The sequence below is a fragment of the Zingiber officinale genome, chromosome 3A, assembly GCF_018446385.1.
Source record: "Zingiber officinale cultivar Zhangliang chromosome 3A, Zo_v1.1, whole genome shotgun sequence".
Classification (NCBI taxonomy): Eukaryota; Viridiplantae; Streptophyta; class Magnoliopsida; order Zingiberales; family Zingiberaceae; genus Zingiber; species Zingiber officinale.
In genome coordinates, this window is record NC_055990.1 from 159305447 (window position 1) to 159376586 (window position 71140).

Below are 71140 nucleotides of genomic sequence, written 5' to 3' on the forward strand. Positions count from 1 at the left end.
TATAAAACCTACTATCTTGAAATAGTCGATTATACACCATTACTCGTTAGACAGTTTGGTTTTCTGTAGGCATGCATATAATCTCACACTTTGCACAGAATTTTATCATAATTTATGTGAGATTGATGCATATCATTTTAAAACTAGAGTTGCTTCGAGGGATATGTTTGATTTTAATATATTTTCTCGCTTCTTACACATGCGCCCCTCAACTACCCGGATCTTTCCTTATCCATCGTATCCTGACATTTTGTCCGATCCATTTTCCCATCTCACACTAGACCTCATGTATGCTGATTTCTTCCAAGGTCCTTGACCAAGGAAGATGTCTTCTGTCCCACTAAGCCCAAATGACAATGCATTATACAAAATGGTCGTCTCATGTAGTCATCCACTTTCATCTAGAGATCAAGTAGTTCTCCATCCTGTTCATCTTTTTCTGATGTATGTCCTTAAGCATAAACTAGATATAGATTTTGCTTATTGGGTTTTTAAGTCCATAATCTACTACTCTAGCTATAGTACCTCGTTCAAGGTACACATGATTCATTATCATATCCTTATAGCTTTCATAGCTTCCTTAGGAGTAGGTGTTGGGCGTGGTGAGTTGATTGAGTTATCTGATTTTGACCTAATTGGTGTTCGTCAAATGTCCTTGGCTGGGATTAAGACTAGTCCTCAGGGTCTGGTTTACAAGCGTACTCATCCATACTATGTTGCATCGGTCAAGGAAGCAGTGGATGCTGAGGACATTCCCATTGCTGTAGAGGAGCCCTATATACCGTCGTTAGCTATTGAGTATTCCCAGACTCCAGTCTTTGATGCCGCTCAGGCGACTTCATCTACAACCCCTCCTCCTCGGTTTCATGATCCATTCAGTCAACTCCAAGACGATATTTTTGGTCGTTTCGACTCTCTTCAAACGATGTTTCAGGACCAGCTAGCAGATTTTTGTCAGGATATTACTAGACGGGTAGAGACGTTGAAGGCACAATAGACTAGGATGTTTGGCTATTTTCGTGCTGCTCATGATCCTCCACCTCCTAATACCTGACTCTTTATATATTACTTCTGGACTAGTGTGGGCTATCAGACTTATGTATATTTGGACCTCGTGCTAGTAATTTGTATTTTTGGTCACTTATTTTTGCATAACTATTGGTTGTGTTTTATAGAATAGGTTTCTTAAAATGCTTTCAAAATATTACTTAGTAATTTTCAAATATATTTTTGTAAAAATTCCCTTTTCAAATTTTGGTTTTCAAAACTCTTTCAAAATATTTTCATTTTTCAGGAGTAGCCTAGGACCTACCGTAGAATTGCATGATCCTATAGTTCTATAAGCCAGTATCTCACAAGTACAGTAGGATCCCTTGTTTGATAACTTAGAATGGGTGAGATGCTTAGGACTTAGCCTAAGATTTCAGATGCTTATGTTAGTGCATCGCTATAAATCTGGGCTTTAAACAACATACATGGATCAATTTGAGTCAACTAGCTAGTACAACCTAGTTAGTACTAAATACTCAAATTGACTAACCTGAGTCAATAGCTGCTATCTTGTGGTAGTTAGCTTCGTACAACAGTTGGACATTTCATCATAAGGACATTTTTTCCTTAGTCTTTCTAACAATGCTTGGACTTTTTAGGTTGTCATCAATTTTAGGGGGAGCTTTGAGCTATTTTTTTAAAACTATTTTAAGAGTTTTCAAAACTTTTTCTTTTTTTTTTAAATTTATTTTGAAAATCTGTTTTAAAAACTTTTTCGAAATATTTCAAAAAGTTTTAACTTAGTGGAAATTTTCACACTTCTAAAAATTTTCAAATTTATATCTACAATTTTTTTTTAATTTGTGAACATTCTAAACCCTAAAATTTGCTTTTATCTTTCTAATATTTTAAAAATTTTCCAAATGATTTTCAAAATAATAACAACTTACCTTGTTATAAAATTTTCAATTTCCTTAATTTTTCAAAGATTCTTCTTGTGTTCAAAATTTCTATTCTTCTTTCAAAATTACAACTTAGAAATGGTTTTATACATGTTTTCAATTTTTTACTCAAAGGTTTTCTTTGACCTTAATTGTTTTTACTTGGGTTTGAGGTCTTATCCTATTTTTGATGTGTGTTAAAGGGGGAGAGATAGTGAATTCAGGGGGAGTTGTTTAACTCAGGGGGAGAATTAAAAGTTTAATTGCTTGATAAATTTTTGTATATTTTAACTTAACTTTGAACCTTGGTTGCCAAACATCAAAAAGGGGGAGATTTTTGGTGCAAGTTGCACCAGAATCAAACCTAAGTTTTGATGTTGTCAAAGGTTCAAGTTAAGTCTTGTTGTGATCTAACAAGTTGACTGAGTGTGCAGGCTGTTTACTCAATCAGAAAGACCTAGTTGGAGGCTAGGCAGGAGAAATCTTAGCAAATCATGGAACCCAGGTGCAAGTCCAAGTGGGTCGAGGGGACCTGACGCTTGACAGTGCGATCGAGAGGTCTGGAGGACTGAAGATCAAGGAAAAAGTCTTGACGAGCCGATCAAAGCTAAGTGAAAAGTTCAAACTAGATCTGGAGGATCTAAGTTTGGCAGGTAGGTTGAGGTAAACAACTGGAGGAGCGATAGTGAGGTCAGGTTCCCGTAGGAAACAACCTTAGGTCGTTGATCCTACTGAAGAAACCGAGAATGTTTCAAAGTTGAGATCAAGACAGTTCTACTGTCTTTTATATTACTCATGTATTATAATATTATTACTGTGCTAACATCTGTTCTACAGGTTTATTGTCTAACATTGTTTTGCAGGTTTGGCTGGATCGGTCAACCAAACCAAAGAATCAGTCGACCAAACAAGAAGAGATCAAAGCAGTGTTCAGATCAGACCAGAACAGACTGAGTCCGATCAAGCCATAATCGATCGACCGAACCGTAAGATCAGTCGACCGAACCCTGATGACTCAGCACAGACAGCAACAATCAGGAGCAGAAGGAAACTACATTGATCGGTCGATCAGATTATCGGTCAACCGAACGATCAATATTAAATGCACAATAAATGTGAATCTCAGTGAATCTCAACGAACAGGGAAGGAGCCTGTTCGGTCGACCGAACCCTTAGTGGACATTTAATGCTAAAGATCGAATCAGCAATCGGATCTCAGCCAGGAAGGAAGGGAGCTGGTTCAGTCGACTGAACACAAGGATCGGTCGACCGAACATCCACGATCTTATAAATTGAAGCTCGAGGTCTGAGACTGACAATGCAATCTATGGTGATTCAATTCTGTGCTAGTGCTGCTCGTGCGACTGCTCTACAATTCCTCTACATGCAAACAAGTGTCAACCAAGCTTCAACTCTTACATATAGTCAGTATACTTTATTGTTTTTGTATTGCACTTAATCTTATATAAGATAGTAGGTTGTTACTGTCTTATATCATTGTATTTTGTATGCGTTACTTCTTTCCAAGAGTTTTGGGAAGAAGAATCTTAGTGGATTGCTCATCGGTACAGTCAAGGACCGCGGGCCTTCGAGTAGGAGTTGACCTAGCCTCTAAATGAAGTAAACAAACTTGTCTATTTACTTTCCGCTGTGCATGACTCTGATTTCAAAGAAAAAGAGAAGCTTTTAAAAAGGTGCGATATTCACCCCCCCCTCCCCCTCTATCGCACTCATTCGATCTATTAGTTTGAACTAGAGATCCACAAACAAACTCATCCGATGTGGAGAAAGACATTTAAAGCCAACGCGCAAGTTTGAATTCATCACTTACAAACCAGTAATGGAGACCATGGAATTTGTTTAAATAAACCCTCTCCCACTTAGTTATTTAAACGAGAAGTTTTAACGTACACACATAACACACATGCACACAAAAGCATACACATCACAACACATAAAGGCAATAAATATGAAAAAATAATTTTTCAACTATTATGGCCTCATCCATAGCTGTCCTTCGTATGCTGCTGACCCTAACCACCGCCAACGGGTCATGTCGTCGCGTCTATCTTGCTCCCTTTTCTACTGCGCCTCTGGTCCTCAAATAGCACCATGCCTTGTAAGGATACGATCCATGACAAAAATAAAGTTTTACATTTATCGATCCTATATTCCACAAGGGAATGCACTTGTAATCTAGATCGAACAGAATGTAAAACAACAATAATAATAATATGGCAACCGACTATATTTAATTATTACAATCATGCACACATAACAACCTCGACATGGCCGAGGGTTCAAATCACACACAAGCACACAAAAGCCATAATAGTTGGATCTAGGATGCCTGCAACCACAGAGTTAATCTATCTAGCACATCCTACTATTATCTGGCCTAAACTTATGTATGAGCAGTGCATAATTTAACCGAAAACCAAACACAAAGAGGCAGAAAACTAGCTCTGATATCACTTGTTGGGTGCTACTCGGAATACCATTCTGTTTCCCCTGTACAAAAATTTGTACAAGCACAGAACTTTTCCTAGCAACTCATGTGCTCTTCAGAAGTTAAACTTGGATTGGAAATGAAACTTAATATTTTTACTCCAAGTTTGTTCTTTAAAGTTAAACTTGGATTGGAAACGAAACTTAACATTTTTACTCCAAGTTCAACCCTTGTGTTCTTCAGAAGTTAAACCATATTACAGAAGGTGATTAAATATTTATTTCAAGGATTGGCTTCCAGGTCGTTGGCGAGGCACTAGGCCGTCTTGGTTATGGGATCATCCACCACTTTCTAGACAAAACCTTTCAAAGAAATTGAATATTTAAACTTCTCACAGTAACCTTAGGTTTAACTGCAGAGACCTCAATTAAAGCACAAGATCGAAACACAAAATCGAAGCATAAAAATGAAAACACAAAATCGCTTGCTTCTTGTGTTGGTATTTCAGGATCCATACAAAGAAAACAACAACTAGTTGCGTTGCAGAATAAATAACTAGTTATACCTTTTTCGTAGACAAAGACCTCTTGATCTTCTGTCATATTCCTCTCCTCTTTTTGGACGTCGTGTGAGCGACGATCTACCAAGATAAAAGCACCCGAACCCTTTTTGTTTCGAAGCCGCCTACCACTAAAAGATGTAAAGAAAGGAACACCTCCTCCTTCTTCTTCTTCTCCAAACCGCCGACCACCAAGGTGCTTTGTCTCTTTGTTTTCTTTTCCTCCAAGCTCCGGGCACCAAGAGAAGATGGGGCCCTGACCCTAGAGGGAAGAAAAGGGAAGAAGAAAAGAAGTGGGGCGCCGACCTTAAGGGAAAGGAGAGAAACTTATCAATTCTTAATTGAATTGTTGATTTTTGTGGCACAAACTCCTCTCCTTTTATAACCCTTTGCCCCAGATAAAAAAGAAGAAAAAGTAATAGATTTTTGTTTAGAAAAATCTCTAGAAAAGAATTAATATAATTCTTTTTAGAAAATTTCTAAGAAAGAATCAACAAAATTCTTTTTAGAAAAATCTCTAGAAAAGAATTAACTTAATTCTTTTTAGAAAAATTTCTTAGGAAAGAATTAATATAATTCATTTTAGAAAATTTCTAAGAAAGAATCAATGTAATTCTTTTTAGAAAAATATCTAATTCGGTTGAGAAAAAATCTCCCTTTTGTTTTTTCTTTTTCTTTTTCTTTTCTTTTCTTTTCTTTTGGTTTGGCCGACCCCTTGCTTGGGCACCAAGCAAGGCTTGGTCGACCCCTTTCTTGGGTAGGAAGCAATGCTTGGCCGACCCCTTGCTTGGGCACCAAGCAAGGATGTGGCCGCCCCCTTTCTTGGGTAGGAAGCAAAATCAAAACGGGTGAATGCGAGGCTTTATAGAGGCTACAACAGGGACCGAGAGGAGGAATTGGTTTTGGCCTCCTGATGGACTTGAGCTTCCTGTGTTTGACCTGAGCACCCAACTCAAGTTCATCAATAATAACTCATATCACTAAAGAGTTATTATTGAACTACCGCATCAATCCCATATTACAATATGAGCTCCTACTTATCATGAGTGTGTTAGTCTCCCTGTGTTTAAGATATCGTATGTCCGTTAATTAAATGAGTTACTGACAACTCACTTAATTAACATCTAGCTCCAAGAGTAGTACCACTCAACCTTATTATCATGTCAGACTAAGCCCACCTGCAGGGTTTACATGATAATCCTTATGAGCGTCCCCTCGGATGGGTCTAGTGGCTAGCGCATGAGGTGCTGCCACAATGAGGTCTGGGGTTCAAATCTCGGCAAAGCCGAGGTAAATACCTCCCTTATGTGCTAGTCACTATTCCAAAGGCTAGTAGCCGCCCGTGATTTACCTCCTCCGTGTTAACCTTGGGATGGGTTGGCGGGGGCGCTGGGGGCGAGCGTATTCGCCTTTTGCTACAATGATAATCCTTATGAGCTCCTTAAGGGGACATCATTAACCTAGATTACTAGGATATAGTTTCCTTTTATAATCAACAATACACCATATAAATAATATTATTTTCCAACTTATCGGGTCTATTGATTTAACTGAATAAATCTCACCCTTTGATAAATTAAAGAAATAAATACTAAGTATATATGTTTGTTATTATATCGGGATTAAGAGTACGCACATCCATAATAATAGAGATTTTGTTCTTTTATGCAGTCAGTATAAAAAGAAACAACCTCAAATGGTCCTACTCAATACACACATAGTGTACTAGTGTAATTATATAGTCAAGATAAACTAATTCCAAATTATACTACAACCGTTCCAATGGTTTGTCCCTATCCATCTCGGTCGTGAGCTACTATTTATAATTTATAAGGAACTGATAACATGATCTTCTGTGTGACACTACACACCATGTTATCTACAATATAAATTAAATAGACAACTGCATTTAACTAAATGCAGACATTTGACCAATGTGATTCTCATTTCAAAATAAATATTCATACAAAAAGATAAGCTTTTAGTATACATCCTAACACGATTAACAATCCTCCACATCAATCAACAAAGCATGCAAAGAAATATAAATATGTCACATACACAATTCATCGAATGAACAAGGCATTAACAAGTCATTGAATAGAAATATGGTGAATCTACATAGTTCTGCATCTCCATCACATTACAATTACTTCCTAATCCTAGAGGAGGATATCTACTCCATTGTGAGGGAAGAACAACACCAAAACATAAAGTAAAGCATACTTACAACCCTTGATGTGAGAAGAAGGGGAAGAAGAGATGCTTGCCAAGGTTTCCAATGTCTTGGGGATGCCTCCTTGCTCTGGAGATGGACGGAACGTCAAGTGATGGCGGTGGATAAAGCTCAAGGGTTTCCCCAGAAGGGGAGAACCCTTGCCCCAGGAGAGGAACGAAGTTCCGGACCAAACCCCCCCCCACACACCAAGAATAGGGTTCTTGACTCTTTTATAGGTTAGAGTACGGGCGCCGCACGACCCATGCGAGATCCGCATGACCCACTGCTTCCTTCCTTCGGGTTGAGAGGCACGACCATGCGAGATCCACACAGGCGTGTCTTTCTTCTACTCTGGCTGCGCTGCACGGCCGTGCCAATTGGCACGACCGTGTGAACTTCGGGCCCGGCTCATGGGACACGGCCGTGCAGAGTTGCACGACTGTTCCTTGCTTGCCTTCGGTCGTGGGGGGGGGCACGGTCGCGCAGATTTGCACGACCATGCTTTGATCTGCCTCTGGTTGGCCGCACGACCGTGCAAGAGTTGCACGGCCGTGCACTGCTCCTCTTCTGTTTGGCCACACGGTCATGCGAGGTTGCACGGTCGTGTTCTCTGACTCGTTCCGGTGCGTTGACAATCACTATTTTTGCTCCGAAAGTTATCCCTGTCAGAACAAAACCAAACAAAGGGTAGATATCCGAATAAAAGAGTATATATGATGAGTACATTATAAAAGAAGAGATCATGCAAAGAATATATACGTATAAAGCAAGTGAATGTGCGTTAAAACATGCATAAACGATCATAATATTTATGCACATCACATAGTCAAGTGATGTCTTTATAACAAGCTTTGAGACAATTGGCAACATCATTTTGAATATTAAGCAAGAATATTCTATTTCTTGAAATAAGCACTTTAGCAATTAAGTAACCAATATCATCTTTCAAAATAACATATTATCTTGTAGATGAATATCATATCTTTTTTCCAAGAGTTATCCTAAGCTTAAAATGTTACTCTTCATATTTAGCACAAAGAAAATATTTGAGATAAATTCATGTTTTCCATTTTCAAACGGATAAGAATGTTACCTTTGCCTTTCACCTCAATCTTTGATTCATCTCCGAAGGATACATTACAACTAACTAATTCATCAAGCTCTACGAACATGTTTCTTTTCCCACACATATGATTGCTTGCACTAATATTGAGATACCAGATTGTGTCTTCGCCTCTTTCATTATCTTTATATGCTAACAGTAGGGTGTCATCTTCTTCTTTCCTTTCTTCTATATAGTTTGCTCTTTCATATACTTTATTTTTGGGTGTTCTACATTCTTTAGCATAATGCACAAATTTATCACAATTGTAGTACTTAACTTGAGATTTATCATACCTCGAGTTTGTGTACCCTCTTCCACGTCCTTTTGTTGAATGTTCTCCTCTTTCATTGTTGCTGTTGGAAACTCATCCTTGCTCATTAGCATGACCTCGTCCATATCCACGACCTCTTCCACGTTGACTTCTATTGTTACTGAAGCTTTCTTCTTTTTTTATCGGTTGAAGAGTCATCTTTACGAATTATTGAGTAATTTCTTTAATCTTCTTCTTTTCTTCGTAGGCTTGTAATGAACCTAGGAGTTGCTCTATCATCATGGCTTATAGATCCTTGGTCTCTTCGATGATGGTTGTAATGCTATTAAATTTGAATCCAATGATTGAAAAATTTTCTTATGGAAATGGTAGAGACTCTAGAAAAGTAATCGGATACCAATTCGCCTTCCTTCATACGAAGAGCATCAAATTGACTTCTTAATATTTTAAGTCGTACCTTTTTTACTTTTTTTTCTCCTTGACATGAAACTTGAAGCTTTTCCCATGCTTGCTTGGCCGAAGCAGCATATGAGATTTTCTCAAAATCATCCTCATCTAAAACTTGATAAATGAGGAAAAGAGTCTTCTTGTCTCTCTTTCTTAAATCTCTCATACTGTCTTTTTCAATTGAAGATAGCGTCGAGTCATAATACGACTCAATGTAACCTTTTTCTATAACCTCCCAAACATCATGAGCTCCAAGAAGCGCCTTCATCTTGATACCCCAATTATCATAATTACTCACCTTTAGTACTAGAACTTGAAAGGGAGTGATACCTCCATTAGTCATAGCTCTGATACTACTTTGTTAGGAAAAAAAAATAGAGTTATAGAAGAAAAATGTACTCTATGTGGAAGAGTAGGATAAAACAAAAGAACTCAACTTACTTTTCTTCATTAGAAAATATACATATTTATATGTTTATTGGATAACTACTAATCTCAAATACATTAAATTTAATTTTTTTCTTTATTCTATCTCCACCAAATACTTATTCTTATTAAGGTTGGCACCTCATCAAATTCTATCCCATCACAAACTCTCATTTAGAAGTTACACCTCATCATTTTTCATAAACTCTTACCTTTTTCAACAATTTTTATCTCTATTAATAAAAATAAAATTTAATTTTCAAACTAGTAAATACTTATTTTTATCAAAATTGACACCTCATCAAATGGTATACTATCACAACCTCACATTTAAAAGTTACACCTCATCATTCTTGGTAAACTCTCACCTTTTTCAATAATTTTTTTCTCTATTAATAAAGATAAAATTTAATTTCCAAACTAGTCTGGTTGCTTACCAAACTTGCACACCAAGTCAAATCTGCTCTATAAATTCGGCCTCCTTCACACTTCCTCCTCACTGGGGTTGTTGTTCGTCACTGCTACGTAAGCGTCACTCATGGCGGCGGTGGATTCCAAGTGCTGTCACGTACTTCTACTTCCCTACCCGGCCCAGGGCCACGTTAACCCCATGCTCCAGTTCGCCAAGCGCTTCGCCGCCCACGGCCTCACCGCTACCCTCGCCGCCACCCGCTTCATCCTCGCCAACGCCAGCCCCACCACAGGCTCCGTCCGCCTCGCCGCCATCTCCGACGGTTGTGACCGCGCAGGCTTCGCCGAGGCCGATTCTATTCCTTCCTACCTGAACTCGCTCGAGCGCTTCGGCTCCGCCACTCTCGACGACCTGCTCCACTCCGAGGCGGAGGCCGGGCGCCCCGTCGGGCTCCTCGTGTTCGACGCCTTTCTGCCGTGGGCCGGCGAGGTCGGGAGGCGGAATAGCGTCGCCACCGCTGCCTTGTTCACGCAGTGCTCCGCCGTAGACCTCATTTACTACCACGTCAAGGCAGGGCTGGTACAGCAGCCGGTGCGGGAGGCGTTGGAGCTGCCGGGGCTGCCCAGGCTGCAGCCGAAGGACCTGCCGTCGTTCCTGTCGGAACAGTTCTGTGTCTACCCGGCGTTCATGGAGATGGCGTTCAACCAGTTCAAGGACCTGGAGAAGGTTGACGAAGTCCTCATCAATACCTTCTATGAACTGGAACCTCAGGTGACTATCCCCTAGTCGTTTATTTTGGATTGTCATCAGTGTTTTGCCCAAAAAAAAACAAAAGAAATACAATCGAAATCAACGTCGAGTGTAGATGCGACTTGCCTCCCTCATGATTAGGTGAGAACGCCAATCAGGCCAACTCCATCGACTGATGAAACAGGACACCGCTCACTTCATGGAGGATCTTTTCACAACGACTATTTGCTACAGTTTGCACTTTAGAAAATGAGTTGATTTTGTTAATTTTGAGCAGGAAACAGACTACTTGAGGGAAGTGTGTGGAGCCAAAGCCATTGGTCCAACGATACCCTCCGTCTACCTTGACAACCGGCTCCCTTTCGATTCGCAATACGGCTTCCACCTCTTCGATCTGGAAGAGGCGACGTGCATGCATTGGCTCGACGCCAGATCACCAGCCTCGACCATATACGTCTCCTTTGGCAGCATAGCGGTGTTCGGACCCCAGCAGATGTCCGAGCTCGCCTACGGCCTAGCAGACACCGGCAAGCATTTCCTGTGGGTCGTCAGGACGCCGGAACTCGAAAAGCTTCCTCGAGGGTTCGCGGAGGAGTACTGCCCGGGCAAGGGCCTGATAGTGACGTGGAGCCCCCAGTTAGAGGTGCTAGCTCACAAGGCCGTCGGCTGTTTCTTGACGCACTGCGGCTGGAACTCGACGGTGGAAGGGCTGAGCCTTGGAGTGCCGATGGTGGCGATGCCGCAGTGGACGGACCAGCCGACGGCTGCCAAATACGTGGAGGATGTATGGGGAGTCGGGGTCAGGGTGAAGGAGGATGACGAGGGGATGGTGAGGAGGGAGGAGATCGTGAGGTGTGTGAGGGAAGTGACGGAGGGCGGCCGGAGCAGTGAGATAAGGAGGAACGCGGCGAGGTGGCGCGAGCTGGCTAAGGCTGCTGCAGGGGAGAACGGCAGCTCTGATAAGAATATTATGGAACTTATTGCTAAGTATTGCTCTTAAATATTTGTATATAGTTCCCAAATGATGAATAATAGCATGGGTCTCTTCAGGACGATTTAGTGGTTAGCGTATGAGGTGTTACTATCATAAAGTCTGAGGTTCAAATCTTGACAAAGTCAGGGTAATGTCTCCCTTATGTGCTAGTCATTATTCAAAAGGTTAGTAATCGTCCGTGATTTACCTCCTCCGTGTTGGCCTTAGGACGGGTTGGCGGGGGCGCTGACGGCGAGCGTATTCGTTTTTTGCCACCATGAATAATAACCTGGGTGTCTCCTCGGAGCGGTGTGGTGCGGCGCGATGGTTAAAATATGGGATATTATGATATGAGATTTTTTAGTCAAAATTCAACGTGTTCAAGCAAGCCCTCCCCTATGTCTTGACCATTTGTACTAATGGCTAGTCATGCATGATTTACCTCCTCCGTGTTGGTCTAAGGATAGGTTAATGGGGGCGCTGGGGTGAACGAATCGCCTTTTTGCCACATGAATAATAGTCAGGACAAGTGAATCGTCATTTTGCCACATGAATAATAGCCGAGGAATTTTTGTGAAATTGAGTCAGTCATCTCAGGATAAAAATTGACAACTAAAAAAAATTTATGGGCATAGTTAGTATTTATATGGGTAGTTGTTCTAATCGATCTTAGGATCAATTCTCAACAAGTGAAAATATTTCGTTGGATACCTGACTTTTCACATCCAAAGAGGCAAAAGGTAGTTGTGCTTGGATAAAATGTTCCATGTGATTTATCTACTTGTATATAGTCAGGAGGTCGATGATAGTGGATCATCTGGAATGAGCATTATCACCTTTTGCTCCAATGAACAAGAGCACCAATTTATATAAAATTTCCTCTTCCATCCTCATTTTATTAGTTCACTCTCTAGCAATCTGATTGAACCTCCCTCTGATTCCCCTCCTTGATGTCGAGCAACCCCATCTTGGGGACTGAGAACATGGCATTGTTGTTACGTAGCCGTTCACTACGTGTCGCGTTTGTGGGTCGTTGAACATCATTTGGTCATACCCCAACAAGCCCATGTAGCCTTGCAACGCCCAAAAGTAGGCACGGTCGAACATGTTGTGGGTGCAGTTGAATGCACCTCCATGTCATTGTCGGCAGCCTATGCTCGGTGATGCACCTCCACGTCATTGTCGACAGCCTATGCCCGGTGATGTGGTGAATAATGGAGGTCTCCACGTGGCAGCATGAAGGCAGAAGTCAATGTTGGACCGAGACGCAAGCGAGAGGGAGGGTGAATCACGTGGTTTTTAAAAACTTCTTCTTTTAGTTTTGAAATCAAAGTACATGCAGCGGAAGCAAAAATAAAAATAGAAAATAAAAGACATGGTTTGATTTTACTTGGTTCAGAGCCTTCAGCGACTCCTAGTCCAAGACCTAGGTCTCACGGATCTATCGATAGATAATTCACTAAAAACCTTTTCGTAAGAGAGGATCGAGTACAAAAAGAATCAGAAGAGTGTAACAAACTACACTTCCCGTTTAACTTAATTAAGTACATAAATTAACACTTTGTTACCAAACCCTTTCTGTAGACAGTCGGCTCGAGCTAGGTGTTTAGACGACTTCTCAGTGGCAGTCGGGCGTAGCAAAGTCATAGTAGGTTAGCAGTAGGAAGTCGAAGTAATCCGAATGCCAATTGGATGCTTAGAAGTTTGTATGAGAGATGATCTTGAATGCTTGGTCGAGATACCCTTTTATGGAGGATGGAAGGCGCCTTCCATAGCCTTGAAGGTGCCTTCCATCGACTAAAGTTTATCCCGCTTTTGCTACTCCTTATCATCGATGAGATTTGAATTTTATCCATTGGAAGTTGTCTTCCATGAATAGAACTGAAGGCATCTTCCATGAATAGTACTGAAGACACCTTCCAATGCTTGAAGGCGCCTCAGGTACTATTCACCTGAGGCCTTTTTGATCCTTTTACCCTACAAGTTAGGTTAGTCGAACACGACAATATATAACCTGTAAAACAAGGTTAGCACAATAAAAATATGATTAATTTATGACTTAGACCCTATCCTCTATAGCATGATCTAGTCAATGTCTCAATTTAGGTTTCCGAAATTGATCTAAATTGGACCGACGCCTACTGTTCCTTCAATCAGGATGCATCCTCACTTAGCCACTCTCCTCCAGTGACTTACCTTTACTTATCTGCCAAACATCTGGTCCTCCAGATATGTTTGGACTTTCTCTGGTCTTGCTTAGTATATGACTAAGCTGATCTACTAAGACTTTCCTGAAATACTGAGTTAGCACAATAGATAAAATAGTAAAGTAAAACAGTATTAACAGATTTTAGGATTCATTGGTCCGGTCGATCATGCATGGTTAACCGAAAACCAGTCGGTCGCATATAATCTAGGGTTACCTCCCTGTAGGGTTGCCCAACTTCACTCACTAGGACTTCCACCATCTATCTTCACTCACCAGGATTTTCACTACCTAACTTCACTCACTAGGCCCCGATTTCACTCACCAAGACTTCCCTTTACCTAACCTCCAGTTAGAACTAGTCACTCAGTAGACTTCTCACCTGCCTATCCTTTGATTAGGACTTACCCTTGCTAGTCATTTAGGCCTGATTAGACTTCTCTCTTCCAGACATCAAGTCCTGTTTGGATCAACTCTTGGTCAAACTGACTAGACTTAGGTACATTGGCAAGCATTGAAACCTTAGAGGTCGATTGTACCAACAGTCAAACCTTGAGTCAAAAGTCAAGTAGAGTGGTACGTACGTTAAGGGGAGCAAAAAGTCAACCTTAGTCAAGGTGACACACCTGACTCCCTAAGCTCATCCACCTAACTTCATCAGCCCAGTCATCCAACTTCCTTTGGCTCAGCCACCCGACTTCATCAGCCCGGTCACTCGACTTCTTCATCCCGGTCACCCGACTTCTCCAACTCTCGACTTCTCTAGGCGGGACTTGCTTCCTCCATGGCTCATTAAACCATTCTCTCTCAGAGAACGCGGGCAAGTCTCGAAAAACTTGGACAACATAGTTGTTCTATTTCGGATGGCACAGACAACATAGTCGTTGATCTCAGAAAACATGGGTAACATAGTCGTTTCTCCCGTATGACGTGGGAAATGTAAGTGTTCATCTTGGAATATATGGAGAACATGAGGACACAACTACATCTCTATAGAAGGTTGCATGCCCTCGTGGGTGTAGGTATGCACACACAACCATCTAGACTCTTTTAGTGATCCATCACTTTCATTTTCTCCTAGATCTTATGCTAACTTGAGCATCAGAGTGGTGTCACCAAGTTCAACTTAGGTACCCATTCTAACCACTTTGTTGAGTGTCTATAGGATCTTTGTGCAACTCCCTCGCCCTTGTGTCACCCGCAACCTTCTCCGTGACAACTATTCTTTTTTGACTCATCTTATCATAGTCTTAGACAAGAACACCCAGGATAGCGACTTGGCGAATGAGGAGTCTAACTTGTGGTCCACGTCATTGACGGTGTCGAAGTTGCTCAGCCGCTTCTTGAAGTTGTCGCATCGGGAGACACCCAACATGTGAACCCCTAAAAGTAGAGTTGTCAGATAGATCAACCCATCATCTTAGCAGGTTGAAAATCTCCAACTCAAGATGGGTTGGGGATCGGAACGAGATCGGAACAGGATCCTACACAGAATTGATTTGGAATTAGGATTGGATCAATCGAGATCAAATTATAAAATCATACGATCCTATCAAAAACCCTTAAAATTTTATGATATATATATATATATATATATAGTACATTATCACATATACAAATTTAAATTAACTAGTAATTTAACTATTATTCTCGCATAGTAGCACTTAATAATATTTATATTTTCATATCATAAAATAAAAGAATATAAAATTTTTATTAGCACAATAATAATAATAATCACATTCAACTTCAAGAATGTTCCCCTAGTTTATAAGATGATCCAATTTAAAGGCCAACCAAACAGCTAATGTACCAGAAGTTATTGAATCCTTTATATGAATACGAACAACAACAATAATCTTCTAAAGATTCCTTGATTTTGTAGAATACTATACAATAGACATCTAAAAATTCATCATTTTGGAGAAAAAAAATTATAGAATATTATTGATAAAAAAACTAATTTAAAAATAATTAAATAGATGTTTAAATAATCTCAAAATTTTAATCCTAAATTTGTAAAAGATGAAAAAAAGATCATAAAAAAGACAAAATCTTCTAGTTTTCGAAAAGGCTTTAAATGATATTTTTTTAGGTTTAAAATTGGGCGGTTAAAGGTACAACTTGAAATTAATTATAGATATCTGAATGAATTTTGATTCGATATATTATATGTCTCATGGTTCAATTCAAGTCAAAAGTTATATTTTTTTCAAAACTTCCACCAATCCTACCCGATTCTGTTATGATCATATCAATGTTGTTCTAATCCTATTGTAATAATCGATCTACATGATTCAGGATCGATTTGTGCTTCCGAATCTTAGGATCGTACAATTATATGATCAAGGATCATGATTGTACAAACTATGGGCAGGCCAACCCACGATCCCAACCAAAAAATAAAATAATATATAGAAAAGATTAAAAAATCTAAGTTTTGGCTATGGATTAGGTAGAAAAACTCACGAGCTCATTAAAATTTTCACTTTAGTTTTAAGTTTTAGTAATTTTACCTTAACCCGGGGGCCAACCAAAACCCGACACGAACCGACCCATGCAGGTCGTGGGCCTAAGTGGGTCAGCCTTCCTAGACCTACCTTTAAATGAGTTGATAAAATTTTAATCTAATACACTTAAATTATTTGGCGAGACAGGCCACTCCGATGTACCCAACTCAAATTGACGACTCTACCGATAAGAAAACATAAAACAAAATTCATTTACTACTTTTTTAAAAATAAAAAATAAAATCCAGTAAACAAATTAAGGCATGACAAAGCTACTAGCTCATGAGCCTTAAATCCATGCTGCTAGAATTGTTGGATAATCCGAAGTTAGAGGGGGGTGAATAGCTCGTTTCGCTTTAATGATAATCTTTTGCAATAGAAAAAACTCGAAGCAAACCTCCCAATGCTAACACAAGAATCTACTTGGTATCAACCTCAAGATGAGGTAACTAATCCAAGGATCTGATCCTCTCTCACACATCCATTACCAAAACACTCCTTCTCGGAGATACTCCGGAGGAGGAGAAACCTCGTACAAGTTCTCAATACAATAAGAAGAAAATGAGAAGCTAAACAAATGAAATCTTATAAGATTTACAATAATGAAACCCTAGCTTGCTCTCTTCTTATTTGGAAATACCTCTTGATGCTTGGAAATGTAATAGTACTTTGCTCCAAGAATCTTCAAGAACCGGCGGTGAGAATCGGAGAAGATAATGTATAGAGCCGTGTAAACAGTGTCCGCCAAAAACCCTTTTTAGGGCTCTTCGGGTGTCTTAAGCGATTAAGAATCTCCTTAATTGCTTACCATATCAGCAACTTGTATAACGGCTATTTTTTTAAAGCTTAATTGATTACCCTAATCGATTACGCATGCCTAATCGACAAGCCTGATCGATTAGGAATGCTTCTATTTACGCGAGAATGGCCCGTAAGTGATTAAGCAAACCTTGCTTAATCGCTTACCAAAGCCTCTAGGCATTCACAAATTCTTGGCTTAAGCGATTACCCTAATAGCTTAAGCCAAGCTAAAACTCACTGTGAACTTGCGTAAATGAGCTTAAGCGATTACTCTAATCACTTAAGCTATGGTAATCGATTAGCCTAATCGATTACCAAGTCCTAACTTTCAAAACTAAGTCTAAGATTCGTTTACCAAACATCTGATCAACTATGACCTGTTGAGACTCCTCTTTGCTTAGCAACCGATCAACCTTGACCTGCTAGGATTTTTCACCAAGTGTCTGGTCAATCCTTTGACCCACTTGGACTTTTCTCCTTGTGCTAAATGTCCGGTCAATATTGACCCACTTAGACTTATCTCCTCGTGCCAAGTGTCCAGTCAACCTTGACCCACTTGAACTTCCAATCACCTGGTATTCGATCAACCTTGACCCACCTGGATTTTCAACTGTCTAGCTTCACTCACCAGGACTTCCTCACTGCCTAGCTTCACTCAATAGGGTTTTTCACCTAGCTTCAATGACCAGAATTTTCCATCTGCCTAACTTCACTCACTAGGACTTTCACCTGGCTTCACTCACCAGGATTTTCTAATTGCTTGGCTTCACTCACCAAGAATTCCTCACTGCCTAGCTTCACTCACTAAGGTTTTTCACACCAAGTGTCCGGTCAATACTAACTCACATGGATTTTCTTCTTCTGCCAACCTTTCCATTGGCCTTACCCTTGCCTAACCTCCAGTTAGGACTTTTTAGTCAAGTATCCAATCAACCTTGACCTGCTTGACTCTTCCCTACATCAAACTGGTCAACCTTGACCAATCTCCCCAAATGGACAATTGCACCTACAATTTTCATATATTGTCAAACATCAAAACTCAAACATCAAGGCTCAAACTTGAGCCAACTCAAGTTTAGTCAAGCTGGTCAACCTTGACCTAGGGAAATTGGACCAACAATCTCTTCCTTTTTGATGTTTGGCAATACGTTTAAGTTAAGCTAATCTTATAGCCTCAACTTCTTCTTCATGCCAAAACATGAATGAAATTTTTTTCCATTCTCCCCCTTAACATAAGGGTTTCACAGTCTCCCCCTGTGAATATGGAGAATTCTTCCTTCTGCATCTTGGAGATAATATGAACCCGATGCAAGTTTTTCTACTACCTTGTAGGGTCCTTCCCATTATGGTGCTAATTTGTTAACATCCCCAGCAGGCTTGACACGCTTCCATACTAGATCCCCCACTTGGAAGAATCTCGGGATGACTCTTTTGTTATAATTTTGTCTCATTCGTTGTCAGTATGATATAAGACGAGTTGTAGCTTTATCTTGAATTTCTTCTATCAGATCTAGCTCCATAAGCCGTTTACCTTCATTGTCATCGTCATATAATTGTCTTCTGTCGGATTCTACTCCCACCTCGATAGGAATTACAGCTTCTCCTCCATAAACTAGTTGGAAGGGAGTAATCCCTGTAGCTTCTCGGGGTGTAGTGTGATATGCCCAAAGAACACTGGGAAATTCATCTACCCAGCTGCCTCTGACATGATCCAGTTTGGTTTTTAGACTCTTATAATCTCTCTGTTAGTTACTTCTGCTTGACCGTTACACTGTGGATACGCCACAGAGGTGAATGCTTGAATAATACCGTAGCTTTTACACCAATCTAAGATTCTATCTCCTTGAAACTGCCTTCTATTATTAGAGACTAACTTATGGGGAATACCGAATCTGCAAACAATATTTTTCCACAAGAATTTAATAACCGCATATTCAGTAATCCGAGCAAGTGGTTCTGCTTCTACCCATTTAGAGAAATAGTCTACTGCTACTAATAAAAATCTTTTCTGTGCGGTTGCCATAGGAAATGGACCAACTATATCCATGCCCATTTTATCAAAGGGGCAGGAAACTATGGAAGTTCTTAATAATTACATAGGATGATGTGGAATATTCTGATGTTTCTATCAAGAAATGCAAGTTTTTACAAATTTGGCAGCATCTTCATGTAAACTAGGCTAGAAATATCCTGCTAATAAAATTCTACGAGCTAAGGATCTTCCTCCTATATGACTACCACATGAGCCCTGATGAACCTCTTGCAAGATAAATTGTATATCTTCTGTTCCAATACATTTAAGCAAAGGTCTAGATAAAGCCCTTTTATATAACTGTTCCCCTATCATAGTGTATTGGGAAACTCTCTTCTTAAATATTCTTGCTTGTTCTACATCAATCGGAAGAATGCCCTGCTGTAAATATAATATGATTTATGCTCTCCAATCACCTTGTATCTCTATTTCAGCCTGTCTCTCAATACAAGATACTAATAATGTCTGCTCAACTAGTCGATCTAAGCTCCATGGTGTTATGGTAGAAGTCAATTTAGCTAATTCATCCGTTACCTGATTTTCAGATCGAGGAATTTTTTGTATATTTACTTCTTGAAACTGAGCCTTCAATTTATCAAATGTCTCAGCATATAACCTGAGTCTATCATTATTGATTTCGAAGTTACCTGATAATTGTTGGGTTGTTAACTGAGAGTCAGAATAAATATAAACCCGGGATTCCCTCACATGTCGAGCGGCCTGTAATCCTGCTATCAATGCTTCATATTCTGCTTCATTATTAGTGGCCCTATAATTCAGCCTAACAGAAAGTTGAAGCTTATCTTCCCTTGGAGATATAAGGAGAATACCAATTCCACTACCTTGTTTGGTTGAGGATCCATCCACATAGACTTTCCAAGTACTCTCTTCTTCAGGACCTTGAACTTCTATGATGAAATCTGCTAGAGCTTGTGCTTTGATGGTCGAACGAAGTTGGTATTGTATGTCATACTCACTAAGTTCGGTCACCCATTTGATCAACCGACCAGATGCCTCTGGGTTAAGCAACACCCACCCGAGAGTACTATTGGTCAATACAATAATTGCATGTGCTAAAAAATATGGGCGTAACCTCCGAGCAGTTAATACTAATGCATAGGCCAACTTTTCGAGTGTAGTATATCTACACTCGGCTCCTTTTAATAAATGGCTAGAAAAATATATAGGTTGTTGCTCTTTCCTTTCCTGTTTAACTAACACGGAGCCTACAACATTTTCATTGGCTGACAAATATACCCATAGGGTTTCTCCTACTACAGGCTTAACCAACACGGGAAGGGTAGATAAGTAATCTTTTAATTCCTGGAAGGCTTTGTCACATTCTTCATCCCATTGAAATTTGTTGGCCTTCCGGAGTATTTTGAAGAAATGGAAGCTTCAATCGGCTGATCTTGAAATAAATCTGGACAAGGCTGTGATCCGGCCAGTGAGTCTTTGAGCTTCCCTCATATTGCGTGGTGGCTCCATGTTTTGAAGTGCTTTGACTTTGCTCGGGTTGGCCTCTATTCCCCGTTCGAACACCATATAGCCCAGGAACTTTCCACCTTTTGCTCCAAACAGACATTTTCCCGGGTTCAACTTGAGACCATACTGCCTCAATGTTCCGCAAGTTTCTTCTATATCCCTGCAAAGATCAGTAGCTTGAAGAGACTTAATTAAAATATCATCGACATATACTTCCATATTCCTTCCAATCTATTTCTGGAAGACCTTATTCATAAGTCTTTGATAAGTTGCTCTTGCATTTTTTAATCCGAAAGGCATAACATTATAACAATAAGTACTTTCAGATGTCACAAAACTGACATTTTCTTGATCCTCCTTAGCAAGAGGAACCTGATGATAGCCTTGATAAGCGTCCAACATAGAAATATATTCACACCCGACCGTGGAATTTACTAATTGATCGATTCGGGGCAGGGGATAATAATCTTTTGGGAAGGCCTTGTTAAGATCTCGGAAATCAATACATACCCTCCATTTATTTCCTGGTTTAGAGACCAGGACGACATTAGCTAACCAGCTAGGGAATTGTACTTCCCTGATGTAATCGGCCTCCATCAGTTTAGCAACTTCTTCTTTAATGATTTGATTCTGCTCCGCACTGAAATTCCTTTTTCTTTGTATAACAGGCCGAGCGTCTGGGAAGACATGTAAAGAATGTTCCATTACTGAAGGAGAAAAGTCCGTGACTTCCTTGGTCATCCAAGCAAAGACATCATTATTTTTCTTCAAGCATTGAACTAGCTCTATTTTCAGCGTAGGATTAATATCGGTCGCGACATAAGTGATGGCTTTAGACCGGTCGATCTGTATCTGGACTTCTTCCTTCTTCTCATAAACCAGGACAGGTGACTTCTCTTGAATGACATTGACCTCCATTCTCTGCATTTTTCGGGCGGCACTAGCTTCAGTTCTGACAATCTCTAGATAACATTTACGAGTCGTCTTCTGATCACCATGTACTTCCCCGACCTGGTCATCAACAGGAAATTTAATTTTCTAGAAATGACTGCCCTAAACTCATTCAAGGTCGGTCGATCCAATATCACATTATAGGCGGACGGGGCATCCACCACCATGAAATGAGATCTCCTTGTTCTCATTAAAGGCTCTTCTCCCAAATATATGACCAACTTTATTTGACCGAGTGGTTGTACCTCATTACCAGTGAATCCGTACAGAGGAGTTACCATCTGTTGAAGTTCACTTGGGTCAATCTGTAGTTGATCAAAAGCTTTTTTGAAAATAATATTTACCGAAGTACCAGTGTATATAAAGGTACGAGAAATAGTGTAATTGGCTATTACAGCCTTAATTATTAACGCATCGTTATGGGGCATTTCTATCCGTTCAAGATCTCTGGGCCCGAAATTGATTTCCGGCCCTGCTACCCTTTCCATGCTGCATCCCACAGCATGGATTTCAAGTCTTCTAGCATGTGCCTTCCTGGGCCTGTTGGAGTCTCCATCAGTGGGCCTGCCCGCGATCATATTAATACTACCTCGAGCAGCATTGCTTCTGTTTTCTTCTTGTCGGGCTGTCGTGGTCTCAGGCTGATTTTTCTCAGGCACCTGATTTATACCAACCGAGTTTGGTAATACACCTTGTTGAGGTTCTACCGGACGATATTATATCTTGAGTGGACTTTGCTGCCTGGAATATGGCTGTTGATAGTAATTTCACCTTTGATAACGATCCCTATTTGCTTTCTTATTTTTAAAACAAAACAGTCTTCTGTATGATGATTGTTGGTCTTGTGATAAGTGCATCATCTTCTTGGTGCTTCTTGTTGCATCTCCACATGTTGTACGGCTTGTGGACGATACTCTGTATGACGATGGGGTGGAGGGATTACTCGAGGCCCCCTGGGTGGATGAACAGGAGCAGAAGCTTTCTCCTTAACAGGAGCAGGAGAAGAGGTAGTATCTTCTTTTCTGTGTGCAGCCTGAGCTTCTTCAACATTAATGAATTCAGTAGCACGTTCAATTAATGAGTCAAAATTGGCAGGAGGATTTCTCACCAGATCTTTAAAGAAATCATTATCATTCAAACCTTGAGAAAAAGCACTTACTAATATCTCAGTAGTAGCATTGGATACATCAATAGCTACCTGATTGAATCTCTTGATATAGGCTCTGATGACCTCTTTAGGTCCTTGTTTAATTGAGAATAAGCTCCAGGGAGTTTTATGATACCTCTTGTTGCTAGAAAAATGATGCAAGAAAACCTTCTTGAAATCCTTAAACTTTCAGATAGAATTTTCAGACAATCTTTTAAACCAGCATTGAGCAGCTCCTCCAAGTGTTGTAAGGAACATCCGACATTTTACTCCATCAGAAAATTACTGTAATAATGCTACGTTCTCAAATTTTAATAAATGATCCTCTAGATCTGTGGTTCTAGTATACTCGTCGATTTGAAGATTTTGATATCATTTAGAAAGCGGATCATCCATTACACCTTGAGAAAATGGAGAAATAATTCTTTCTGGTGAGCTATCACTAGCCACCATTATTTTAGCTTTGCGCTTCTCCTTGTCCGGTGCCTCGCCAGAGGATTCTTGAAATATAGGTCTCCGTCCTCCCTGTTCGAAAGGAGCATGAAGAAAAGCTCGACGACGCCTCGTTGGGGAAGCCATGGCCGGAGTAATATACACACGATCTTCCTCTTCCAACTCTTTTTCCTTTCAATGATCAGTAGTTGAGACTGTCGGATTATGAGCTACTGGCAGAGTAGCTCCAGTATGAGCTTGTTGTTGTTGTAAAGCCTTCTGCACATGAGTGTTAATGAGGAAATCCAGATCCTCATGACTAATAGTGAGTAGGTTCGATTTTCCAACGTCTTCCATCTTGCAATCTCAGATTCAGGTAGATTTCCCACAGATTGCGTCAAATTTGATCCTGTCTAAGAAGCTTGACAAAATGGAAAGCTGGGGAGAGAACTTACTCTTGATGAAGAAGAACACCTGAGAATTCCGATTCGAGAAAACCAAAGCGGATCTAGAAGAAGGAAATCATCAAACACCCTCCTTGTATAAAGACCCAAGGAAGAAAGAAAGGATCCACTGAAGAACACCGAGATCTGGAACTTCCAAGACTCCCTGCGCATAAGAGACCAACCAACACTATCGTAAGTAACCTAAGACCGGGCGTGGGAATCCCTGGCTAGGCCCTCCGACGCTCAAGTCAGTGATCTCTCTTGGTGTGGAAAAGAGGAAGGAGATGAACAGTGGCTCAAATTAGGGTTTGTAATAAATGGTTATGAGTGTGGTGAGCGTGAGCGTGAGCGTGAGCATGAGCATACCTGGCCAACGGAGAGGATTCTGTTGGTGCGGGAAGCATCTAACGATCGAACCTGAGTTTTGATAATGGCAAAGGATTCAAAGTTAAGTGGTTTTGTGATCTGACATCTCTGTTGAGTGTTTCAGGAAAGTCCTAACTGCGGTTAGGCAGGTGAAAACCCTAAGGGGTGGTAACCCTAGATCCTAGGGGGTGGTAACCCTAGGTGGAGAAAAGTCCTAGCTGCGGTTAGGCAAAAGGAAAAACCCTAGGGGGTGGTAACCCTAGGTCATAGGAGGTGGTAACCCTATGCGGAAAGTCTTGGCAGGTCGATGGCTTCAGGCAAAAGTCCTAGGGGGTGGTAACCCTATGTGGAAAGTCCTGGTGTCGCGAACCAGGTGAAAGACTGGACTAGCCGGGAAGCGGATGTCCAGCAGAAAGTCCGGAAGCGTCGAGTGTCGAGCAAAAAGTCGATCCGGAGGATCGCACCGGCAACAGGTAAATCTCCCGAGTGGAGTAGGTGAGGACGTGTTCCCGTAGAGGGAACAGTCGTGTCGACCTAGGGTTTCCGGTGGAAACCCGAAGTCGATTCGAATGCTGTCAAAACTTTCATTATTATCATTCATTATATTTCTGCTAACTTTGTTTTGCAGGTATGTGTTTGGGACTAACACATTTTGCAGAACAAAGGAGCAAGTTACAACTTGGATGAACAGGAGGCCCCCCATGGAGCTTGAGGCGCCTCGGTGCGAACCAGAAAAGCCAGAGGTTGGAGGCGCCTTAGATGAAGTTCAAGGCGCCTTGGGTCGAAGGTTGAAGGCGCCTTGGGTAGGCTGAAGGCGCCTTGAACTGGATGAAGTTCAACCAAGTCTGTGCTGATCTCCGCGGGTGACTCGGCCTGTTTAAGGCGCCTTGAAGGGCTTCAAGGCGCCTTGAACACCCTTTATAAGGGGTCTCGAGCAGCAGCACCAGTACAACAAATACCAAGTAATCTCTCGTCAACGTGCTGCTCCAGAAAACATTCCGAAGTGTTGCTACAAGTGCCCGACGACCCGAAGCTTCAGATTTAGCATTTCTTGTTGTCGGTATAATACTTATAGCCTTTAATTGTACTCATAATTGTAATCATTTAACGAGCTTATAGTTGTTGTCCACGGAAAGCGATCAAGGATCGCGGGCCTTCGAGTAGGAGTCGCCTTAGGCTCCAAACGAAGTAAAATCTCTCGTGTCTCTCTGTGTGTATTTGTTCTTTCTTCCGCTGCGTGTTTTTAAACTCTGATAGTTCTTTGATTTAACAGAACGATTTAGCCACGAGTGTTATTCACCCCCCCCCCCTCTAGCACGTCTCGATCCAACAGATTTCCCTTTTTATACCACTTCATATAACCTCCGTAGTCATGCAGTGGACCCCGGTTTGTTAGAGTTTATCATGAAATGGCATAAGCCATGTACTTACCGAGAATAACTTTTAAGGAATCTTTTTTGTACTCCAGATGTACCTTTTTTGTCGCCTAGTGCCTGTAGAAGAGTCTAGAAACATTCTCCCCGCCAAATTAGCAAACCTATTATACAATCACATATTACAGATATCTTCATTAAGCTATTTATAAATATTCTTGAAATATTTGTTCTCGCCCTATCTTATAAGCTATATGAATGTATATTTATTGTTCATACTTACTTACCCTGTCTTTTGTTGGAATGTATACTGAAAGCCTAAGCTTTGTAAACATTTATTATGAATAAAGAATCACATTTGGTCTAATTATCTACATTTGTTTGTAGTTGTTCATTTAATTTATATTGTAGATAACATAGTATGTGGTGTCACATACAGAAGATGATGTTATCAGTACCTTATAAATTATAAACAGTAGCTCACGACCAAAATGGAAAAGGAACAAACCATTAGAAGGTCGTAGTGTAATTAGATATTAGTTTATCTTGACTATATAATTACACTAGTACACTCAGAGTGTATTTAGTAGGACCATTTGAGGTCGTTTCTTTTATACTGACTTTATAAAGGAACAAAGACCTCAGTTATTATGGAAGTGTGTGCTCTTAATCCTAATATAATAACAAGCACATATATTTGATATTTATTTCTTTAATTTATCAATGGGTGAGATTTAGTTCGTTGAATCAATAAACCCGATAAGTTGGGAAATGATATTACTTATAGTGTGTGTTATTGATTATAGAAGGAAACTGTGTCCTAGAGATACTAGGTTGATAATGTCCTCAAGAGGAGCTCATAAAGATTGTCATGTTAAACCCTGCAGGTGGACTTAGTCCGACATGACAATAAGGTTGAGTGGTACTACTCTTGGACTTAGATATTAATTAAATGAGTTGTCAGTAACTCACTTAATTAGTGGACATTCGATATCTTAAACACAGGGAGATTAACACACTCATAATAAGAAGGAGCCCAAAAATATAATTTGGGATTGGTGCGGTAGTTCAATGATAGTTCTCTAGTGGAATGAATTATTATTGATAAAATTAAGTTGTGTGTTCGGGGCGAACACGGGATGCTTAATTTTATCGGGAGACCAAAACCAATTCCTCCTCTCGGTCCCTATCGTAGCCTCTTATTTATAGAGTTCTATACCCACCTATACCCACCTTCTATACCCAATAGGGGCCGGCCAAGCTAGCTTGGGAACAAGCTAGGGCCGACCTAGGTATATTATTGGGTGGCCCTAGCTTGAACCCAAGCTAGTAGGGCCGGCCAAATAAAATTAAAAGAAATTTAATTTTAATTTTTATTATTATGTGGAAGATATATTTTAAAGAGAATTAAAATTAAAATATCTCTCTTGTAAAAGATCTACAAAGATTAAAGAAAGAGATTAGATCTCTTTCCTTATTTGTAGATTAGATGTTTTATTTTTCTTTAAAATTATTCACATGTTGATAAAATTAAAATTATAGAAATTTCCTTTTATCAACCATGAAGAGATTTTAAAGAGAAATTTTATTTTTTAAAATTTCCGGAAACAAATTAGGAAGTTTTAATTGTTGATTAAAACTTGTCCTCTTTTGTTTCCAATGATATGGCCGGCCATCTCAAGTTAATTGGGAAATTTTGTTTTATTTTTCTCAATTAATTCATGTCAAGAAAAATTAAGGAAATTTTATTGTAATTAAATTTCCTAATTTGCCTAGGCCAAGGAATATAAAAGAAGGGGTAGGGGTGCCTTCATGAGACACAACCTCTATTGTTTTCTCTCCCTTTTTCCTTGGTGTTGTGGCCGGCCATTACCCTCTCCCTCTCTTCCTCTTGTGGTGGCCGAATACTTCATCTCTCTTGGAGTTCTTGTGGTGGCCGGATACTACTTGGAGAAGAAGAAGAAGAAGGAGAGAAAGTTAGCATCTCTTGGAGCTTGGTTAGTATTTTGATTTTCTTCTTTGGTGAAGTTCTTCCTTTGTGGCCGAACCTTGCTTGGAGGAGAAGAAGGTGGTTGGTGGTTTCTCATCTCGGTAGATCGTTGCCCACACAACGTCCGAGGTTAGAAGAGGAATACGGTAGAAGATCAAGAGGTTTTTCTACAAGGTATAACTAGTAATTTTTATTTCCGCATCATGCTAGTTATTTATGGAAATAATACCAAATACAAGAGGCTTACGTTCTAGTATTTCAAATATGTTTTTTCGAAGTTGTGTTTTTTTGTTTCTTTCTTTTCCTTGTGATTTGATTGTTCTCTTTAGTTAACCTAAAGTTATTTTAGGAAATTAAATATTAGCTTTCTATTAAAGGTTTTGTGTAGTCGGTGGTGGTTGCTCCCATATCCAAGAAGGCCATGTGCCTCGCCACGTCAGTACTGGGAACCTTTTATAGAAATTAATATTTAATGGAATTAATAACTTAAGGAGACTTGGGTCGAACGTGTTAAGTTCCGCAGGAGATCCAAGTCAAAACCTAAAAGAACAAATAGATTAAGTTTTGGATCAAACGTGTTAAGTTCCGCAGGCGATCCAAAATTTAATTTAAAAGAACACATGGTAGCTAGGAAAAGGTTCAGACCTTTGTACAAAATTTTTGTACAGTGGAACCTATAGGTTTTCCGAGTAGCAACCAACATCTTTATCATGTTACAGACAGTTCGAACTTATACTATGATTTGTATCGGACGGATTTGAACCTAAGTTATGTCTGGGCGTGTTACTACTATTATTCAACATACATCCTAATCATTCGATAATCTACTACAGATCTAGTAAGGCCTTGTATCTTTTCACATCCAGGTGATCATATAAGTCCGCCTGATGCCAATATACATCAAGACGTACCAGCTCAAACAATCTTAGTTTATCTATCTCAAACGTGTAAACCTAGTCGATATTTGACCCCTCTTTCTTAGGGTCTTATATTGGCCGCTATCGATCTATTTTCTTTAAATATATTATCTCGGTCGATATTGGCCTATATTTCCTTAAGCTTGTTACCCCGGCCGATATTGACTTATATTTTCTTAAGCATGTTACCCCGGCCGATATTGTCCTATATTTTCTTAAGCATGTTACCCCGACCGATATTGGCCTACACTTTCTTAAGCTTGTTATCCCGACCGGTATTGACCTATACTTTCTTAAGTCTGTTACCCCGGCCGGTATTGGCCTATATTTCCTTAAGCTTGTTATCCCAGCCGGTATTGACCTATACGTTCTTAAGCCTGTTACCCCGGTCGGTATTGGCCTATATTTCCTTAAGCCTGTTATCCCGGCCGGTATTGACCTATACTTTCTTAAGCCTATTACCCCGGCCAGTGTTGGCTTATATTTCTTTAAGCCTGTCATCCCGACCGGTATTGGCCTATACTTTCTTAAGCATGTTACCCCGACCGATATTGACCTATATTTCTTTAAGCCTGTTATCCCGCCCGATATTCATACTTGCTTAATTCTGCTATCTCTTTTCCCCTTTTCACCGGGGACCTACTAAACCTAACTCATATTACTCAGTATTTCAAAGATTAATTTTGAATTCAATAATATGACTAATTTTTTTCTCTTCTTAATTTCTACATACTTAACAATTAATAAAATTTTAGATAAATAGTGTCTTGCCTTATTTGTTTCTAGCATCCAATGACAACCAATCACAGATGCATGTAGAACAAAGACTTGCCCCTATAGATAGAGGTTGCCCCTATAGATAGAGGTGGTAAGTGGATGGAGGTTTACCATTTGAGATCAAGAGGTTGAATCTTAGAGTTAATGAAATATAAATTCCTGCACCCCGTGTACTTAACTTATCCCCCCCCCCCCCCCCTTGCCTCATTAGTCAGCATGATTTATCTCTTTCATGTTGATCATGGGGCGGGGGTGCTGGGCTAGTGCTTCACCTTTAGCCATATAGAACAAAGATTTAATTGGGTTAAAAGTGATGATAGACAAATTCATATATGCAACTAAAATATAAAATGAAGCCCCGAATAATTTCAATAAATTAAGTATTTTCTTCTATGCTTCTCTTTCATTTAATAGGATGATTAATCTAAGGATGCTAGTCGTTTAGATGGGTAATCATGAGTATTTTTTCGATTTACTTAGTAGGTGGAATATAGAATTAGATTATCTATCCTAAAATTAATTGGATTGTAAGATTTAGATATCTGATATAAAAAAATTAAAACTATCTAATTGATTGATCTATTGAAAATTTATCATCTGATAGGATGGAGTGGGCCGACCCACCATCCAAATGAATTGAAAGATTCCTAACCTAATCCAATCCAACTTAATTATGAGGTAGGTGGGTCAGCCTATATATATATATATATATATATATATATATAATTTTAACTTAGGCCTATTTATGTTTTGATTTTTCAGTTTTTTCTCTTTTCAATCTGCAAGTCAACTTGAGTCCGCTTCCATTCGGTTCGTCAAAACCTACAATTCTTCGTCAAAACCTACAATTCGCATTGACTAATTCGTTAGGTCTATTTTTAAATATATTGATAAAATTTCAATTCATTCCGTTCAATTTATTTGATTGACAAGATTAATAGGATAGATCCAATAAAAATTGAAGACTCTATCTTCAATACGATCTGTCAAGAGTAAAGATGTAAATGAACCAAATGTTCATAAGCAAGTTTAGTGTTCGATTTGGTAAGAGTTTATTTATATTCCTTCAATACACATAAGTTCAATTAAATGAATAAACTTGAATAATTCGCTAAACTAAACAAACAAGTTTAAACACTTGTTCAATTTGTTAATGTTCGTGAACAACTTTTATGAACATATTCGTAAATAATGTTCATTAATCCAACTCTTATCAATATGTTAAATAAACAAATAAAGTTTCAAAATGAATAAACAAGTTTATATTATCAAGCTCAATAACCAAGTTTAATAACCAACAAAATAAGTTTAAAATATAAAAATTTTAAACAATCGAACAAGTTTGAATTAAGAGCTCGATAATATCTAAACAAATTAAGCTTAAACTCATAAAAAAGAAATCACTTCTAGTTTGAATAATTATTTTAATAATTTAATTCATTCTAGACTCGACTTAGTTTAATTCGACTCAATTATCTTATCAAATAAACTTGATCATTATAAAACTAGATTCGACTCAACCCTAGACAAGAGGCCATCAATCCTATTATTATCATTTTTAATCTTGAACATGAGGGCATCCTCACGTATTGAATATTAGACTACGATCTATTTAAATATTGACAAAAAGTCCTTTCTATTTATTTTGTTACTCAGAGCATCCGTAATAGAATATTTGGTGGAAATATTTCTTTAAATATCTTCTTCTCTTAAATAACTCTATTAGAGGAGAACGGTTGAAAAGTATTTAAAAAAAAAATTCATATCCATAGGATCAACATTAAAAAATAATTAAGATAACGAATTTATCTTTTAAAAAATATTAAAAATTATCGGACACAAATTTAAACTTATATCATGCTATTTCTCTTATGTGGCATGTAATAAACCCCCTTTTGACGGGCAATGGTACTTTTTTTAAAAAATTGTGGCATGCAACCGGGTCCATCTTTTGGTGAGCAACCGTATTTTTTTTAATTCTATCGCTTTGGAAAAAAAATATATGAAACGTTACTTTTATTTGTTTTTTGTTATTTTTTTTTAATTTCCATCACGTTCTGGAAAAATAAAAAAATTGAATGTTGTCAACCTTAATATAATATAATATAATATAATTATTATATTAAATAATATGTAAAAAATATTTATAGGTAAATATAGATGAAATATATTAAATTAAAGAATTGAAATATATAATTAATTTATTTAAATATAAAATTCGATATAAATTAAATAAATAATTTTAAATTTATAAATATTTGATTTATGAAATATTCTATTGTAAAATTAAAGGTATTTGAACATGAGATATTTAATTGGTGAGACTGATTAATATTTAATAAATAAAATATTTAAATATGGGATTTAAAATATTCGTAAGTGTAAGATATTACAAAACAATAAGGAGTGAGATATTTAGGAGAAATAATATCTTAGTTGTCGTCTCGACATGGAGCTCCTCGCACTCCGTGTCCAAATTGCCTTCGAGTTTGAATAAAATGACATCACCGTGTCAGACAGCTGAGATATCCTTATTTCAAGAGGCATTTTGTTTCTCTATCGAGCTAGGCTAACCACTCTGTTCTTGTTGATTTAGCAAACTTGCAGTCCAAGTCAAATCTGCTCTATAAATTCGGCCTCTTTCACACTTCCTCCTCACTGGGGTTGTTGTTCGTCACTGCTACGTAAGCGTCACTCATGGCGGCGGTGGATTCCAAGTGCTGCCACGTACTTCTACTTCCCTACCCGGCCCAGGGCCACGTTAACCCCATGCTCCAATTCGCCAAGCGCTTCGCCGCCCACGGCCTCACCGCTACCCTCGTCGCCACCCGCTTCATCCTCGCCAACGCCAGCCCCACCACAGGCTCCGTCCGCCTCGCCGCCATCTCCGACGGTTGTGACCGCGCAGGCTTCGCCGAGGTCGATTCTATTCCTTCCTACCTGAACTCGCTCGAGCGCTTCGGCTCCGCCACTCTGGACGACCTGCTCCGCTCCGAGACCGAGGCCGGGCGCCCTGTCGGGCTCCTCGTGTTCGACGCCTTTCTGCCATGGGCCGGTGAGGTCGGGAGGCGGAATAGCGTCGCCACCGCCTCCTTCTTCACGCAGAGCTCCGCCGTGGACCTCATTTACTACCACGTCAACTCGGAGCTGGTGCAGCAGCCGGTGAGGGAGGCGTTGGAGCTGCCAGGGCTGCCCCGGCTGCAGCCGAAGGACCTTCCGTCGTACCTGGCGGACCAGTTCGGTGTCTACCCGGCGTACATGGAGATGGTGTTCAACCAATTCAAGGACCTGGAGAAGGTTGACGAAGTCCTCATCAATACCTTCTATGAACTGGAACCTCAGGTGACTAAGTAATCTCCAGTATCCCCTAGTTTATTTTGGATTTGCCCAAAAAAACCAAAAGGATTACAATCGAAATCAACGTCGACTATAGATGCGACTTGTCTCCCTCGTGATTAGGTGAGAACGCCAATCAGGCCAACTCCGTCGACTGATGAAACAGGACACAGCTCACTACTTGGAGGATCTTTACACGACGACTACATGCTACAGTTTGCACTTTAGAAAAATGAGTTGATTTTGTTAATTGTGAGCAGGAAACAGAGTACTTGAGTGAAGTGTGTGGAGCCAAAGCCATTGGTCCAACGATACCCTCCGTCTACCTTGACAACCGGCTCCCTTTCGATTCGCAATACGGCTTCCACCTCTTCGATCTGGAAGAGGCGACGTGCATGCATTGGCTCGACGCTAGACCACCAGCATCGACCATATACGTCTCCTTTGGCAGCATGGTGGCGTTCGGACCCCAGCAGATGTCCGAGCTCGCCTACGGCCTAGCAGACACCGGCAAGCATTTCCTGTGGGTCGTCAGAATGCCGGAACTCGACAAGCTTCCTCGGGGGTTCGCGGAGAAGTACTGCCCGGGCAAGGGCCTGATAGTGACGTGGAGCCCCCAGTTAGAGGTGCTAGCTCACAAGGCCGTCGGCTGTTTCTTGACGCACTGCGGCTGGAACTCGACGGTGGAAGGGCTGAGCCTTGGAGTGCCGATGGTGGCGATGCCGCAGTGGACGGACCAGCCGACGGATGCCAAATACGTGGAGGATGTATGGGGAGTCGGGGTCAGGGTGAAGGAGGATGACGAAGGGATGGTGAGGAGGGAGGAGATCGTGAGGTGTGTGAGGGAAGTGACGGAGAGCAGTGAGATAAGGAAGAACGCGGCGAGGTGGCGCGAGCTGGCTAAGGCTGCTGCAGGGGAGAACGGCAGCTCTGATAAGAATATTATGGAACTCATTGCTAAGTATTGTTCTTAGATATTTGTATCTAGTTCCCAAATTATTCGCTTCCATATATATATATCATGCACAAGAGCACCAATTTATATAAAATTTCCTCTTCCATCGATCCTCATTTTAATTATCAGTTCACTCTCCGGCAATGGGCTCGAACCTCCCCCTGATTCCCCTCCTTGACGTCGAGCAGTCCCATCTTGGTGACCGCCTGCTGGAAGTCGAAAAAGAACATGGCGTCGTTCATGGCGTAGCCGTTCACCACGCGCCGCGTCTGCGGGTCGCTGAACAGCGTCTGGTCCGACGCCAACACGCCCATTCCGCTCTGCAGCGCCCAGAAGTAGGCGCGGTCGAACGCGCTGCGGGTGCGGTCGAACGGCACCTCCGCGTCGTCGCCGGCGGCGCATACCCGGGAAAGCGACTTGGCGAACGAGGAGTCCAACGTGGGGTCCACGTCGTTGACGGCGTCGAAGTTGCTCAGCCGCTGTTTGAAGTTGCTGCATCGGGCGGCGCCCAACGTGTGAGCCCCTGCAAGAGAAAAAACAAAAAAAAACAAAAATAAAAATAAAAATTCATCTGCTACTTATTTAAAAATATAAAATTCTTTTTTCACGTAAAAAATAATAATAAATTTAAGACCTGACAAGGCTACCAGCTCATGAGCATTAAATCCATGCTTCCAGAACAACTTCATCAGGTCCGAACTATTAGATATGGGTGAAGGAAGGTTTATGGTGTCCTCGATTTTGGACCTTCTGCCATCTTTTCTCCCTTTTGGTATATCATAGTAAGGTCCACCAGCCTATGTGCACGTTAACATATCAATTTGATTTAAGAATTGCAGTAATTAAAACTACATTAGATTGTATATATAACAAGACATTGCATATGAGTTTCATACCCAAAAAACAGCATCTCTAGCTGCCAATGCCACAATATCTGCACAAGAAACAACTCCCGGGCACTGCTGCTCAATCAACTTTTTGGCTTGATCGATTACTTCATAACCACGCAAACTTAAGTTTGCAGGAGAGTCCTTCTCTGCTGTGTTATCCTCTGTGGAATCGATCAACACAGATGCATCACATCCCTGCATTTTAATTTAAGCCAAATAATTAAAATAAGTTAATGAACTAAATATTGTGCCGGAAACTAATTATCAAACACCTGGACGAAGCAGTCATGGAAGTGAAGCCTGAGGAGCCCTGCAGCAAGTGTTGGGTCCTTCCTCAGAGCTTGGTTCACTGTGTCGGTCACTGTTTGGTCCGCGAAAGGGCAGCTCATGATGTAGTAGCCCATGCTCAGGGCTTCTGCTCCAACCATGAACACTTCAATCAACAAGATCGACTTAAAAAAGGAAGCAATCATCTTTTATCTCGCCTTTGCTTGAGTTGCAGGGGATTGAGAAGCTCGAGAAGGATACTGTAAATTCTTGGAATTGGGTGATGTATCAGGCGTGTATGTGAGTGTATATAAATATGTGGAATCTGAGTAGTGCCATATCCGAAGAAGCAACTAAGGAGTGTTTGCATGAACCGTGAGTGAGTGCATGCGTGCATCATCATGGCCGGCGATCCACTTGCTTAGCTTGTTGGAGATATGGGTCAAAAAAGTTTCAAAGGCGTAATTAGTTGAAGAGCATAGTGGCCACCAACAAGAGCTTGGAGTACCAGGTTATTAGAGAGTTTTGAAGACTGATTATCTTCTCATAGTGTCTCAGGAAGTTCTTGTGATCCCCAACAAATGCCTAGATTTGGAATAATCTCGATCGAACTGGAGCCTATCTCCTGTGATAAAGCTATATATGATGGAGGAACTTTATTAAAGCAAGGTGAGAATATTATCAAGAGGGTTATTAGTCAACAGCTGGGATGGGGAAAGTGCATGCAGCTGGTTCCCATGTTGAAAATGCTACATTTCCTTCCACTCATCAATCATCATCCTCCAAGGACTGACACTAGTTTCAGAAAAAGTTATGCATTTCCAAATGGATGTGAGAGGCCATGAAAATGCATGAGCGATACATGGCCACGAGTTCAGCGAATGGATGTAGACAAGCATTAGTTCATCAAATTGTATTAGAATATAGTCACAAGTTATATCTGGCCGGTGGTAATCCAAATTTGTAGTTCTTAGAATAATATAAGAAATGCAACAATTAGCGATTGAAATTTGCATCACTACTAAGTATAAAATCTATTGATTGCTAAATTTAATGATAGAAATTTGGAGTTCTATTGCTAATTTAGTGATGGAAATTAAAATTCATAACTAAATTAGCGATGAAAATTAATATTATGTTGCTAAATTAGCAATGAAATTCAAAATTTCTCTGCTAAATTTAGCAATCAAACAACTATAACTTTCGCTAATTAAAAATTTATGTAATCAAAACGCTAATTTTGATAGCTATAAAATAGTGACATAATTAAGTTTTCGTCGCTAAATTAACGATGAATTAGTGATTGATATAATCTTCGACAACTAATTAGCAACAGAATTTATTTTTCGCCACTAATTATGGACAGAATTTAATTTTCATCGCTAATTTAATCACAAAATTTAAATTTCATAGCTAATTCTATCATTATTTGAAAGTATTCTTGTAATGGAATTGATTAATTCTTAAAGTGACCAGTCTGATTCCACAAAAATTTTCCATCAATCATCGTTCATCACCGACAGAATCATGCTCTTGTCATTAATCACCGACACGGAATAATGATTCCGTCGATGATTAACGACAGAGACATTAATCCAGGCCCGACTCAAGGCATAGGCCTTAAAGGCCTATGCCTAGGGCCCCAATAAAATTGGGGCACATTGATTAATTAATTAAAGATATTGAAAAAATTAAATTAACTTCATTAATATTAATAAAATTGGGGCACATTGTGCCTTTTTCTTTTTTCATCAGTGATTTTGCATGTTTCTCCTTCCTCACCGACGATATTCGCAGAGGTCCTTCTCTTCCTTTGCCGATAATATTTCTTCCTCACTCTTTCTTTTTATTTCTCGGTAATAATATGAATTAGATATTTTTTATCATAAAATACAAAGTAAAATACATTTGCAAAAAAAAAAATTAAAATTAAAATTACTAAAGTCTATTTGACATTCTAACTAAAAAGATTAAATAATTTAATAATTTTATTAATAAAAAATAAAATTATTATCAAGATACCCGTCAGAAAACTAAATTTTATATCAAAAATGAGTTTTTTAAAAAAATAATATTTAATTCTTTTTAATAACTAATTTTAAAAATATTTTTTTTAAATTATTATTTTCGATCCCAAATCTAAATGAAAAATGTTAAAGAAAATTAAAAATATATTAAAAAAATTTGTTTTTTAATTTTTTTGCCTGGGGCCTCAAGGAATGCCTGCATTAATCCATCATTAATATGGCTTAATTTTGTAGTGCATGAAATACCTAAGAGACAATCTAACATCATGAGCTATTCAAACACCACGTACATATGATATGTTCGTCCTGATTTTAGAACCCTCGGAAGCCCGTCCTACCCGCCTTGCCCGAGGGACGCGTGAACTCTACTTAACTTTGCATCAGCGCACGTGCTAAATCAGCAATGTAAGAAAACACTAATCTTTTTCCAAACGCCAATCCGTTTCGTTTTTTAGGGAAAAAAAATATTTAATGAAATAAAAGATGATTTCACTACGAAGTTTTTTATGGGAGGATATTTTATCCTAATGAAATAATTCTTCCATCCAAGTGCTAATTCCGTTACGCCTTGGAAAAAAACACTACTTAAGCTTGTAAATGTGCATGGTGCATGGTATTCAAAATTCAACATCCACTTGTTCTGTTTCGAAGGTGGATTGCCTTGTTGTCGTTCACTACTCGCACGCGCAGCAGAGTTCAGCGTGATGATGGCGCCACCTTTACATTTTGAGCCATGCATGCAGATTTACGATATATTCAAAGTAAGATGGCCAACACAGAGCATAAATAACTCCTTTTACCTTTAAAAAGTCCCTTGGTAAAAATGCATGGGATAAATATATAGATTAAAGCTTCGTGCTGACCTATTAACAACACCGAAAGGAGGAGTTTTTTAATAAAAAAAAACACACACACCTATAAGAACAACTTGTCTGCTTCCAGCATGTTGAATGATCTCAGTTATTTATTTAATTTGTTTTGCCGAATTCATGTACGTGGCAATTATAAGCCTCCACTTTGGTGAAGGCTCATATCAATCGCAAGGGAACTTAATTAATTACCAACTTGTTAAAAGTATACTTTATAAGGGTTGAGAATATTGAATACAATGATCGATGATCCAATTGGAAGCACAATTAATAAAGATTAAGGACATCTGATTCATAAATTTCCTTAGCCACATCTAATGCAGTTTAATTTATTTGCAGAATACTTATACATAATTGTGCATATCAGAGATACAAATACCAGTTTCTTCAAATATAAAGTTCATAATATCAAGTGGCGAGTTTCTAGCTATAGCAGATGTGTGCTTACATCAAGTTCTTTGCAGCAGAACTATCTTTGATCTCATAACCAAGATGAAGGGCAGTCTGTTCTTGATGGTGAGAGTAGTGTGAGGATCCCTCCATCATGTTGACATGGTAATAGGTCCTCGAATCGTAAGCCGGAAGAGTATCGAAGTGATCGGTGCCAGTTGACACAATAATTTCTTCTTGTGCTCGCTCATTCTCTGCCACCTGATCAGAGTTCCATAGCAGATCCAAGATTATAAGATAGACTGAAACAATGTAGTTTTTACAGCATTTGGTTGATGTTACCTTGGCTCGTAAGTATATATTGTCATTCTGAAGCTCCACTTCCTACATATTGTCACAAGGAAAAAAAAGATCAAAACTTTAGGACTAATTAAACAAAAAAAGGTTAAGAAATTTACCCTTTTCTGCATGTACTCAATTTCCGCAAACAACAGCTCATGCTGACAAGAAAATTTGTACTAATTGTTAAAAATATGATTTCTTGTAGTTCAAATGATATATAATTGTTATGAAAAATTGACAAGGATGAACTGGAAGTAATTGTATACCTTTTTGGATCTGATCCTTGTGATGCCTCTTTCAAGTCTGTTTTCCAGTTGCTTTAGCTCTTTTACACTGAGTGCGCTCAAGGATTCACCCATCAGGTGCCTAAAGCCAAAGTGGAAGTAGTTTTCAACAATCTAGACTATATCTTGAATTGTAGTCAATTGTTAGTGTAAACTTATAGATAATCATATCAAAACAATAGTTCATTGGACTTTGAAACTAATTATTAGAAGAAAAAAAGTCTTGAGTTAGAGAATGATCACTTGTTTGCATTTTGTAGAATCTGTATCTGATGGCGCAACTTTGCCGATTCCTGCTGAAAGTATTGCTGCAATATTGACAATAACGTAACTCAATAAACCTTTTATTTAATTACTAGATATGTATTTCAACTCTTCAATATATAAAAGGTGATGATATAATGAAACTGATCAGCTTGCTGGAATAATCACTTGCCTGTGAGTTGGTGTCAATGGTGCAGCTTGAATTCGAAGCATTGGCACATGCCTTCTTGTACCTTTCTATTGTTGACTTGATGCTAAGTATCAAGAGTTCAAGAAAGTTAGAATCATGAGGTTTCACATGCACGTACTCAGACATGCATGGATATAATGGGACAAGAAAGTAGAAGCATTTCCTACAATTTATTATCTATAATATCCTTGAGAAAGAACTTATTCACACTTCAATAATTGCTGGAATTAACAAAGAATAATTATGGACAAAGATCTCATGGTGTCATTAGCTTCAGTTTCCAGAGGAAACAATGCGTCTTGAAGTACATGAAGTCACCATGCAAACATGCCCCTTCTCAAGCAAACTGACTGTGAATAAGATATATACTTCAAGATGGTAGATATTTAGCACAAGAAAGGAAAACAGGCAGCAAAAAGGCTCAGTTTCCATTTCAAAGACCAGGTTGAAGTGAAAACACAGTGGTCAATTAATTTTTAGTTGAAGATCAAGCAAGTAAAACAGTAACATCATTAAATTAATTAACTCAAACAATATACATGCAAAGATAAGAAAAAGAGGAAGAGGAAGAGGAAGAGAAGAGAGATAAAACCCTAAAATTAAAAATCTCAGTTTTCAGTAAATGCATTTTATGTGTGCTGTACTGTCCAAATACTCTTGCAGGTTGCAGCAAAAATTAAAGGATCATATTACATCATCGCATTAAACTGACACAAATATTTTTAGCATCTTTGTGCTGATCCATAATATTTCAAAGATGCAAAATGAAAGGAAATTTAGAACAAAGTTTTAACATCAAAATTAAAAAAACACAGCAAATCTACATGTCATCATCTTCTTGAATAAAGAGAGAAAAGATATAAACTGTGTGATAATACAATGAAAGTGATGATAAAACTAAATGGTGAAAAACAATAGTCACTTAGCTACCTGTTATTGGAGTACTCATACAAGCGGCCGCGGGTGGAGAAGACGATTAGTGCGACCTCTGCGTCGCAAAGCACAGACAATTCATAGGCTTTCTTGAGCAGCCCATTCCTTCTCTTGCAAAAGGTAACCTGACGGCTTGTGTTGTTCTCGATACGCTTGATCTCAATCTTTCCTCTCCCCATGATAATTAATTCACTTTTCTCCATGTGCATGATATCAGACCAATTCACATATATGACATGTTGTATATATAGTTAAGGTTTCTCATAGAATATGTTAACTCAAAATAAGATATAGTGATCTTACAATTACGAATGAGAAAAATGAAGGAGAATCATCAGAAACCCTAGCAAGTTTTGATAGTAGTTGAGAGAAGCATGCAACAATTACTAAAAATCTAGTTCATTTTCATGTTTTTTAAATTTTGCTGCAGTATCAGTTCATAACTATTTTGACAAGATCTACATAGGAAAGCAAGTTGAGATTTTTTTTAAAAAAAAAAAAATCACAAGAAACTATGAGAGATCCCTTTTCCTCTCTTAGCATACGCCCCAAAGAACAACAAAAACCTACACTTTTAGCACAAAATCTAGCAAGTTATACGAAACCTACACTCTTCTAAAGAACAAGAAATTGGAAGGACCAAATCAAAGAAAGAAGGAAAAAGGAAAAATTAAACTCTAGAGCAAAGAACAGCCTAGCTAACTGCATATCTAGCTAGCTACTTCAAACTACAAGAAGAATATTTGCCACCTTTTTCTCCCTCAGTTGAACTTTGAACGAAACAAAGGGAAAAAAAGAAGGAAATCTAGTGAAGAAAATTGAAGGGATTAAATGTAGCATGAATTACCGGAAGCAGAGAAGATGTCGGGAAAGATGGATGAGGAAAAAGAATTAAATTGTAGAGCAGTGGGTGGAAGGAGGGAGGGAGGAAAGCAGAGAAAGAAATGGCCACTGCATGGCTATAGCATTGGATCTTGTGGCTTTCCTCTTAAAGAAACTGAGCTTCCTTCTTCGTTTGCCTTGTACCTCCGGATTAGATTTACTTCTAACGTGCAGAAGCAAATCTAACACATTATATATTTGAATACATGCAAATCTATGCATTTAGAATCTATACAAATGCACTGATAAATACGGACAATCATATGGCAATTAAATGAGATTTCTACATATTTTTTTGTGTTAGATATTAGTGACAATAGCTCATCTAATATGTTGATATGGCATTGTCAATGGAAGAGTTTAATTATCAACACCTCTTCTAATTACGTGTGGATGCATTGGATAAAGATGATTTAATTATCTTAATGAGCACGAAATTAAGTTGAACTCTTCCTTAATTATATCGATTGTTCTAGTTAATTACTTGCGTGACTGAATATTTCAGCTTAATTATATTAATTATAATGTCAAAGGAGATTCTGTCGTAGGAAATTTTGTATGTTTGTCTTACCCAATGAGTCTATAAGAAGGTAATTATATTGTGTGAAGTGAGTAATGGAGTTTCGATTCAATGTAGCTCGTTTACGCTCCAGTTATTTATTAGAAAATGGTTTAATTATGAGAAATATATTTTAGAGAAAATATTGTTTTTTAAAAAAATAGTTTTATTATTTAGATGTGATGTTAAAATTTATTGATAAATGCTTTTTTAAATATTTGATGCACGCGGAGAAAAATATTTTATTTTTCTAGGTTAAGTCAATTGGTTGAGTGTAGTAGGATTGTTCACTCGGTGTGATCAATTTGCTTGGACTGATATATGGATTGGTCGACTCACTCGTAGCAATTGGTTAACTTAAAATCAACTTTGCTTGATTGGGTCACCTAGTTTGCTTAGCCCAACTAAATCGAAGAGTCACTTGATCTATCTAACTTATCGAGCAAAGTTGTCCGGTATGTCTAGCTTAATTGGTAAATTCTATTTCGACCAATCGACTGTGAGATTTATCTAACCCATTAATGGTATAGAGATGTAGGAATTTAAGTGTTTTAAGAAAAGATTTTCAATGGAAAAATAGAATGTTGTTCACTCAAAGGGTGCCCAAGAAAGTTTAATTCCATATAGAAAGTTTGTTTTCTTTTTTGTTAGTATTTTCTAAAGGCTTGGTTATATAAATCTCTTGTGGTTTACCAAATTTATTATCTTTAATTATATATGTTAATGTCAAGGTGTTTGGACAATTCGTAAAGTCCTTATTAACTAAACTAGTTGGTACCTTAACTAATCACCTAATTGGTAGTCACAAGATATGAAATTATAACTTATATTGTCATTTTAAAATATAATATAATAAAAGTCTTGAAATCTATGCTAGTGAAATTTTAATGTTAGTATTTATAGGATGGATTTGTCTAGAAATTATATACCTTTAGTTTATATGCCATCTGATTTTATTAGGTGTTTAATATATGCACCAAAAAATGCAAGAAATTTAAACATTTTTAGTTTATTTTTTTAAAAAAATGAAGTAAACAAAGATTCAACATTTATGAGGGCACATATTATCACTAGCATAGCTTTATATCCATGTCCCAATATAAATATCATTTCAATAAGTCACTCCATTGTTCTTTCTCAAAGTATAAAAGCTTTTGAGAGCATCCCATATCTTCTTTGACAAATAACATTGTTAATTTTAAGCAACATAAGGAAATGATAATAACGACACCTTAATTAGTGCAGTTGTACCGATTCCTTTTAAATGAAACACCACGCAACATTCACCTAAACATTAGTTGATATCGATGTCCAAATTTATCTTTTCGGCTACACGAATAGCTTCACATGTCGAAAACATGCCAAATGCTACCAAGTTTCCATTTGGAGAAACGGTATATGGATGAATAATTTGTGCCCCAAAGAAGCATAAGGGGACCCAAAAGTCTTGCATTTTCCCAACTCATAAACTTTGGAGCTTAGTAATATACTCGATCCAAAAGTTAATTTGTATCTGTATGTATATCCTGACCTAATGTTAGGTAACAAGCCATTAATTCGATCACATGGATTCTTAAATTCGCACATATTATTTATTCTTTGGTTTAATTTTTGTTAGAACATTGTTACCCTTTATTGCACTAGAAACCACACATGAAAAAGGTCAGAAAAGTCAGTTTCACAGATATAAAACTATAATTTTTAATTGCAAAAACAAAGAATTTCCTGAATTAATTTATGCTCACCTTCAGCCATCCAACTAATTAATCAAATTGATCAGTACTCCATCTGAAATTCCAATAACAACAAATGCATCAGTATTTTGCTTAGAGCTAGCTCCAGCATAGGACAAGTTCATTTGGTCGTAGCCAATCAAACAGATGTTGTTTTCCTGTCAAAATTAACCACAAAGGGAACAAAATAAATGGTATGGATCTTCCATCAAAAGCTTGCAAAACCTCTTCTACCAAGTCGAACTCAAGTTTCCAATTGCATCACAGCAGCATCTGCATCACGCACAGGACCATAAGAAACGAATAGATCAAAGTAAGGAAACTACGAAAAGGACTTCAAATAATTTAGACAGGTTTAGAAGGGTAGTAGCAGTAGAGGGAGGAGGGGGTGGATAAATAGCTTCCAAACTGGGAATAAAGATGGTATTTTAGATTCCACCATAAGTGCAGTTTCTCGCTGTGCATTAATGGAGGAAGCTTGTAGGGCCTGGTGTACTCGTTTAGTTTTGGCAGATGCACCTATCAAGTTGGTGACCAGTTCTTGGCCGCTGTCAATGGATAGTAAGTTTGCAAAATCTAATGGACCACTGACCCAAAGAATTATGATGGAGATTCCACCGGCTGACATGCAGTTGCACTGAAGTTGACAGCACTTTGATGTTCAAGTGAAAAACATGCAACATAAAGGTAATTGAGATGTGAGTCTCTGCATTAGTTTGATAGCTGTTCTGCTGTAGAGGAAAGCAATTTGAGGTTAAGGCCAGGTTACATTCTCTACTCTGAATTATATGTGATTGGATTTCCCTTGGATGGAAAAAGGGGGGAAAGGATGAAAAGAATTACAAAAAGAATCGATAGCGCCTTAGTTCTTGCAATCTGAACATAAAAAGAGAGAAGCATTAGTAGCAAAAAGATATATATATATCTTTCTCCTACATAAACAAAATAGGATAAGAACAATAGAGGAAATCTCACAAAACCACACGGAATGCCCTTGAAAATCTCGATCTGACGAAACCACACGAAAATGTGATGCTAGAGCAGCATGAGAAGCAGAGTTACAAGGAAAATTGAGTAGGACAAGCAACAAGATTAAGCTAAAGTATAATAACAAAATGATAAACTATGAATAACTACTGCACTGCAATTTAACATCTAAATACTAATAGCTAGAAGTGCAACCCAACAAGCAAGGTTGATAGCACTCATGGATGTGACACTCTTCACAGAAATTTGACCTCCAAAGATATATAGCCCTAATGCAACCACTGTACAATTGAGGAGAGAAAATCTAAACTAACTGCTATGATCCAAATCAACATAATAGACCAAAGCCATATCTACAATCTAATGATCATCCACTATAAACTCCATATCCACTATAAACTCGTCAACCGGAGTAATTCATCCAATGTATATTATGTTATGCATTATGTTCATCATGTCCTAGCTTAAAGTATGAAATCTTGCTATCTACCATCCTCAATGCATACCTTTGGTAATAGGAATAAAAAACAATATCATACCATGCATCACGAATAATTAAACTTTTCTACTTTATCGCATACCAAAACCATATGACAAACATATAAACATTATTATGTAAAAGAACATATATGTTCGACATAAATAATCTGCATGTTTGACAGTTGATATGATGAATGAACAAAGAACACTACTAGAAGTTAGCAAGTTAATACAAGCAAAGCAAGCAGAAGAGTCAACAAACTTGGAGTACTTCATAAGAATTGGTACACCCAACTCAACTCTCTCCTCACTCGAGCCACCTCCAATCTAAGCAACCTCTTAATCAATTTTAGAGAGGTATTATGCTTGGGAGAGTGACAATGAGTCACAGTAGCAACACAAGTGCAGGAGCCTGCAAGAGAGAGAGGGTGGGGTTCATGAGTGAGAAGAGAAGAGTCGGAAGGGAGATGCTGTCAAAGGTTTGTGGGTGGCATGGACAAAAAGGTCCTCATGACATCAAGAGAGTGAGAAGTACTTGCAAATGTGATACACATGAGTGATTGGGGAAAAGAGAGAGGGCAACCTCCAATTGAGTCCAAAAGGAGTCCAGTTCAAACCTAAAACAATACTAAAATCAATCTCCAACTTGAACAACTCTCAATTGGCCAATCTATTCACCCTGTGTTGTTATGATCAGGCATACCAAATTGCAGATATGGTACAATTCTTCAAACTCTGATTAAGATAGACAGGAGCAATTTGTAACCAATACCAGGAGCTAAATTTGTTCATGACCCTCCAATTGGAGATGGGCAAGGTCAATTTCTTCTTTGTTGTCAAGTATTGATGCCTTGATTGAGGTAAATAATGATCACAACACATCAACCACACTAAATGATCATGGGTACCATTATAATAAGAAAATTGGCAAGAAGAATCGAGTTCTCTTTGCTCCTTGCATGTCCAAATTGCCATATTGTGGATTTGACTTTGGTAAGCCAATCCTTGTCGTAAAAGTGGGCATTGAGAAAAAAGGTTGAGACATCTTAGGCCAATTTTCAGAAGCCTATCCTTGTCATAAGAGTGGGCATTGAGAAAAAAAGGTCAAGATCTCCTAGCCCAATTCTTCAAGTCAGAATAACATATTTACACACTACGAGCCTCTTGCACAATCCTCCACATTTTGCTTACGGAATGTTGCAATTTGTTTCTGTAGATTGTCACCCACGGCTGTAAACTTTTATACCAGATTGCTTTGGGTGCAGTATCTCATCCATGAAGGCTGCAGAATTGGGGAGCTAGAGAAAATTGCCTTGCTTCAGAACTTTTACTAGCTTCTTCCCTTCATGTGTCCATTGCTCCATACTTTTTTGAGATTCTAATTGTATTTATAAGCATTCAGTCACAGATGAGGAAGCTTTCATTTTTTCAAAGAAATTAGAACAAGTTACTTTCCACTTCCCTTCTCTGTTTCTAAAAGAGTTGCAGCAGAAACAACAACAAAATATGGTTACATCTCTACCCTTTTACTACATCATACCAAAATGACCACAGATTCCCAGTAAAACACCCTACAAGAAATAAGGACCAATATTGGACCATAACAAACATCATCACTGATAAACTGCATTAGAGTGAACATAAACAGATCTTATAAGTAGCAACTAACATATAAAACATGAATTAAGTCACATCACTTACTTTCCTCGTGTCTTTTAATATTGAAACCCTATGTGCTCATGTCTGCCCCACTGTGAAGCACTTACTAAAACTCTGCCTAAAGCTGCAAGTAGAGAGCTAAAAATTGTGCACTTACTTGACTCCCTTGCACTCGTTGTAGTCAAGATAATATAAGAAAGAAACAAGAAAAGAAGAGAGTTTATCTGAAACATATAAAACTAGGTTATTTACCTGCCCATGTTCACTAGGGATGAGATAAACTGCCCTAGGTTCAGCTGGAAAATAGGCAGTAATTATATGTCATGACTGAGACTGATTTCTTTTTTTTTAAAAAAAAAAAAACCATCATGATCTCCTAGGTGCATGACTGAGATTTATGTCAAAAAAGGAAATTAAAACACTTGTATTCAAACAAAATCACTACTGCTGAGAATGAGGAACATCATGACATCTTTGGATAAATAGAAAGAAATTAAGGCAAGTATTATTGCATCAAATCTCTTTCTTGTAAAGATGGGCCAGTTCTCAATTGAGACCACAGAACTATCAAATCACAAAGGAAAAGAAAACGAAATTTTGTAGGATGGATGGGAACGACCAACTAAATTTTGTCTTTATAATGCGGACTCTTGGCGATTATTACCCAATTTTTACCTTTGGTTTTAACGAAACATGGGTTAATTACTCTCGGCTCCATGGCGCTGCAATTACGGGTTTCGTATGAATGGGTGATAACTATTTTGATTGTATTTATACCGGGGAACGCGATTTATCGTTAATGTCGCGATATATTAATTAGAGTCGCTTTGGAGAGCACCGGGAATCTCTAATCGGACAGCCAATCGTATGCGACATCGACGACGGCGACGACGAAGAGATGGCTAGGCGAGAGGGATTGCATGAAGAATACGATTACCTGTTCAAGATGGTCTTGATCGGCGACTCTGGTGTCGGAAAATCCAACCTCCTCTCCCGCTTCACCCGAAACCAGTTTTCCCTCGATTCCAAGTCCACCATCGGCGTCGAATTCGCCGCCCGCACCCTCCAGGTCTCTATCAATCTACCGAGATATTCAAATATTTGGCCTTTTTGAACCCTGAGTGGCTTTGATGGATCTCCGTCCAGGGGTTCAATCGGTGTTCATATGTCGATTTTGATTAACCTCATTTGGATCTCTCTAGGTTTTACTTGATCGAAAATTTTAATTTGTCGGATTTAGCAAGTTTCTTGATAGGGATCGGCGCCTAATGTTTGTCTGTTTCCTTCATTTCCTATGCTTTCCGCTGGAGTTCGTTCGGAAATATGAATTTGGTTGTGATGTTAAAATTGATTAGTCATACTCATGGAAGGAGCATAAATGCGCTATCTTTCTTCCATAATAACAGACTACGTGATGAGATGAGTTTGAAAAACTGTAACTCACAAGCTATTTCCTTTATTCTACGAGGTTTAGATAAATTTTCATGGGGAAAAAATATACGTGTATGTATAAAAGAAACTACTTAAGAAGTATCATCGTGTGGTTTTGGAATTAAATTCTCGCTTCCTAGGGATTGTACCTTAGGATATGTTAGGATTGTTTCTTCTATCTAGATGAATTTTGAGCTAGAAGTGTTAATGACTGCCTTTATTCATTTTCTACAATTCTATTGCATTTTTATTTTAAACCTCACTTTCAGTATTTAAAAGAAGAGACTAACACCCTAATGTATGAAAAAGACAAGAAAACAGGAAGAAAAGGTAGCGCCAATAAATGTCTTTTCAATCTTAAATTTAGTAACACATGACATCCATACATGGATCAACTGGTTTAGCAAACAATTTGTTTGTATCAGAAATTCTCAAGGAAACTATTTTCCTAGAAAATAGTTTCTTGAGTTTTGTGGTTTTTTATTGGGGTGGTGATCATGATGGATGGAGGAAGGCTTGCAAAAAAAGGGAAAGGGTGATGCAAATTAGAAATCAATTTAGATCCTCCTAGATTTCTAGATTGGTTAGATGACATTGAAAACTATTTTAAGCAACATAACTTACCTCGATTAAAGGAACATAATTTGCAAATGATAACTCATAGGAGCCGCAAAGGAATTTCAGTAAAGTATTTAGGACCATCATTACATGATAGGGGCAGAACCTATTGCATTTTGGCCTAAAATAAAAAAGTAAAATTGATGAAAAATTATATTTCATCATATTTTTTAAGAGAGGCTACCTTATAACAAGTATGTAACTACAAAACAATCTTCCTTAAGTGAAGCAAATTCAAATACGACATCTAAGATCTTAATTCACTTACAATTGTCATCTCTAGGATATATAGTTTGTGTTGCAGTAAATATATATATAGGACTCTCTATTGACCTCCACAATGTTTTTTCTCTTTTGGGCTTTGAAAGTCGATCATCAGCTGTCTGGGTAGGTGGATATACAAGGTTTACATGTTCAATCAAGTTTGCTTGCTTTTTGATTATGTTAGCGGCAACCTTTTGTATGTATGCATTTTTCTATTTGCTCATAACTCTACCTTTTATTTTATTTTTAATCATTGCCCTCTCTTTCTCCTGACCCCACCTAGTGGGATAATGCTTGGTTGGTGTTGTTGTTGTATTGTCCTCTCTTTCTCAGGTCGAAGGCAAGGCAGTAAAAGCACAGATATGGGATACAGCAGGCCAAGAACGATACCGAGCGATCACCAGTGCCTATTATCGAGGTGCCCTTGGTGCACTCCTCGTTTATGATGTAACTAAACCGAAGTCCTTCGAGAATACTAGTCGTTGGCTCAAGGAGCTTCGTGATCATGCTGATTCAAACATCATAGTCATGCTCATTGGTAATAAAACTGATCTGAAGCACCTCCGTGCTGTTGCCCAAGAGGATGCTCAAAGCTTCGCTGAGAAGGAGGGCATTTCCTTTATGGAGACCTCTGCCCTTGAGGCCACAAATGTGGAGAAGGCATTTCAGATAATTCTTTCCGAGATATATAGGATCATGTGCAAGAAGTCCCTAATCTCTTCCACAGAACCGAAGCTGAAGCCAGGAGCTTCAGAGAACATAAGAGGAAACACCATTGAGGTGACAGAGACTAATGCTACCGACACACAAAGTAGATGTTGTTCAAGGTAGAAATATACTGTCTCCCATAACCCAGACATCAAAGCTAGAAGAGTGATATAGTTTTATAGGAATTATTTGCTCAAATGGAAAACAATTCACAAGCTCTCATTATGTATGCTGAGTTTAGTTCAGCTCTATTGTTCACCCCTTTGTATCTTCATTGCATTCATAAATTATGAGAAATAACATCCTTTTTGTATCCATAATCCACTATGACCAAGATCTTAACCATTATGATCACTCTTAATTTTGTTTGCTCATCCGCAATTTTGTTAGCTCTTTTTTTCCATATGCATGTGATTGTAGGAATTGGATTGGCGCAAGAAATTTGGTCTGCAAATATTTGTAGCATCAAGCATAGTTAAGAAACACAGATTCTGATTGCGTTCGACATTGATTTTGCCTAATTTCAATGCAATTTTGGTTATTCTACTTTGATGAAAAACAAATGTTTGACTACTAGAATGCCAAGGATAACTCTGGTTCTTGCATGGTAATCGATTAAGATGAGGCACATTTAAATAATAACTTGATAAGCCTGGCAATACTTAGATCTAATAATAGATTCGGATCCTCACATTCTACTCAGTCTCTAAAATAAAGATAATATTTACCATCACTCACCCACATGCTGCCCAAGAACATGCGACTGTGCCAACTTTTGCCAGATCTGTAGAAATAACAATTCGTGATAAAGCTTATGAGAAAAGGAAATTAATACTGTAACTATTTTGTCTCTGAATCGAACAATTAATATAATTTTGTCAGTCAGCTGGTTTCTTTATTGGTGGGTCTGAAGGACTGTTGTTGCCTGCACTGCAGAACAGAGAGATGGCAAACAAACTGAGGCTGATAAATTAATGAGTCCACGTACCTTGAGAAATAGTTCAACATATTTTACTAGTTTTTGGTGAATATTAGAATCAAGCACATGGACTCTGAGTCACCTTGAGAATAATCATGTGCCTAATTAATTAAACTTGATAAATAATCAATGGATGCTAGTCTGCATTCATTCTCTACAATTATAAGACAGTAATACATTCAACTGAAACGATGTGAAAATTTCAATCAGAAAACAAGGCTGAAAACTTATCAGAAAAGCTTACATCATGTTTCTTATCTTCCTGTTCTCCTGCGCAACAACTACTAATAAGTCAATCCAATCAATCATTGTGACAGAATAAATTTTCAATTTTCTGATGGTAGAAGAACTACTTTTGTTATCGTGGATCATAAGATCGATGAAGATAGTTGATACAAACACACAACCTGTAGGGCAAGCAGTATTGCTGCAGCTTTACAGAAGAACATGGTTTTTACAGTGGAGGACGTCTATTTTGATCTTTTGCTGCAGACAATTGTACTGCAGGAATTACATTTTGGATATGTTGAACTATTTTATACTTACATATAAACTAATATAAAAATTTAAATATTTATAAATGGTTATAAATGATAAGTCCACGATCTGTTTTTTTTTTAATAAAAAACTAAAATCTGTAGAATTATGGATTGGACCGATGCTGCGTAAATATCGATCCGGCGTAATAAATAATCCACAGCGGCACATGTACTGTACTAGAGACTGAGTGGTGGTCCGCGGACCTCTGATCCGACGGCACGGAGCGTATTACCACCCGCATGGGCGGCCGGATCTCCACCCCTCTCTTGCTCCCGCCTTTCACCGACTCTACTATTAATAGCTTGCTTCCAAAGACCACCGGCAAGCTCACATGATTGTCATCCCTTCCAGTGGTCGGCTCCGTCTAGTTCTTCTTCTTAAGGGATTCTGTGCTCCTTTTCTTGAACTAATCTGCAGCGATTTCGAATCCCTAGCTTCGGATCCGAGTGTTCTTCCCCCGATTGCAGCAAGTACGCTTTCTCGTGTACGGTGTATCTGTCATCTTTGCGATTCAAGGGGTTTGTTTGCTTTTCTAATTTGTCATTTTGTCCTTGTTTTTTTATTTTTCTTTTGCTCCTTGCGTTAAGAATTTTTGAATTAGTGAGTGAACTGGTGCTGGAAATGAACGAAAGGGTTTATTCCTCTGCAGATTCTAGCTAGATGCTCGGATCTAGACGCCTGTGAACTCCTCGGCGCCAGGGGAACGTGCTCTGGTCACGGGCAGCGGTTGCGAAGGTGGGTTATCGTCTTAGCTTTATGTCGTGCCTTAAAAGTCTTGGCTGATGGAGCCCTGCTTGATTGCTTCATAGCTAAACCACGACGAATGTACCTCCTTTTCCATCCATCATAAATTAAACGGTTGGGTTGGAGACGGTAACCAGTAGTTGTTTCTTTTGTGAATCTGTTTAGCTTTTCCCTTTTTCTCGCATAATCTGATTTGAGACAGCGAGAGGAGCGTGCATGTTTGAGTTTGATGATTTCTTTCACGTATAGCTATTGTCCTTGCAGGCTTGGAGAGGAGGGCGCACACTGCGTGTCAAGTTCCTATCTAGTTCGATGCACGGAGGTTGATGCCGAGTTGCAAAATTAAGCAAAGTACATTCTTGTTTGGTCAAATTATGCAAGGTACATTTATGATGGAATAATGATTTATTATGCTTTAGCCATACCCCTATGTGGACCAGTGACAGAAAAAGTGGAAAGATATGTAAAAAAGATGATAAGCTTCTCCTGTGTGAGATGACTATAGGTTTGAGCTTGGTCCCCGTTTTAAGACAAAAGTCTTCCGCTAGTCACAAAAGAGGTCATTTGGATATGATTTGACCGAAATTAAAGTCTCTGAGATTTGATATTATTTAAATGTATACATATCAAAGTAATTAAACCCCTGATAAAACATTAGCTATTAACTTTGTATTGTATTTGTCCAAAACTAATTATTTGGTTTCATCATCAACAATATTCAGATTTCTTTCTTTTATGTGTCATATGCTTCCTTCTTACTAACCTTGTTCAATTGTATGTTTAACATCTGATAGTGCTAAATTTGACAGTGGTGTAGAATGACATTCCGGAACCAGCAGTATCCAGTCCATGGTTAGTTCTGTAGTTTTTCTCACTTGACAAGTAATCTAATGGCAACTGATGTTGATGAAGCCTATCAAGGGTGGTCTCCAGAGCTCTCTGATGGATATGATTCACATGTAATTCTCTCAACATTTTATAATTTCTTTGATTTCCTGTTCTTGTGGCCTTGAACTACATACTACCAAGCCTTTTCTATTTGTCCACTCATGTGTAATATTATTTATTTGCTTATAACTTAACCACAACCATCTTTCATTTGTATCATAAGTCTTAGTGTTTTATTATTGGCCATATTGAGGAATGAAGGGTGTAATCATTAGAAGATGCTAATAGAGACAATTGTGGAAATGCACTTAGTCCATGTAATGAAAAGGAAATTGGAAAAAGTGTTTAAAATATTGATAAAACATAAATGAAATGAAAGATTCATGTTCCAAAATATGCAATATGAACTAAAGATTTGTTAGAAAAAAGAATATAATTTACTTGTTTGAGAGAGATAGAGAAACAAGAAAGAATATTATTTAGCTTTTTTTAGAGAGAGATAGCAATTCCAAAGTTGATGTATGTAAATAAATTATTGCATGTCACATAAAATATACAAATACCTTAGTACCTCAAAAAGAAATAAACTAATACCAAAGATAAAAATAACAAAAAAGTATAGGTGTTATGCTGGTGCAATCAAACCATGGACAAGACTAGTGTTTGAACTGAAATTGATCAAACTTCAACATTCTCTGTCATTGAGATGTACAAAATTTGTTACTACTTACTAGTAAGATTTATCTTTTTTTCCATAAGTTTCCTTTCATTTGTTATTTTAAGATAAAATTTACTTTTCTTCTGCTCATTTGATGGAAATTTTTCTGCATTTTGTTTTTTTTTGTGAATTTAGCATGTTGAAAGTTTATGCAAAAGATCTGAGTGTGAATTAGTTGGAACACGTAGCTTGTACTGTCAGATTCAGATCTATTTTATATCACATTTTTTCCTTTTCAAAAAATCAGCACAGCTTTTTTATGCCTCCCCGGTATGTAGTCAATTTTCAAAGTTTTCCTTCTTAGTTGGTGTGACATGCTTTTTCATCAGTTCAATATATGGTACACAAATTGCTATGCTGAATCTACAATGGAAAAAAAAGTATCATTCCCTAAACACTTTGTTTTCAAGAATTAGCGCCGTGTGTCAAAAATCATAATCATGCAGATGATGATTTCTCTTCTCTTCTAAACAAAAATTACACCTCATTCACCAGCTATTGACCACAATTATATAGGTAATTATGGTTAACTTGTTCTTCCAGGAAATTCCAGCTTCTCAAATACTTGATCATGGTTCCATTTCCTTTGGAAGATTTCCAGTTGAAACATTGTCATGGGAAAGGAGGTCAGTTTTTACTCACAACAGATGTCAGGAAGAGCTGGAGAAGTTCAATGGTCTAGTTGCAAAAAAGAAAGCTTATTTTGAAGAACGTTATAGAAAGATTAGAGCAATGAAAGCTGAGCAGAATCAGCAAACAGAACTTACATTGGATTATAGCGGTGATGGTAGCATTTCTAGTCAAAGTGGAGAAGAAGACGCAGCGTCTACACAGCATGAAAATTTTAGAGATGTGAAAGAGTTCAATGTTCATTCTTCCTCAGAAGAAGGTAAACCTGGGAGGGCCTATCAACAAGAAGTCAGCTGCAGTGAATCCTTTGAAGAAAAATGCTTGTGTCCAGAGTCCACACTACCTAATCTCATTTCACCGATAGAAATTCTGGATAGCCCTGAGCAAGATAAGAACACTGTTGACACTTTGCTAGTGCAGCCATTAGAAACTGCATTATCATTACCTCACACAACCGATCTAGAAGAGAAATCACATTTTAAGAGCAATCTTGACAATAAAGAGGTCTTGCAGAAACAATGGGACAAGGTATTAGATCTCGAGTCCAAAAGACAAGGAACAATATTGAATACAAGCAAAGCAAACTCTGATCAGTGGCTACCAATTGGAAAATCTTTGGATTACAAATCAATTTCTTTTATTAAGGTACTGCAGCAATCGACTTTGGTTGGTTTTTCTCTAATCCAAAGATCAAGATTCTCTCTTGAATTATAGCTGAAGAAGCTTTAAAAAATATTAAGAAGGTTTTGACTGAACCCTAATCTCAATTCTCAACTACAATTATATTATGTGTGTTCGGTAACATATTGCTATTGAACACTAGGCATCTCAGCTGGAGCATTTCTAAGTCAAATCATAAACTGACTATACTGTTATTCAGATTTCTCTATCAAGATTGCTGATATGATGGGTGTCCTTTAGCTGATACTCATGTCTTTCGTTGAAACAAATGCAGTTCTTAATGGTTACATCCAAATTACAACAATAGAAAATAAAGAAAATGAACGTCCAAAAATATTAAAACCTCTCTTCTATTTTATATACCTGAGACAGCCAATCATTTTTTTTGTGTGTTCAGGATCTTGTATCAGGTAGAAACATTAAAGGAGAAACTAAGGTGAATGTGGTTCAGTCATCAAAGGGAGTAAGAACATCAGAAAAGATAGCCACTCAAACTCTGATCATGGCACCAACTTGTAGATTCAATGGCAATACTAGGCCTAACTTGGTCACTTCAAGTAAACCACCTGTAAAAACACATTCTACTATCACTACCCCAGGTCCATTTACCCTTGTAATGGAAAGAAGAGCAATCAAAAGACGAAGTACAGAAAAGCTGACCTCTGGGGGTTCAAACATGCATGTATCTAAGCCAAGTCATGCGAAAGATAGTTCAAGTCTACAGGTGAGATTTGATTTTAAAGTACTACTAAATGGGGTGTCAGTTTAAATTAGCTTCTTCTAGTTATTTTAGCAACTTTCTTGGAAATACTGATGATTTTTACTAGTCGCCTTAAGAAACACAATGCTCGAGCATTTGTCTTGGTGCATGAATATTTATCCAAAAGTACTTAACCAACGTTTATATATTGCTCATATTGTAATAGCTTGGCACATAAGCCATTTATATCTTTGTTTAATTTCTCTCTTCACTAGAAATTTTCTTTTATTTTAGTTGCATAAGCAACATTTTTTTACCATAATGTTTGTCATTTTCTATTGTCATCCTGCCATTTTTACAGGTTACAACAAAGAAAGATGCTGCAACAAGCAGATTGATAAAACAAAGAGGACCAGAAGTTAAAAGGTTCATTAAAACCATATTACCGATAGCTTTATCGTAAGAGGACTTATCTTCCAAATATTGTTTCTTAATGTTACCCTATGAATTTAGGGACATAAAAGGAGTAAGAGGCATGCCCTTGGCAGTCGACAATCACTCTAATATCTTGAAGAGAGCTGAGGCACATGTTGTGTTAAGGAATTGTTTGTTTTACAAGTTATACAAACCTTCTATATAAATTCATATAATGCTGATTCTTTTTTCATATATGTTTTTTTTAGCTTGTGTTAGTACTTAGTAAGGCTAAATATCGTCTTAAATTGTCATTGTTTTATGAATTAACTACGCTTTTTTAGAATCTAACTTTTTTGTTTGAATTTCCAGGTCTGTTAATCTTCCTTATAGGACCAAGCTTACAACTTGTGTTGGAGTTGATTCCCAATGTCAAACAGCCAAAGGAACTAAACAGAAAGAGGTAGTTTTTTCTGTGAGTTGTGTATGTTGTCTTGAGTTTGCACCAATTTGATTTTCCTTATGACAACAATAAGTAGGGTCGATAGCAGATCTAAATACCTCATTTTAGGTATTATTTGATTCTGAATTTGATTATCTGCAATGTGAACATGACCAGCTATCTGTCATTCAAACCCAAACAAATACCTGCTTTGGATGATAAAAGGATATGAAACTCTTGTGTACCTATAATTGTAAAGAAGCTTGAACCTGATTTGGACCAAGTATTAGTATAATGAGGTAAAGCAAACCTTATTTAAAAGCGCTGGGTACCCATGAATACCTGACTATTAGGTATCCATTGCCATCCTTAAATAAGTATGCAACTTATTCCTCTAAAAAAGAGTCCACAGATATTGCATCATTTACCAATCAATATTGTTCTTACAAATTGGGGAGAGAATGTTGCTTCTTCTACACCAAGCTCATGTACCCATTTGTTTGTGTAAGAATGTTATAAGTTGTTAGGTTATTAACATAGTTGGTTTTGTCCCACATTAGGTGTTAGATTCAAGGTTTTATAGTGTTTGCTAATATATCCCAAAAGAGAGGCCATCAATTTCAATGTGATCGTGGCGGCATGTCCCATATCCTTCAGTCTTGCTCGATTCCTTCCCTTCCATATTGTTCAACTTGATTTTCTCGATTAGAATGGCAACAATGTTCATGCCACTCCATTTCTTTCCTCTCTCCACAACTTGTCTTCTTTCCTAGGTTAGTCATTTTGTATTATAGGGGGAATGTTATTAGTCTAATGGTTTAGTCCCACATTAGGTGTTTAGTTAGGATTAGTTTTTCCATCAGTTTATACTATAAAGTCACTGCAGCCTATGCTATTTAGATTTGTGCCTGGATTGAAACCATTAATCTAACCACAGGAAAATATTTACCACAAATGTCGGTGCTAGCCTTTTTTGTAACTTAATGATTTGGATGTCAATGGAATTATTTGAATTGTTGGGATGTAGTTAACCAATTTCCATTTCACTCCTAATTCTTTAGAGAGTTGGAAAGGGAGGATTCAGCATACTATATAAAATAAGTACAACTAAATGACAGTTCCAAGTGAACGCCTGATGTATTTGTTGCTGTGCCAATGTCCTTCACTAATGGAGATGCAGTTTAGTCCCTGGCATAGAGACACTAGATCTGTTTCAACAGCTGTTTCACTGTTATTTGCTTAGTTTAGTGATTTAAAATGTCGACAGGAGAAAGATCAGTGTTAGGCACAAATTCTACTCACTTTTGAGATCCTTCTTCCGCCTATTCAGCAATTCACATTTTCGCTAGACCCTTTGAGCATAAAAGTTATCCTCAGTAAACTTTTTTTGTTTTCAAAATAAACGAAATGAGCTTTTTGGATATGAGCTCTCTTAAACTTTGTATTTTCTTGTATATATTTATTTTCTCGGATGATCTCGTTTATTTTCAAGCAGGGAAATGACAAAGGCAGGAAATTTCAAAGAATTGATGCAAAGACAGCTCCTACAATGTCTGGGAATGTAACGGCGACTAAGAAGGTTAAGGCTTGTATTATTTAGAGAATTTTAATGTTCTGCTTGTTACTTCTTGCTGTGTTCTTGTGTATGATGTAGTATTTTCATGAATATGTAGGTGAATAGATGCATGCATTTCATTCACCTTTTAGGCTTTCAATCATGTGATTTCTAGCTTCTCTGTAAATTTTTCTTCAGAAGAGTTTAGTTCTCGATAAGACTGCTTGGATCCACACTTCAGTTGGAACAAAATTACACATTCATGGCCTAAACTCTTCCTACATACTTTGCCAGGATCTGTTGCCACTTTTATCATACCTATCATCATCTACTAACTTTCTCCTGAAATTGCAGCCATTTGTCACTCGAGAGACGCATTCATCTCATGGAGGGAGAAATTCAAGGGTCGATAATCTATCTGTCTGTGACAGGAAAATGAGGTGTGCCAATCTTTTGATCTAATTCGAATTCCTACATCAGAACAAACAAATTCACTGCCATTGATCAACCCTTTCATCGTTCCTTCTTCCAAGCAGGAGATCAGGGACACCACAATGGCGATAACCTGAACGTTTAAGAGCCACTTGATCTGAGATGCAAGAGGATGACTTACAGAAACATCATCTGGTATTGCACAGTCGAACTGCATCACCAATGCACATCCTGTTTTAGGAGGCCTTGTAGCTTTGCTAGGCAGTCGTGTAGTATCTATGCAAGTTGCTGCTGTACAAATATGTAACATATTTATCTTGCTAGTTGTCCTAAAATTTGTTTAACTAAAATTGCCTATCCTTGTTTAAGAATGTGCTCATCTACTGTTATGGGCTATGTACGAATAATGAACTGTATATTTGTCATGCAAGCTGTCATGCACATTTGTGGAATCAAAGGAACGATCTCGGCCAGTCCTAAGAGCATCCAACAACGCCATTAACGTGTGACGTGTTAATAGTAATATATTATCATATATGTATATATAATTTTTTCAATAGGTAGGTATTTAACGTGTTCAGTTCTTTCAACACGTTAATACTACAGTGCAGTCACGTAGATATTAACATTGAAATATTAATAGCATTGCAAATGGCCTAATGTGGTGGTCAGTGTTAGTTCCCTTTCAAATAATGCTTTCCTATGTATATATGTCTTTCCACCAATGTAATGCATAACGATAACTTTTATATAGTTCTAAAATCGTTCTAGAAAAAACAGATGATCACACCTATCGCAATGAAGAGTGGAGACCTGGGGCGATTTGATCCGCCCTCAGAGCAGTTTCCGTGCTCAAGCTCGTTAAAAAAGCTTTCTTAAAAGGGGTGGTTTAGGCACGGATTGGATATAATATACATTTTTTTTTAGTTATATAAAACTTTTTAAAATATTTCTTTGTTTCGTCGCGCGTTTGTTATTATATTATTTCCTTCGATGTATCAACAATTTGCTTTTTTTTATGAAAGATTTTTTTTTTTGGATGAAAATGTATCAACAATTTATGTACTTTTTTAGTCATTGATATTAATTCATAAAACATGTATGATTCTGACTAACTTCTAAGAGTCTTATTAAATTTCTTAAGACTCCACAAGAAATAATTGTGATTTTTTAATTTTTCTTTAACACGATATGTTTCGATTTTACAAGAATATGATGCATGTTTGACTTGCCATCGATAACAGAGCATTCTGCACGCAAGTCATCCATTTTAAATAGGCAAGAACTCGACAACTTTTACCTTTCTTCTTTACATTTCTAAAATTTTCGTACCTTCATAAAAGTTTTTTTTTTTAATCTGAAACTTTGTAATTTTTGACAAATAAAAAAAAAAAAGAGATTCATCTGAATATATCTTTTTAACCTTTTTTAAAATGATTAAGAGATTATATAACTATAGGTGTTCAACGAATTCTAGTGCAAGGATATCAACAGCCTTATGATATTTGATACTAAATTGAAGAGAATCTTAAAAATCGCATTCAAGGCCCCACCAGCATGGCGTAGCGGTTAAGACATAATGAACATAAAGCGATGTCGAGGTTTGATCTGGGTGGTAAAAAATTAAATACGTTCGTCCCTAGTGTTTCCGTCAATCTGTCCCAAGGTCAATATAGAGGAGGTAAATCATGAGCGGCTACTAGCCTTTAGAATAGTGACTAGTATATAAAGGAGGCATTTACCTCGATTTTGCCGAGATTCTAACCCCAGACTTCATGGTGACAACATCTCATGCGCTAGCCACTAGACCCATCCGAGGGGGCATATATTGACATGCAATTTAACAGAAAAATGTAAGGTTGGACCGTCATGGGCGTTCAACAGTACCATGATTGATCTTCACGAGTGATCCTGTCTAAGAATCACGAAGAAGGCTGATTAAAGATGTGACTTCTGAATAGATCGGATATAGACTTTGTTCCACTTTATAATATAAGAAATATTAGTGTCGGGTAAGGGAAAGAGTTTCCAGCGTTGGTCCTCGGACGCTCAAGTCAGTCATCGAAAAAACAAAAGGAAGCGAAACAACAATAAGTACAGATATGAATAGTAAATAACATGTACTTCCATCGGTGAATGGACCCCCTTTATATAGCGCTAAGTGAGTGACGTGCACGATACTCAAGGTGTGGGCACGTTCTCCAAATTATGTCTGAAAAATGACCCTGACACTATACCTTAATAGGGCATGCAAATCTCTGATAATACAGTAGAAGCTTCCATCCGGTCGACCAGCGCTCTGCATTATCTCCCAAAGTGATATTAAGAGATATGAGAGCGGCCGAGGCGGCCGAGAATCACTCTTCAGATCCTTGCCCAATTGACCTCTTTCCTTCGCACGGCTTCTTTTAATTGTTTTCGCATCGGACTAGAATTCTGATCGCCTAAGCGTTCCTCTAATCCGTACTGAGCATATGATGTTCTTTCTATAATACCCGTCCAGAAGAGCGATCTACTTCGATAAGCCTCCTGGCTTATCGGACTTATCATGTTGGTCGGCAACTGAAGTCGACCTCTACTCGACCTACTTTTGTTGAGCCCGCTAATTCCTTGACGTTGATTGTCTTGACTTTAATTAACCTCCACGTTGGCCTTGACTTTGACCTCCACGCTATCTGCTACCTCTGTCCTTGACCCACACTTGGTGGGCCTCTTATCACTGCATCAACGAGCAAAGTACCGTGATTTGGCGTTCGATAGTCTTACAAGGATGGCAAAGAACACGAGGAACAACTGTCGATGAGGATCAACTGTCGACGGCTTACCGTAGCACTTCTATGATTTATCCTTGGGACGGATAGGAAATTTTTGTGAGATAGGACTAATCGCTTTCAAAATTAATTACATTGTAAAAATTGAACAACTAGTAATATTTTCTCGAATGAGTTATGAATGCTGGTACAACGACAAGGTATTCATATTATCACTCAGGCACTCGCGATTCAATCTCCAACTATAACGAATTTGTAGAGATTTTTCTTCCAAATGGGACGCGTAATCAAAGTATGTTCGGCTTCTTGACCGCTCATTGCGAGTGCTTTTCAATTTATCCTAGTAGTTGGTGGAAAAATTTCATAAGATCAAATTGATCATCTCAAGACTAGTCAATAAGACTAACTGAATTTATCATTTCTTTTCTAATGAGTTATGAATAATTAATCAGATAATTTTTTATCGATTATCTTTATAAATTGAGAAAGTGCGCTGTGCGCATAACGATTCATCCTAACCACCAGCATTATTAGGCCCGTCTGATTTTTTTTTTCTAATGAGTTATGAATTTTTTTTATCTCGGGGCATAGCTCAGTTGACCATCATCACATAATAAAATTATCAAATTAGATAAGGATCGGTGAAAATATTCTCCCATATAATCTACTTAATTTTTTAATTTACCTTTACGAGCCGCATGATATATGATTACGAGCCGATCATGTGGCGCGTCCTAAGTCAGCATACGACTTTTTTCAAATTTATTTTTTATATCTTGTCCTATCATCTCAAAAATAGATTTTAGCTAGTATTTCTACTTGCAAAGTTGACAACATCTTGGCAAAGCATCTTCCATGATCTACTACTAGTGGCGATTCCTCTTGTTCCTGAATGCCTGTTTTGTCGCTTATTAAAATTAATAAACTCCACGAGCTTATTTTTTCTAATAAGATTAATTATATTAGAAAAGGAGGATTACGTCGGTGCTCATGTATTGATAGTCCGTCCGAAAACAAAAGTTGAATCAGATAATACTATAATACTGGATTTGGATACATCAATCCGTCGTCAGAAATTTTTTATCGATCGTCATGATTTATCGCTCGTCATGATAAATCAGAGTTCAACATGAGTGACCGCACCTTGTAATTACATGTTCTAGTTAAAAGAAAAATCCTTGTAATCAAACCGTTAAAACTTGGTACCACTGTAGCTAGTGGTCTTCACCATCCATCCCACACTAGATGAAGGGAATTAACGCTGTATTTATTTGGAATTTATACAATCTATCCTATGATCAGGCATTAAATAGAATAAATTGTAAAAAAAAAAAATCCCACGCTAGATGAAGGGTGATGCGGTGGTATGAGTCAATTATCGAGGTGGAGGTCAAAGTCAAGATGGTCAATACCAAGGTGTCAAAAGACTCGCCCATGGTGGCCAAGCGGAGGTCAGCTACAGCGGTCGGTCGGGATAATCAGGGTTCGATCGGCAAAATGTCATAAAGGCTGATCGAGAAACAAGTGTTTAAGCGGGCCAACCGTCTAGCTCGAATAATACAGTAAGACAGTCAGACGCTCATTGTGGAGCAACAGGACCCTAAAGAGACCGGAGAGCTTATCCGAATGGGGAGGGATATGCTACTACACTGTCACCGCAGGAAAGAGCAACTGAGGTTGACAAAGCGAAGGAGTCCCGGCCGAGCGGCTACCCCGCTCGACCAAGCAGCGGGGCTTGGCCATCAACGGAGCGAAGGAGTCCCGGCCAAGCGGCTACCTCGCTCGGCCAAGCAGCGGGACCATTGTCGTATCTGTCAATATCCTTCAGGGAAATAGTGTCGTTAACACGAGGCATGGTCGATAAGCGGATCATACGCTAAAAGTTTCTATTGTATTGTCAGGGGTATGCATATCCTGTTAAGGTATGATATCAGAGGTACTTTCCTAACAGGTCCCTTTATAGGGCATATTGGAGAACGTGCTCATGCCTGGCGGAGCATGCACATCACCCACCAGCGCTCTATATAAAGGGAGTCCATCACCGGCAGAGACATGCGTTATTACTGTTTGCGCTTGCATTTCTATTGCTCCACTTCCGTTTACACTTTCGATCACTGACTTGAGCATCGGAGGACCAACGCCGGGGCCCCCTTCCCTGACTCAGCGCTGACATTACTTGTTTTGCAAAGCGGAGCGCGTTTTACAGTCAGCCAGTGTAGCAGCCACATCCCCAGCTTTCCACCCTCTCGTTTTCGGACAGGATCATTTTGGCGCCGTCTGTGGGAACGTAGCCTGTATCCGAAGCGAGAAGATGGAGGACGTTGGACGACTCACCACGGTAACACTGACAAAGGAGGAGCTCGATATGCTTATACAAGCCTGAACAACAAGGATAGTGGAGCAGTAAAATCAACAAGCGCTGGCCGAGTGCCAAGCGCTAAGCCCGCGACATCAACGGCGGGGCATCAAGTAGGATATAGAGACCGAGCGGAGCACGTATTCGTTCAGGGACAAAACAGGAAGCCAATCAGCACATATGGGGAGGTACCCAATGCGTCGATCCCTTTTCATCGAGCACTGTTCCGGACTCCATCAGAGGAACGAAACTAAGCGGATAAAGACTGAGGGTCTTCCTAAGATGACACACCCTTTCAAGACGCGAGAAAAGGAAAGGCACCAAGGGAGGATGATTCGTCTGAGCGGATCAACCAACAATTCTCGCAGGGCATTCTGGACGACCCTCTGCCGAGGCACTACACCCCGCTGGCAATTGGGGAATACAACGGAACTATTGATCTGGATGACCACTTGACCAAATTTGACAACGAGGCCACACTTCATCAGTACACTGATAGGTTGAAGTGTCAGGTCTTTCTCACCACCCTCTCTGGATCAGCACTTCATCAGTACACTGATAGGTTGAAGTGTTAGGTCTTCCTCACCACCCTCTCTGGATCAGCACGACATTGGTTTAAGAGATTGCTGAACAAATCAATCTACAACTTCAATGACTTCCAAGCGACATTTCTACACCACTTCGCCAGTAGTCGTCGCCACCAGATACCAGTGTCAACTTGTTCTCCCTGAAACAAGGGCCCAGGGAGGCACTAAGGGCCTACATCGAGTGTTTCAACCAAGTGGTTATGAATATCCCCTCGATCTCCGTAGAAGTATTGGTGAACGTCTTCGCTCAGGGCCTCATCAAAGGGGAGTTCTTCCGATCACTCATTCGGAAGCTGTCGAGGGACTTCGACCATCTACTTAGGAGGGCCACGGAGTTACATAAACGTGGAAGAAGCCTAAGCGACCAGGAGAAAGGAGGCACTTGCTGAGCCCCAGCAGCGCCCAAGCGACAACCATTGAGTAGCCATCAACCTCTAAAGGGGCCTCGATCAGGAGGAGCCCAATAACACCAGGAGCCGAGAACACATACCGTACAGCATGTAGTGGTCGGTCGCCCAAAGGCTGCAAAAGGCAAGGGATGGATGCCACTATTCTTCTTTTTCCATCAGTTGGCGACACACAACATGCGCGACTATTATGATCTGACTCCGATTGCAAGTTGATCAGCTCCACGAGGATATTGTCACCTATCACCATCACCTGATCGACATCATAGACGTTGGTCAACTAGCCAGAGGGAGAAAGAAAGAGGGGCGCCCGAGCGCGGCTATCGTCAACCCCAGCGGAGGAACAACACGTGCCCCGCTTGAGCTCTTGCCGAGCAGAACAGAGCCTCGGCTCGAGAGGAGGAGAACATGAGCAACGCCGCTCGGGGAGAAATTGGAATGATCATCGGTGGTCTGACCGGCGGTAATTCCAACCGAGTGAGGAAATTATATGCTCAGCAATTGGAGATCCATGTTGGATGCAACAAGGAGAAGGCCGAAGAACCTGAAATAAGCTTCGGCCCCCGAGGCTTAGAGGGAGTGGAGATCCCTCACGACGACGCCCTGATCATCCGAGTGGTAATCATTAATTATACTATTCACCGAACCTTTGTTGATACATGGAGCTCGGTGAATATTATATTCAAAAAGACATTCAACAACTGTAAATCGACAGGAGTGAGTTGCAGTCGATGACGACCCCATTTTACGGCTTCACACACAACGAAGCGTTGTCGATCAGCCAAGCATGGTTGGCCATTTCGCTCAGACAGGAGCTGCTGAAGAGGATGATGACGATGAACTTCATTGTGGTGGACACGTCGTCTGCCTATATTGTCATACTGGGTCGACTGACCCTCAATGAGTTTCGAGCGGTGTCGCCCACCTTCTGCCAGAAGATTAAGTTTTCGATGGACAACGAGGTGGGCGAAGTCAAGAGAAACTAGCTGATCGCTCGGCGATGTTACGTCAAGATGGTCAAGTCCGAAACAAGAGCCTCTCGGAAGAACCCGCACCTGGAGGTAAATGCTATCAGGGAAGAACCTCCTTCAGTGGTCTATGAAGAAAATGAGGAGGTCCAAATCCACCCCAGCCAGTTGGAGGCAATTACATTTATCGCCGCCGACCTGGAAAGCGAGAAGAAGGTAGGTTTGTCACATGCCTTAGGCGAAACCATGATGTTTTCACTTAGTCGACGCACGAGCTCCCGAGCATCTCGTCGAGTGTGCCTCAGCACGAGCTTCATGTCTGATCGGATGTTCGGCCTATGAAGCAGAAGAAGAGGGACTTCAACATTGAGTAAAATCAGATCATCCGGGCAGAGATAGAAAAATTGCTGGAGGTCAGTCACATCCAGAAAGTTCAATCCCAAGCTGGCTCGCCAATGTTATGCTGGTCTTCAAGTCGAACAACAGGTGGCACCCTGATCTGCATCGAATTCCACAATCTGAATAAGGCATGCCTGAAGGATTTCTATCCGCTGCCTAGGATAGATCAGATGGTGGATTCTACGGCGAGTTACGAGCTGATATGCATGCTCGATGCGTACCAAGGATACCACTAAGTGTCGCTCGCCTGAGAGAATCAAGAGAAAGTCAGCTTTATAACGGTCGACGGAACCTATTGCTACAATGTTATGTTTTTCGGATTGAAGAACGTTGGCGCCACCTACCAGAGGCTAATGAACAAGGTGTTCCAACGGTAAATTGGCTGCAACATAGAGGTATATGTCGATGACATATTAATAAAATCCCTCCGAGCTGTTGACCTTTGTGCAGACACCGAGGGAACTTGCCGAACCTTGAGGGCCTACGAAATAAAGCTAAATCTGAACAAGTGTCTGTTCGGTGCAAGGAGTGGCCACTTCCTTAGATACATCATTACCAAATGGGGCATCGAGGCGAATTCGAGCAAGGTGAAGGTGCTACAGGACACGCCCTTGCCTCGCAACTTGAAGGAGGCCCAACGGCTGACTGGGCAGATCACTGCATTGTCAATCTTCATCTCCAAGTCATCCGACTGGAGTCATCCGTTCTTCAAGGTGTTGCACTGAGCGACAAAATTTCAATGAGACGTGGAGTACGACAAGGCGCTGGAGGAGCTTAAAGAATACCTTAACTCTTTTCTTGTATTGGCTAAGCTGAGCGCTGGTGAACCACTCTAGATCTACTTGTCATCCACCGAGTATGCGGTTGGCTTGACATTGGTAAGGTAGAACGACCACGAGCAACAATCTGTGTATTTTCTAAGTATATATTAAAAGATACAGAGTCCCGCTACACTTGTCTTGAAAAATTGGTTTACGCACTAGTGCTCGTCACTCGGAGACTCCGTTCTTACTTTCTTTCGCACCCCATCATTGTGATGACCAACAACACCTTGGGAAGGATCCTTCTCAACCCTGTAGCGTTCGAGTGGCTAATCAAATGGACAACTGAGCTGAGTGAATTTGACATACAATATCAACCCCGAACGACGATCAAGGCTCGACCTTAGCTGATTTTGTCACGAAGGTCCAGAACGCCGAGCATGACGCAACATGGAAGATATATGTGGACGGATTATTCACCTGGCAAGGTAGCGGGATAGACATTTTTTTATTTCACCGCGGATGGACATGATGCAACTGTTCGTTCGGCTGGATTATCAGGCGACGAATAATGAAGCAGAATATGAAGCCTTGATAGCTGGCCTACAGGCAACTCGGCATATCAGAGCTACAAGAGTCCTCATCCACTCGGACTCTTAGTAGTTATTAGGGATGTTTGAGATAAGTATCTCCTGACAAAGGTTGTATGTACAAGTTTTTGAGAAGTTGAAAGTAAATTTTCAGGAGGTGGTGATTCAGAAGATTCCCCGATCACAAAACCAGGCTACGAATGAATTGGCTAAGTTCGCTAATTCATTGTTGCCAGTCATTCATTGTTGCCAGTCATGATAGAGAAGTCGATCGAGCAAGTCTCATTGGTAGCGCACATCGACAGGATGGAAGGAATAACTTTCCTGAGCGATTAGAGGATAGCTCTAATAGAGTTGCTCCGATCGGGCATTATACCTGCTGGTTAGGAAGAAGTCCGCTTACTAAAAAAGAAGGTCGAATGGTTCACCCTGATCGGGGACCAGCTGTATAAAAGAGCCTTCTCTAAGTTTCTGCTCAAGTGTGTTAAACCGGAGGGCGTAGAATACATCCTTCAGGAAGTGCACCAAAGCTCATGCGGAAGTCATTCGGGCAATCTATCGCTGGCCCGAAAGATCCTCCTCACCGGATATTTCTGGTCCACGCTTCAAGATGATGCCGCTTGGATAGTAGCCACCTGTCTGTCATGTCAAAAATATCACAACATCCCACATCGATCGACCAAGGAGATGAAGGCATCCACGGTGTCTTGCCTGTTCGACAAATGGGTCATGGACATCATTGGACCATTTCCAATGACAATCGGTCAGCGAAGATTCCTACTTGTCATGGTGGATTATTTTTTAAAATGGGTGAAGGTCGAGCCTCTAGCAAAGATAACCGAACAAATGGTCATCAAGTTTATCTAGCAGAACATCTTGTGTCGGTTCGACATCCCTCGTTGACTCGTCTTGGACAACGGGAGGCAGTTTGCCGGACGGAGGCTCAGGGAGTGGTATGAAGGATATGACATTCAACAATCCTTCACTTCAGTAGCCTACCCCCAGAGCGATGGGCAGGCAGAAGTCGCCAACTAAGAGATCCTCAGAGGCTTATGAGCTCAGCTCAACCACGCAGGAGGTAGTTGGGTCGATGAACTCCCTAGCGTCTTGTAGACTCTTTGCACTACACCCAAAGAGGCGACCGGTGTCACAGCATTCCAGCTGGTGTATGGTGGCAAGGTGGTGTCCCCGTCGAGGTTGGAGTAGAATCCGACCAGGTGCAGCTCTACAATGAGGGAAACACCGAGCGGAGACTCACGGAGCTCGATTTGGTGGATGAAGGTCGGGATAGGGTCGTCGTCTGGCTCACGACGTACATGCAGTGAATGAAGCAAAACCATAATCGGAGGGTGATCCCAAGGTCCTTCCAAGTCGACGATCTGGTGTAGAAAAGAATAACACTGATCGACGACATCACCAAGCTAGAAGCTCCATGGGTTGGACTTTATAAGATCGTGCAGAAGCTCCGTTCAGGAGCCTACTACCTGCAGGACGAGGAAGGAAGAAAGGTCGATCGACCTTGAAGCACAAACCATCTCCAACCCTATAGGGCCGGTTGAGAGGTGTGTGGTTAAATACAAATAATATTGTAATAGAGTATATCCTGTAAACGCAGGTGAACGATGAATAAAATTCACAAGTATCCAAGACTCTTGTGTTGATCGGCCAAGTTAAAAGTCGAGCGACGACTATAAACCCTAGTCTACACTAGCGGTCGAGCGGTGACTTTAAGACGATGTCTACACCAACGGTTGAGTGACGTCCTTAAACCTATGTCTTCGTCTGCGGTCGAGCGGCGACCTTAAACTCATGTCTTCGTCAACGGTTGAGTAGCGACCTTAAACCCATGTCTACACCAACGGTCAAGCGACGACCTTAAATCCATGTCTTTGTCAGCGGTCGAGCGGCGACTTTAAACCTATGTCTTTATCAGCGGTTGAGCAACGACCTTAAACCCGACGACCTTAAACCCATGTGTTCGTCAACGGTCGAGCGGCGACCTTAAACCTATGTCTACACCAGCGGTCAAGAAGCGACCTTAAACCCATGTCTTCGTCAGCGATCAAGAAGAGACCTTAAACCCATGTCTTCGTCAGCGGTCGAGCGGCAACTTTAAACTCATGTCTTTGTCAACGGTTAAGTGGCGACCTTAAACCATGTCTTCGTCAACGATCGAGCGATGACCTTAAACCTATATCTTCGTCAACGATCGAGCGACGATCTTAAACCCATGTCTTCGTCAACGGTCTAGCGACGACCTTAAACCCAAGTCTTCGCCAACAGCCGAACGACGGCTATAAACTCGAGCCTACAACGAATAACGGCTAATCGGTCACTCTAAAAATAAAGTATATGATAAATGAAGAGGATCGACGAATATATAAGTTGAGAGTTTGGCTGGCCAGGAAACGTGCTGCTCCAAGAAGCAGTTTTCACTAAAATATAGTCATTCGACAGCTTTGGAGTGATCGCTCAGACATCCTAGTGACTGGTTACATTGACAATCGGACGAACATGGAACTACACTTAGGAATTTTTTATAAAACGTAAGTGGTTCGTAGTCCTACTAAAGCTGAGCGACAATGCATGAATAGATGCGACGATTAACAAAGCAAAGAAATGTCGAATGGTGATGCATCATGAAATATAGAATCAAATAAACAAGAATACGTTGAACGTACGATCATGCATTAAGACTTAGAAAATTTATACAAGCTTGCGAGGGGCAGTACAAAAAGAAGCGAGCCTCGCATGGGATGGGTTCACTTTAGATAGTTTAGTATATCATCGGACAATGACTCAGTTAGCTTGTCCCGACTGATGACCTTGTTGGTCAAGGAGGTTGGGATGTAGTCGCCGCCCTTCAGTTGGTCGAGCGCCCCGTCAATGGCGAGATTGAAGAGTCGGAGCGCCCGATCGGTGAGTTGGTCATTGAAAGGGTTCGAGCGGAGGTAGTCACGTTTCATAATCTTGAACCAGCTCAACTCGGCGCTTTGATAGACCTCCAATGTCATTCGGGAGGCATTTCGTTTGGCATTCATGGAAGCCAGCTCGGCATCCTTAGCAGCCAGTTGCTCCTGCACCATCGCCTTCTCAACCGGTCGACTCTCCCGCTCGGCATTCAGAGTTGCGACTACCTCCTTCAGGTTTTGGGTCAAGACCCAAGCCTCTTTGTTCTTGATCTCTAGTTTCTCAATGGCTCAAAGCTTCTTGGTATTGGCCGAAAGGATCTTTGCCTCGAATGAGCTGGCCTGCTTATGGAGCCTCACCAGTTGCGAAGCCTGCTCGGCGCACTTACCCCTCTCCGCCTCCAGCAGCTTAGCGCTCTTTTGTAGATAAGCCTTCAGTTGAGCAGCCTCGGTAGTTAGCTTCTCCAAGCGCGACTCAGAGGCCGCTGATTGGCCGCTCGAAGCACCAGTTGCTGGACTTCATGTTCTAAAAATACGAGCCTCTGCACATGGCCAGACTCTCGACCCAATACTACATCAACAAAGAAATTATAAGAGCCGAGTGGATACAAACCAGTAAGTACAAAAGCAATGTGCATACCCCAGTGTTCATCTGAGTGTGGTTGTTCATGAGCTCCCTTGGAGAAATGACCACCACACGGGCTCAGGCATCAACCCATATTTGTCCGAGCGACCCTTGGATCTGTATGAGGTGCTCGGGGGTTTGGAACGCAATATCATCTGGATTGCACCACTCGTCGGTTGGCAAATGGTTAATTACCGTTATCTGCCTCTGGCCACTCGGACCAGAAGGTTCAAAGGTGGCTCTGCCTGCAGACTGGGGTGTGAGGACTGGTCGAATACAGGACACTTGAGCCATCGACAAAGATTGAGGTGGCATAAAGGCAACTGGTGGTGCGCAAATTATCCCCAGTGGCAGCTCAGACAACGACGACGTCCAATCGGATGACAATGAGGTGTGGGGTGCCACGACTCCTTGCTTTGGAAGAGCAGGCGTGAACGTCTCACCCCGCTCAGAAGATGGTCGTGAGTTGGCTTGGACTGGAGTCTACAGGGCGAAAGTGCCAAACGGGAGGGCGTGTCGCGCGCCTCTTGCACTATCGCAGGGGTTCGCCGAATGTGGCCGACTCAGAAGCTATCGCGATCGGCAACATCAAGGGTCGTTCGGGAGGAAGATCCGCTATAGCGGCCGCCCCACTAGCTGCAGTTTGGCTTCTTCCTCCCTTGCTGGCCGACGCTTCCGGTCCTTCGGTCTCGCCGAGAGGATCCTCATGGGAGCCGACTAGTTGTAGGCCTCGACTTTCCAGTTCGACCATTGCCGCAGCATTGATCTCAGCGTCCGCAAGATGGCTCTTGCCAACCAGACACGCCCTTAACATGATGCTGTTGGAACCCCAAGGTTGTTTTGGTGTGATCAACAAGTTAAGTTAGGTCCCGTGTGTTTTTAACCCTGTGTCTAAGTATGCAGGAGCTTAGGAGCACAAGTAGTCGAGCGGAAGACGTAGCTAGCAAGAAGGACGACATGCGGTGCATCCGAGGGACGAGGCGCTGCGGAAGAGTACACTGG

General features: G+C 39.6%; 6 protein-coding genes across 13 annotated transcripts; 4 read left to right on the forward strand and 2 right to left on the reverse strand.

The window, feature by feature from the left end:
* Window positions 1-9910: 9910 nt before the first annotated feature.
* On the forward strand, window positions 9911-11597 carry LOC122054196 (crocetin glucosyltransferase 2-like). The gene is made up of 2 exons (XM_042616004.1): window positions 9911-10589; window positions 10846-11597. The coding sequence occupies exons 1-2, from the start codon at window positions 9945-9947 to the stop codon at window positions 11566-11568; spliced, it is 1368 nt and encodes a 455-aa protein (XP_042471938.1). The 5' UTR covers window positions 9911-9944; the 3' UTR covers window positions 11569-11597.
* Window positions 11598-31450: 19853 nt separating this feature from the next.
* LOC122053058 (UDP-glycosyltransferase 74F2-like) lies at window positions 31451-33323 on the forward strand. Its single transcript, XM_042614919.1, has 2 exons — window positions 31451-32316; window positions 32571-33323. Exons 1-2 carry the CDS (start codon window positions 31672-31674, stop codon window positions 33282-33284), a joined length of 1359 nt encoding a protein of 452 aa, XP_042470853.1. The 5' UTR covers window positions 31451-31671; the 3' UTR covers window positions 33285-33323.
* Window positions 33265-34726, reverse strand: LOC122053059 (peroxidase 47-like). Its single transcript, XM_042614921.1, has 4 exons — window positions 34428-34726; window positions 34162-34350; window positions 33900-34062; window positions 33265-33788 (listed from the first exon to the last, which is right to left on the reverse strand). Exons 1-4 carry the CDS (start codon window positions 34626-34628, stop codon window positions 33391-33393), a joined length of 951 nt encoding a protein of 316 aa, XP_042470855.1. The 5' UTR covers window positions 34629-34726; the 3' UTR covers window positions 33265-33390.
* A 3036-nt stretch (window positions 34727-37762) lies between these two features.
* LOC122053060 (agamous-like MADS-box protein AGL11) lies at window positions 37763-39900 on the reverse strand. The gene is made up of 7 exons (XM_042614922.1): window positions 39719-39900; window positions 38771-38852; window positions 38578-38642; window positions 38317-38416; window positions 38167-38208; window positions 38051-38092; window positions 37763-37969 (listed from the first exon to the last, which is right to left on the reverse strand). The coding sequence occupies exons 1-7, from the start codon at window positions 39898-39900 to the stop codon at window positions 37763-37765; spliced, it is 720 nt and encodes a 239-aa protein (XP_042470856.1).
* Window positions 39901-46722: 6822 nt separating this feature from the next.
* On the forward strand, window positions 46723-49364 carry LOC122053061 (ras-related protein RABA2a-like). The gene is made up of 2 exons (XM_042614923.1): window positions 46723-47090; window positions 48668-49364. Exons 1-2 carry the CDS (start codon window positions 46920-46922, stop codon window positions 49163-49165), a joined length of 669 nt encoding a protein of 222 aa, XP_042470857.1. The 5' UTR covers window positions 46723-46919; the 3' UTR covers window positions 49166-49364.
* Window positions 49365-50872: 1508 nt separating this feature from the next.
* LOC122053062 (protein WVD2-like 7) lies at window positions 50873-58222 on the forward strand. Of its 8 annotated transcripts, none has more exons than XM_042614924.1 (12): window positions 50873-51079; window positions 51211-51296; window positions 51570-51686; window positions 52115-52264; window positions 53455-54186; window positions 54620-54946; window positions 55284-55348; window positions 55436-55540; window positions 55709-55799; window positions 57274-57357; window positions 57688-57773; window positions 57870-58222. In XM_042614924.1, exons 4-12 carry the CDS (start codon window positions 52196-52198, stop codon window positions 57895-57897), a joined length of 1587 nt encoding a protein of 528 aa, XP_042470858.1. In that variant the 5' UTR covers window positions 50873-51079; window positions 51211-51296; window positions 51570-51686; window positions 52115-52195; the 3' UTR covers window positions 57898-58222. The 8 variants fall into 8 exon arrangements, with proteins under 8 accessions (XP_042470858.1, XP_042470861.1, XP_042470862.1 ...); XM_042614927.1 differs by having other exon boundaries at window positions 55436-55522; XM_042614928.1 differs by having other exon boundaries at window positions 55436-55516.
* The last annotated feature ends 12918 nt before the right edge of the window (window positions 58223-71140 follow it).

Coding starts and splice junctions, on each gene's coding strand:
- LOC122054196 (XM_042616004.1), top strand. CDS start 9,945: ATGGCGGCGGTGGATTCCAAGTGCTGTCACGTACTTCTACTTCCCTAC. Junction 10,590..10,845: donor TCTATGAACTGGAACCTCAG/GTGACTATCCCC, acceptor AATTTTGAGCAG/GAAACAGACTACTTGAGGGA.
- LOC122053058 (XM_042614919.1), top strand. CDS start 31,672: ATGGCGGCGGTGGATTCCAAGTGCTGCCACGTACTTCTACTTCCCTAC. Junction 32,317..32,570: donor TCTATGAACTGGAACCTCAG/GTGACTAAGTAA, acceptor AATTGTGAGCAG/GAAACAGAGTACTTGAGTGA.
- LOC122053059 (XM_042614921.1), bottom strand. CDS start 34,628: ATGATTGCTTCCTTTTTTAAGTCGATCTTGTTGATTGAAGTGTTCATG. Junction 34,351..34,427: donor TCCATGACTGCTTCGTCCAG/GTGTTTGATAAT, acceptor ATTAAAATGCAG/GGATGTGATGCATCTGTGTT. Junction 34,063..34,161: donor CTAGAGATGCTGTTTTTTGG/GTATGAAACTCA, acceptor ACGTGCACATAG/GCTGGTGGACCTTACTATGA.
- LOC122053060 (XM_042614922.1), bottom strand. CDS start 39,900: ATGGGGAGAGGAAAGATTGAGATCAAGCGTATCGAGAACAACACAAGC. Junction 38,643..38,770: donor CCATTGACACCAACTCACAG/GCAAGTGATTAT, acceptor TCAATATTGCAG/CAATACTTTCAGCAGGAATC. Junction 38,093..38,166: donor TTGAGTACATGCAGAAAAGG/GTAAATTTCTTA, acceptor GACAATATGTAG/GAAGTGGAGCTTCAGAATGA.
- LOC122053061 (XM_042614923.1), top strand. CDS start 46,920: ATGGCTAGGCGAGAGGGATTGCATGAAGAATACGATTACCTGTTCAAG. Junction 47,091..48,667: donor TCGCCGCCCGCACCCTCCAG/GTCTCTATCAAT, acceptor TCTCTTTCTCAG/GTCGAAGGCAAGGCAGTAAA.
- LOC122053062 (XM_042614924.1), top strand. CDS start 52,196: ATGGCAACTGATGTTGATGAAGCCTATCAAGGGTGGTCTCCAGAGCTC. Junction 52,265..53,454: donor CTGATGGATATGATTCACAT/GTAATTCTCTCA, acceptor TTGTTCTTCCAG/GAAATTCCAGCTTCTCAAAT. Junction 55,349..55,435: donor AGAGGACCAGAAGTTAAAAG/GTTCATTAAAAC, acceptor CTATGAATTTAG/GGACATAAAAGGAGTAAGAG.